Source organism: Monodon monoceros, unplaced genomic scaffold (genome assembly GCF_005190385.1).
Source record: "Monodon monoceros isolate NGI ecotype Baffin Bay Population unplaced genomic scaffold, NGI_Narwhal_1 Super_Scaffold_15, whole genome shotgun sequence".
Classification (NCBI taxonomy): Eukaryota; Metazoa; Chordata; class Mammalia; order Artiodactyla; family Monodontidae; genus Monodon; species Monodon monoceros.
Genome location: NW_021703771.1, coordinates 18105290 through 18177378, shown reverse-complemented (window position 1 = coordinate 18177378; position 72089 = coordinate 18105290). Strand labels below are relative to the sequence as shown.

Below are 72089 nucleotides of genomic sequence, written 5' to 3'. Positions count from 1 at the left end.
GAGAAATGGAAAAGACTTGCACAGTTGAAGAATCGTGAGCTGGACAAGTTCCGCACGGAGTTAGACTCGATTTTGGATGTTCTCCGAGAGCTGCACCGGCAGGGGTTGGTCATGCCAGTTGCTTTGGCAGAAGAAGTGAAGGCACCAGAGTATTACTAGAAACTCGCATTTCATGTGACCTCACAGAAAGGCCTGAAGATGGACGGTGGATGGGGTCTCTTGTCAGAAGGAGGCTTTTGAAAAAAGTGTTAACAGTATGTTGCCAGAACACAAAAGCAACATTTCAAAATAAATTACCCTTTACCAATTAGGAGGGGAAAAAAAGAGCAGCATTAATGGTGTATTTTACTGAAAATCATTAACCAGTCACATTTTAAATAATTTATGGACAAGTCCCTTTTTGTCAGGTGACTAGAACTAGTGAGATTTATTGCAAAAGGTCTCACTTTCACGCTAGATATGCAAAGAAAACAAAGTTGCAAATACTTTGCCGTCATTGACTAAGTGTGTATTCTTAATTCCTGGCCAGAAGGACAGCTCCTCTTTCCCACAGAGACACAGAGAGGAATGTGAGCACAGAGGCTCAGACAGGCACTAGAGTAGTGGCGCTTCCGTGATCATTCTGATGAGAGTTGTAACTTCTGTACAAGTAGATAGGGAGTGAACTCTCGTGCTCTCCCAGATTTCCACTCCTACCTCTAGGTGCCTCATTTTGCACCTGATATAAAAGTGCAAAATATATTTCACAAGTAATAGGGGAATTTGATTTATTCACTGTTTTAATCTTTCATGCTACATGTCTTAAATGTCAGTCCCTTTTTTGTAACTTTAAGGTTGTAAACAGAATATAACATTTTTACTTCATTTAAAAAGTAAATATATGTTCACTAGAAAAAATTAAAAGCATGCATAAAGGTAGCCAGATTATTCTTCTGTTTTACAATTTCATTTCCAAAAGCAGATAGTGGGCATACAAGATAACTGGTAAGTTAAAGCTGTAGCTACTTTGTTTTCAAATGTTCTGGCCCAGTGCTGTCCAGTGGAAGGATCGTGTGAGCCACATGTAATTTTAAATTTTCTTGTAGCCACATTTAAAAAGATAAAAAGAAACAAATGAAGTTAATTTTGGTAATTTATGTAATATATCTAAAATAACAATATAAAAATTGGGTTCTTACATTCTTTTTTTCATACTAAGTCCCCCAAATCTGGCAAGTTTTCCATTTATAGCACATCACAGTTTGGACTAGCACATTCCAAGTGCTCAGTAACTACATGCCAGCAAGTGCAGTTCTAGAATAATCATTACAAAGTGAAATGCTTTATAAAGGACAGTTGAAATAAATCTTAGTGAAATTATAGGTAGCAAATGTGAAATGTGGAAATTAAAGGAATGCAATTAATGTCCAGAATTTTTAATGCCCTTTTCCTAAGAGGGTAGAAAGCATTAATTATAGTTTGTTGTTTTTTATGTGAAAGAATTTTAAGTTATAAACTATTTTGGTTATTATTTGAGTGTGCTTTTGTCGATTTTTTTATTTGCAAACCTGCTAATTTATAACTACACCCCGCTCCCGTTTGTTTTTTTTGACTATCCATGGGCCATTCATTCTAAGCACAAACACAGCTGATTCTGAAACATAAGAAGTACAGACATTAGATTATCACTTACAGAGAAAGTACATTCTATATTGATGAGGACTCCGTATTCCAATTTGGAATAAGCTGTGCACATGGCACAGCTTCAATTTTACTTACAGAGTAAAGGTCCATACATACTATCAGAACTACTAGTTACAACTAGAAACCTTGGGGACCATACCCCATCCCTTAGTTACTGCACTGAGGGTCTAGGATGAGAACACATTTAGGCCATCTTGAAAAGGAAAGCTTTTATGAAGATTCAGACTCCAGAAATTATCAGTCCTCTTCTACCACTTCCATCTCCCTCACAATGTCGTAGGACACCTGCATCCACAGGCCTTCCCTTCAGGAACCTGGTCAAGATACATGGTTGCTGCTCTCACTGCTGCTTTTGTGCAGAGATTTCTGATTGGATCTATTGTGAGCCCACAGCGTTCCATAACTAGTATCTACCCATCAACCCTTAGAAATCCAGGCTTTAGTATTAGGGTCCCATTCTATATTAGAAAAATCCTAAATTTGTGACTAAATGCCAAGAAGATGGAAACATCTATTCCTCTTTCCCACTCATACTTCCTAAGGGCTCTAACTGGGTAGGTCTTATATCTGCAGGCATGTTATATAACAGGTAAACTTACTTGGAATTGGACACTTTGTAGTTACATAACTATTCAATGGCCTCCTACTTTGAAGAGCCCCTTAGCAATGGTTGGAAGAGTGAAGTTTGAAAGTTTTCTAATCCAAGTTATGGATAATTCTACTTTAGTATTTGAACCTGTTAATTATAGCCTTTTTCAGTTTCTATCGAAGAGTCTTTAATGAAAAGCACATGTATTCCTTCTCAGCACCTGTCCAGCTTGGTAAGGGATTAGTTCCTAGCATAAATTAACCTATTTCCTTCCCTCTAAACCAAAGTAAGTCCAGTTTTCTCTCCAGGTTTGCCGAAAGCTTCCATCACCACTACTTAAATAGTGCAAACGGGGAAAAATTTTTTCCCACCAACACCTACTCTCTAGGATTGTTGTAAGAAATCAGTTTGAAGGGCAGTATTAATCTCAGAGGAAAGGGGGAGAGGCACCAAGTTCCACTAGTAGAATAAAATGGGTTGTTAGTAAATTCAGTAACAAGAGACGAGACTTTGTGGAAAAGGGGACAAAAAACGGGGGAAGGGGGGGGGGTGCGATAATTGTACCAGGTGTGCATCCTTGGAGCACAAAAGCGAAGAGGCAGGAACACGGCAGGAGTCTGGTCCAGTGGAGCTAGTCTCAGTAAGCTTGGCCTGCTCTTGAACTCCTGGTGGCCTGCCAATGGTCCCCACCTTAGGGTATTGATATTACAATGAGAAAGTCCTGATGCAGAGGACAGATCATAGAACTGTACGTGGTCTGTGTTAACTCCTTGGAGAAGGATCTAGAAGGTACTTGGGGGAAGGATTTGTGAGGCAGGCAAAAGTGAAGTCATTAGAGAAGGACTGTTGACAAAAGGGTTAAATTGAGCCTGCTCATTGGAGAAGCCTGAGTGGAATGAAGCATCTTGGTTTTTTCTCCCACCGGCTCCAGGCAGTGTCAGCGATCAAAGATATTTGCATGCCCATGTCTTACCTGTTTTGCTCATTATCAAGGCCACGTGCAAGGAACCCTAATGAGATCAGGCAGGTGCTCACTCCCCTGGCTTGGGGTCAGAGCCTTCATAGCAGCCTAGTCCCTCATACATAGCAGGGGCTTAATAAATTTATCACCTTCTCTTGTCCTTTCACCTCCACCTACATACAACCCTCTGCTCCCTCCAATCCCCAGAGATCACATCTACTCTCATACTCATGGTACAGCCACCACTACCAGCAGGGTAACATTGGGTCTGATCCCTACCTTTCATTTCTCCTGAGCGCCAGCCCCTGTTCCTAATTCCTGCCAGAATTACCCACTGTCCTCATAAAAGTCTGCATGTTTGAAACCAGCTGCCCACTCCCCTGAGTTGCAGCATTCTCCGATGAGTTCCAAACTCTAAGGCATTCTTGACCCTTTTCGTCAATCTGGGATGCTGTAACAAATTACCATAGATTGGGTGGCTTAGACAAGGAATTCTGGAGGCTGAGAAGTCTGAGATCAAGGTATCTGGGTGAGGGTTTTCTTCCTGGCTGTCTCATTGTATTCTCACATGGCAGAGAGGAGAGAGAAGCAAGATCTCTTGGGACTTTTATGAGGGCACTAATCCCATTCGGGAGGGCTCTACTCTCACAACCGCATTGAAACCTAATTTCCTCCCAGAGGCCCCGCCTCTTAATACCATCACATTGGGGAATAGGTTTCAACAGATGAATTTTGAGGGGACACAAACATTCAGTCCATACATTGAGTAACTGTTCCCAACATGGAGTCATCAAACCTGTAGCCAATTTCTTCAGAATAATGCTTATATCAATGTCCTTTTCCATTCCCATGTCCACCACCACTGAAGCCCTGTCACCATTTTACTCCTTATTTTTCTGGTAGAGGTTTAATTGATTCCTCTGCTCCAGTGTTCTCCTCACTCCAAATAGTCCGCCAAACGGCACTGCCAGCTCTGCTTGAGCATTTCCCCTTCCCACTTCACTCTGTTGTTTTTTAGGTGTAGATGTCAGAATCCTTACCCCAGCCTCCCTCTCCAGCAGACTTCTAATCTCTTACACAAATCCTCCCTATGTTACTACTATTTGTACTACTGTAATAAATTTCCACAAACTTAATGGCTTAAACCAGCACAGATTTATCACCTTACAGTTCTGGAGGTCAGAGGTCCAACACAGTTCTCACCGGGCTAAAAGCAGGGTGCGTTCCTTCTGGAGGCTCTAAGAGAGAACGTTTCCTTGCCGTTTCCAGTTTCCAGAGCCCACCCGTATCCCTCGGCTTTTGCTCTCCACTTCATCTTCACCGCCAGCAAGCTTGCATCTCTCTGAACGTTCTTCTGCAGTTACATCCCCTTCTGACTCTAAAAGCAGCTGGGAAGTGTTCTCTTTTAAGGACCCATGGGATTAGCTTGGGCCCACCTGGATAATCCAGGCTACTCTTCCCATGGCCTCCTCTCAGGATCCTCTTTTCCCATCACACTCAGGTATTATGTTGATGTGACGCTCACCTTGGGTAATGTTTCCTCTTGTGAGCAATGTAAGGGTTGAGACACTTAAGAATGGCTTTTTTGTTTTTCTCCCTTAGTCTTTCCACATTCGTTACACCTGGTGAGATTATATGACTTCTGTTTATTTGCAGCCGAACACTGATCTTTTTTTAAAGGATCACATGTTTAAAAGGCTAATAGACAATTTATTAGAAGGTATAAATCCTCTTAGATTTTTGTCCTAAAATATCTGTAGTCCCTTTTGCCATGTACAGGAACATTTTCACAGCTGGCCACCTTGTGGAGGAGGGAGGGGCATTATTTTGCCCACCATACTCCCCTCATTCACATCAATGTGCAGATCTTCTAACCGAGCCACCTATACTCCCACCTCTGCTCACTTCCTCCTCCTTTCCACTGGCCATCTCACTCCCACCACTTCCTTTGTTCACATCCATATCAGGATTTCATGATCAAATCTTCTCTAAATGGAACTTGTATCCTGCATCTAATGTCTGATCACTGTTCTCATTACATATGCACACAATCACACACATACATCCCCTACCCACCTCTTTATTTTCCTAGAATCTCCTAGAGGAATCAGTTCCTTAATGATGACGATATTGACAATGATTGCAGGGGCCTCTCAAGGACTCTGATAAAGAGGGAATCATTTTAAGGCTGCCACAGAAACAGGCTTAACTGCTATAGTGTTTAATGGAATCAACCAATAGTTCAGCATTTAAAAACATTTTTATATTACTGTATTTAAGATTTTAATGTGAATTTTCTTTAGCCACTAACCAAGATTTTACTTTAGGACAAAACTCTAAGAGGGTTTCTATCTTCCAACTAATTGTCTGCTAGCCTTTTAAACATGTGATCCTTTAAAAAATGATTAGTGCTGGGCGGCATATAAACAGGATCCATATGATCTCACCAGATGTAACGAATGTGGAAAGACTAAGGAAGAAAACAAAAAGCCATTCTTAAGTGTCTTGAACCTTACATTGCTCACTGGAGAAAACATTACCCAAGGTAAGTGACACATCAACATAAGGCCTGAGCGTGATGGGAAAGCTGATTTCCACGATCATACAGTTAGGCTGCTAATTTGTTAGGTGCTAAAACAATTTCCTCATTGTACTTGTTCCTAATAAGTATGGAACAGTTTAGTCTCTACAAAAAGCAGGCTAAACATTTTCCCCTGCTGCCGGATCTCTGGGTTGAATGTCCGCATAAGAAGGACATGATTATACTTCATACAGAAACTCTTCCTGAGAAATAATAAGCTTTTAGAGGGCATAACTGCTGTTCCCCCAGTGGAGGGCTAGAGTAGGGTTGGAGGGAACTATTAGAAATACAGTAGGTCTGAGTTGAGGTACTGCTGCCCTGACAGCCAAAGATATCATTGATATCTTTAAGGATAGACATTTTCCCAAAAGTTCAATGAGTGAGGGAGTATGTGAACAATAAGTAGATTGTTAAGACACAGCTGCATGTAGTTAGCACCACAAGTCAATTATACTATGTTTTGATATTTGGAAAATAATTATCCCATTTTTCTTTGAAAGTGCAGTAGTAGTAATAGAAATGATAAAGAAAGAGCCATCTTGGAGATAAACAATAGAATAAGCAATTCTAAATTTGTTGGATTCCTTGACAATATGCAGGAAATGAGCTAGATGTCTTCTGCAGACATCTGTTAAGGCAGGGCTTACACCTGCAACGTATAAAACTAGTTTTTTCAGCAGACAAAGGGAACAAAGTCAAGATTCCTGATCTTGAAAGGTTTACTATATGGCAGGAAAGATCAGAAAAGTACATCTAGCCAAATATGAATAAATGCAATAAAAGTATTATGAAGTGTGAATGGAGCACAGAAGAAAGAGAAATTCCTTTCACCTGGGATCTGGAGAGCCTTTTCTGGAAAAGAGATGGTCAAAGAAATGGGTGGAATTTTGGCAGAACAGGATGTAAGGAAGTGAATTTAAAAACTGATTCTAAAATTCATATAAAAATGCAAAGGATCCCAAGTACCCAGAACAACTTTGAATAAGAAAAATGAAGTTGGAGGACTTACACTATCTGATTTTAAGACTTTTTGAAGCTACAGTAATCTAGAAGTATGATATTAGTGTAAAACTGGCAAATAAAATAATGGAACAGAATAGAATGTCCAGAACTAAACCAACACATATACGGACAACTGATTTTCAATAACGGTGCAAAGGCAAATCAGTGGAGAAAGGATCTCTTCAACAAATAGTGCTGGAAGAATTAGATATTCATATGCAAAAAAAAATGAACTTTGCTCCATACCTCACAGCATACACAAAAATTAACTCTAAATGGATTATAGATCTAAATAGAAAATCTAAAACTGTAAAACTTCTAGAAAAAAAACGCATCAGATTAAACATTTATGACTTGGGTTTGGCAAATATTTCTTTGCTATAATATCAAAAGTATGATCCATTTAAAAGAGAAATTGATACACTGAACTTTATCAAAATGAAGACAGTCTTCAAAACTCTTCAAAAACATTGTTAAGCAAATGAAAAGACAAGCCATAGAAACTATTTGCAGATCGTATATCTGATAAAGAATTTATATCCAGAATAAAGGACTCCCAAAACTCAATAATAAAGCAAACTCCCCAATATGACAATGAGCCAGACTTGAAAACACACCTCACAAAGATATCCAGATGGATAATAAGCATATGAAAAGATGCTGAATGCCATTAATCATTAGTGAAATGCAACTGAAAACCACAATGAGATACTACTACACACATACTAGAATGAATAAAATTAAAAAGACTGACCTTACATAGCATTGGCAAGGAAGTAGAGCAATAAGAATTCATATACACTGTAAGGAATTTACAGTAATACACTTATTTTAGAAAACTGTTAAGCAGTTTCTTTAAAAATGTAAACACCTTACCGAAAAAAAAAAAAAAAGGTAAACACCTATCTACCATACGACCCAGACATTCCTCTTCTAGGTGCTTTAGAAAATAAAAGCATATGTCCATACGAAGAATTGTAACCAAATATTCATTGCAGTTTTATTTATAGTAGCCAAGATTGTAAATAACCCAAAGATCCATCAACAAGTAAATGGATAAACAAATTAGGGTTTAAACAAGTAGGGTCTAAACACTACTCACAATGAACTACTCAGCAATAACTCAGCACTAAACACTACTCAGCAAAAAAATAATAAACTATTAATACACACAACATGGATGAATCTCAAAATAATTATGCTGAATGAAAGAAGTCAGACAGAATAGATACTGCATGAATCCATTCATACAAGTATCTTGAAAATGCAAACCAATATACGGTGATAGAAAGCAGATCAGTGGTTCCAGGGGAAGAGATGGGGAGGGAGGGATTACAAAAGGGCAGGAGAAAACTTTTGTGGGTGATGGGTGTGTTCATTGTCTTGACTGTGGTGATGGTTTCTTGGAGAAACACTTAGGTCAAATGTATTAAATTGTATACTTTAAAAGTGTTAAAAATTATTTTGCCAAGTATACCCCAAAACTATTTTAAGAAAAAGCAATTCAGTCCTGACCCACCTCAATGCCTCACTGGAGTGAGATGATAGCCCCTCATTCTGTCTGCCTAACAGGAAGGGGCAGGGGAATTTCTCTCATGGAAGATAACATATGTAGCATCAATGGATTTTTCACTCACAATGTCTGCCAAGTAATAAAAAATTTCTAGACATGAAAAGTGTCAAGACTGCATGATTGATAATATGAGAATAAGAAACATTAGACAATAGATGCAAACCCACAGATGATGTAAAGAGTTAAAAATAAAGACTATACAATAATTACCTTTAATATATTAAAGAAAATAGAGGAAATTATGGGAAAATAGATGACAGTATAAAGATGTTCACCAGAGAAATACACTGGCACCTATTTTTAAGAAAAATCAAACTGATACTCTAGAACTGAAGCTTTCAGTTCTGGAAAACATGGTGAATTGAGCTGATTTGGATCTCTTTTAAGTAAAACTTTTAGTAATGCTGGATAAAATACAACAACAACAAAAATAATATAGGGCTAACTATGAAGGAGAGAGAAATTCCCAGGTAACATATAAAGAGGACACTTAAAGCCAGAATGGCAAGTTTGTAAGCTGATGCCACAACACTCTGGAGAGAAGGGGTTTTAATCTGCAGTGAATAGGGCTATAATGTCTATTTAGAAAAAAAAGGGTTCATACCAGATGTAGAGACTTCCTTTATAGAAACCTCCCTCATAAAAGTTATTGGATGAGCTGCCCCTTCATTGAAAGGGAGACTGAATGAACTACACACACACACACACACACACACACACACACACACACACACACACACACACAGAGGAAAGGGATGAAGAAACTGGTGCTTCCAGGGTCTCTAGGAAAAAAGTCTCCCATAAAAAATCTAAACTCCAAGCCCATGTTTCATGTGGATATGAAATCCAAATGTATACTCTATTTATGATTCAGGAATTCCCAAGCAAAAAACATAACAATTCCAGATTGATCAAATTACTTGGGGCCTTAGGATAAGCAATACAAAATTGTTCTCTAGGGAAACTTTTATAAAGCAGAATGTATGGGACAATCATAGGAAAAAATAATGCTTGCTGGAGAGCTCACACTACAGTACACATACATACATGCACACACACACACAAGACAAAAAATAGAAGTAAATAACTGGCCATGAGGAAGAAGTAGCTTACCCCAAAAACCAGGATGATTAGTATTCTGAGCCTAAAATTATGAAACAATCTAAAAGAGAGCATAAAATAAATATGAATGAATCATTAAAAAATAAAATAAATCATAGAAAACATGAAAAATCAGGACATCATGAAAAAAATCAATTTTTAAAAGAACTAAACAGAACTTATGTAAATAAAATATATATAACATCTGATATATAAAATGCAATGGTTATTGCAGAATATTGAGTAGAGTTCCCTGTACTACACAGTAGGTCCTTGTGGCTTATCTATTATATATCTAGTAGTGTGTATATGTTAATCCCAAACTCCTAATTTATCCCTCTCCCCACCTTTCCCCTTTGGTAACCATAAGTTTGTTTTCTATGTCTGTGAGTCTGTTTTGTAAATTTGTAAAGTTCTTTTTTATCTTTTTTTTAGATTCAACATAAAAGCGATACCATGATATTTGTCATTCTCTGTCTGACTTACTTCACTTAGTATGATAATCTCTAGGTCCATCTATGTTGCTACAAATGGCATTATTTCATTCTTTTTTTTTTTTAACATCTTTGTTGGGGTATAATTGCTTTACAATGGTGTGTTAGTTTCTGCTTTATAACAAAGTGAATCACTTATACATATACATATGTTCCCATATCTCTTCCCTCTTGCGTCTCCCTCCCTCCCACTCTCCCTATCCCACCCCTCCAGGCGGTCACAAAGCACCCAGCTGATCTCCCTGTGCCATGCGGCTGCTTCCCACTAGCTATCTACCTTATGTTTGTTAGTGTATATATATCCATGCCTCTCTCTCGCCCTGTCACAGCTCACCCTTCCCCCTCCCCATATCCTCAAGTCCGTTCTCCAGTAGGTCTGTGTCTTTATTCCTGTCTTACCCCTAGGTTCTTCATGACATTTTTTTTTCTTAAATTCCATATATATGTGTTAGCATACGGTATTTGTCTTTCTCTTTCTGACTTACTTCACTCTGTATGACAGACTCTAGGTCTATCCACCTCATTACAAATAGCTCAAGTTCGTTTCTTTTTATGGCTGAGTAATATTCCATTGTATATATGTGCCACATCTTCTTTATCCATTCATCCGATGATGGGCACTTAGGTTGTTTCCATCTCCGGGCTATTGTAAATAGAGCTGCAATGAACACTGTGGTACCTGACTCTTTTTGAATTTTGGCTTTCTCAGGGTATATGCCCAGTAGTGGGATTGCTGGGTCATATGGTAGTTCTATTTGTAGTTTTTTAAGGAGCCTCCATACTGTTCTCCATAGTGGCTGAAACAATTCACATTCTCACCAGCAGTGCAAGAGGGTTCCCTTTTCTCCACACCCTCTTATTTCATTCTTTTTTATGGCAGAGTAGTATTCCACTGTATACATGTACCACATCTTCTTTACCCATTCCTCTGTTGATGGATATTTAGGTTGCTTCCATGTCTTGGCTACTGTAAATAGTGCTGCAGTGAACATTGGGGTGCATGTATATTTTCAAATTATTTTTTTTTCTGGATATATGCCCAGGAGTTGGATTGCTGGATCATATGGTAATTCTATTTTTAGTTTTTTAAGGAACCTCCATACTGTTCTCCATAGTGGCTGCACCAATTTACATTCCCACCAACAGTGTAGGAGAGTTCCTTTTTCACCACACCCTCTGCAGCATTTATCGTTTGTAGACTTTTTAATGATGGCCATTCTGACTGGTGTGAGGTGATACCTCATTGTAGCTTTGATTTGCATTTCTCTAATAATTAGTGTTGTTGAGCATCTTTTCATGTGCGTTTTGGCCATCTGTATGTCTTCTTTGGAGAAATGTCTATTTAGGTCTTCTGCCAATTTTTGATTGGGTCATTTGTTTTTTTGATATTGAGCTGCATGAGCTGTTTGTATATTCTGTAATAACCTATATGGGGAAAGAATCTGAAAAAGAATGGACATATGTATGTGCATAACGGAATCACTTTGATGTATTCCTGAAACTAACACAACACTGTAAATCAACTATACTCCAATATAAATTAAAAATAAATAAAATACACTAATAATAAAACAATTCACAGGGTGGGTTAAACAACATTTTAACTTGCAATATCTAGTAAGTTCATTAAAATTCAAGGGTAATCTCTAAAATAATTGTTTAAAAAGAGAATAAAAATAACGGAGCCAAAATAAAGCCTTCAGAGTAGGCCAGTCACTATTCTAAAAGTTCTTTATATATTTCATCACTTAAGGCTCACAAGCTTTGAGGTGGATAGTATCCCTTTTTATATATGAAGGAAGTGAATCTCAAAGAGATTAGGTATCCTGGTGAAGACTGCACAGTTAGCAAGTGATGGAACCAAGCCCAGACAGGCTATCTCTAGACCCCATGCTCTTAACCACAACTGCAAGGTATAAAGCAGGAAAGGAGAAGAGCAAAGTAAATAGAAATCACAAAATAAAATGCTAGAAATAAAACATCATTGGTAATCACAGTATATTTAGATGAAATAAACTCACAAATTAAAATTTATAAATTTCATTTGTTAATCTGAAACAAAGCAAAATTAAAACTTAAAACAGATTGAAAGTCTAAAAGAATAACAGAGAGAGGTCAAAAGTTAGAGATAGAACAAAAGATATTAACCAACAGAAAGGGAATCATTCAAGCCTTCCCCACATTCACTATTTACTTGACACCCAGCTTGATTGGCCATTTACTGGTTCTGTGCCCGAGCAAAATACTGAATTTCCCAGAGCCTTAGTTCTCTGACCTGTAAATATAAGAAACAGTCTCTCCCTCCATCCAGCCAATTTTTATTGACCACTGACTGTGTTCCAGGCACTGGTCAAGCCACTTGGGACCTATCAGTGAACAAAATAAAGATCCCTGTCCTTGCAGAATTTATATTCTAGTAGAAGGAGCAGAAAATAAACAACAGACATAATAGTCACGTGAACTGTAGAGTATGATAGGTGATAAGCGCTGTAGAGAAAGAGCAATAGAATATGGTCTGGGAAATGGGGGTGCCGGGGCAGAGATAAGGGAAATGCAGTCCCCAATTTAATGAGATGGCCAGAGTTGGCCTCATTAAGAACATCGAGAAGGGGGTATTTGTTGCTAGGGCTTCTGTAACAAAGAACCACAAACTGGGTGCCTTAAACAACAGAAATTTATTGTCTCACAGTTCTGGAGGCTGCAAGTCTGCAATCAAGGTGTCAGCAGTGTTGGTTCCTTCTGAGGACTGGAATCGACACTGGGAGGGAGAATCTGTTCCAGGTCTCTCTCCTTGGCTTGTAGATGGCCATCTTCTCTCTACATCTTCCTATCCATCATCTCCCTTCTATGCATGTCTATGTGTCCACATTTCCCCTTTTTATAAGGATACAAGTCATATTGGATTAGGGCCCACCCTAATGAACTCATCTTAACCAGTTACATCTGCAACAATCCTATTTCCCAATAAGATCACATTCTGAAGTATTGGGGGTTGGGACTTCAGCATATGAATTTGGCGGGGGGGAGACACGATCTGACCCACAACAAAAGGCATTTGTGGAAAGACTTGAAATAAGTGAGGGAGGAGCCATGTGAATATCTAGGGCAAGAGTGTTCCAGGCAGAGAGACCGGCCAGGGCAACAGCCCTATGGGTACATGTCTGCTGTCTTCATGGGACAGCAGGGAGGCCATTGTGTCTGGAGCAGAGTGAACCGGGGTTGGGGGACAGGAGATGAGATCAGCTGAGGGGGTGGGGGGAGGAAAGCTTTGAGGTTATTGCAAGGACTCCAGCTTCTTCACTGAGTGAAATGAGAAGCCATTGCAGGATTTTGAGCAGAGAAGTATCCTGACTTAACTCCTATTTAAAAGGATTCTTTAAGCCTCTGTGTTGAGAGTTCTCACCGTAAGTTTACAAAAAATTAACTTAACACAGAGGCCACTTAGTGCCCAATAAATGTCACCTGTTATTGTTTATAAGGGTGCTGGTGGTGTCCTACCCAGATTTTACTATCCAGTGTGTTATTCCCAGCTGCTGGGGATGCTGGCCTACTAGTGCCTCCTTCTCTAGACAATTGCCCTTTGGTCAAAGTAGAAGTTGCCTTACCCTGACTGACTTGGTTTACCAAAGGTCATGCCCCTGCCTCAAGAAAGAATGACTCTGTGATGCAATTTACGCCTCTTGTCTGATAGAATGAGCACATGTGACATATTGAGGAGACTCACAATGTTCTTGAGAATGTTATACCAGCAGAAACACTGCCAACTTGGGGACAGAGACAGAACAAGAGGAAAGAAGGCTGGCAGACTCCCCCAAATTTTACATTCAGGGAACAGGTTGATAAACTACTCAGTTACAAATACATTCTACCCTTCAAGAAAAAGGAAGGACAATTTCAAGGGTAGAGCTGCAGGCCCAGAGGGCAGCCATGTGCCACAGAAGATTATTTACGGGCCTTGCAACCTAATAGAATTAGCACAGTTGAATTCTGAAATTGCTTGGAACTGGTGACTCCTTTCTCCTTTCCAGTTTCTCCCTTTTTGGACAGGAATGTCTAGAACTGGTATCCTATGCTTGTCCCACCATTGCATTTTATGAACAGATAACTTGTTTCTAGTTTTACTGGTCCACAGATGGAGAATTTTTCCCCAGGATGGATCATACAAAGGGTCTCACTCATACCTGACTTAGATGAATAAGATGATGTCATTTAGGACTTTTGAGCTGATACTATTTTGACTATATATTGGACTTTGATTTCATGGTGTAATATTTGAGACTTTGAAGGATGTTGGGATAAGAAGGATGTATTTTGCATGTGGGATGGACATGAATCTTTGGGGCCAAAGAGAAGAATGTGGTAGGATAATTCACGCCCCCCCCCAAAAAAAACATGTCCTTTCCTAATCCCTAAAACCTGTGCATATGTTACCTTGCATGGCAAAAGGGACCTTGCAGGTGTGATTAAGTTAAGGATCTTGAGATGGGAGATTACTGTAGATAATCCAATGTTATCACAAATGTCCTTATAGGAGAGAAGCAGGATGGTCAGAGACAGAGATGTAAATGGAAGCAGAGGTGACAGTGATACAGGGCCTTGAGCCAAGGAGTGTGAGCAGCCTCTGGAAGCTGAAAAAGGCAAGAAAATGGATCTTTCCCTAGAGCCTCTGTATGGAACACAGCCCTGATGACACCTTGATTTTAGCCCACTGACACTGATCTTAGACTTCTGCACTCTAGAACTGTAAGAGAATAAGTGTAGGTTGCTTTAAGCCACTGAGTTTGTGGTCCTTTGTTACAACAGCAACAGGAAATGATTCAGGAACCAATGAACATGTTGCATGTGTTGCCTGCTGTGTGGTCATAAAGTTCTTTGTATCTGACCCAGGAGTCTTGTGTCTTCTGCCAGCTTCCACAGAACTGTGTCATGCTAACTTGCTAGCTTTCGAAAGGGGTCAAATCTTAGACCTTTCACAGTTCTTGACATTTAATTAACAAAAATGATGGTATCATCATGGGTATTTTTCTATCTTTTGAATATCCTTCAGTCTTCTAATAAATCTATTTCTAAATAAGATACCACTTAAATAGTTTTGAATCTTAATAATAAATAACCCATGGTTTAAATTTTGTTAAGTTATTAATAATATTTGCATTAGTAAAAGTTATTAAAATCAACATTTTAATGAATGAAAATAGCAAGTTTAATGAAAATAGCAAGTTTCTTTTTGCAAGACTGTGTATTAACTACAAGAAATGTTCCATGCTTTGTCTACTGTTTAGTGTTAGATTCTTAAAGAATAATATTTTCCTCAAAAGATATTATGGGAAAGGGGTTTCTTTTGGTGGAATAATTCCTAAATGAAATCTGGTGCATGACTCAGACCAGTGGGATCCTAGAGATGATAGAAATTGAGACACTATAAACATGGAATCATTTTTAAATGAAATTGGATGTGAAAGCAAAGAAGCTGAGAAAATTCTGGTGCAGTATATGGATTTATTTTTCAGCTTAAGCAAGACAGGTGGTAAACAAATCCATAATGAAAATGCCACCCAGAGATTAGCAGCTGGCCATGCCTGCAACGTGACTGTGCAAAACCAAGTCGTTTCCAAAACAGTGTGCAGGTTTGATTCCTTCATGAAATTAACTCTGGGTTGCCCCAGGCCACCCTGAATATCTGCTGATGGGGTATTTATAACCCATTCACCATTCCAGCTCAAAGACCACACACTAGCCACATGACCATCACTGCCACATCTGCCAGGTAAACAGCCTAGCAAATAGCACTCTTCTTGTTCACTAGCCAATGGTACAGTAGTGTGACCAGACACAGTTACACCAACACAGAGACACAGGAGGCACCGCCCCTCACCCAGCTGATAACCTTCCATACATTTCTGGGGACAGGATTGTCCTACAATGTACCATGAATTGGTACTCATCCCAGGAGAGGAGGGGCAGGGCTGTCTCCAGGTTTGAGCATGGGTGGCTGTAGGGTCTCAGAACTGCTGTTTCAGCACAAGCAATAGAAATGCTAGCCACAGTGACCATGAGAAACGAGACTCCTGACGTCCCGGTAGATGCTCAGGCCCCTGACAAAAGCTGGGCTCAGTTAAGGGTTGAGTGGGAGTTACAGACCTGGGGGATGCTACAACAAAAGCTAAGAGGCAGCGCCCTGGTTTATACTGCTTTGGGTATATCCAGCCTCATCCGAATACAAAACAATAAATTCACAAAATATTAGAACTAGAATGGATCATCTACTGCAGACCTTACAGTTAAAAAGGTGGCAGCCCAGAGAGGCAAAGCAACTTGCTGAAGGTAGAGCGTGGCAGTGGCAGGTAGGAATGCAATATGCCAAACCCCATTCAAGAACACTGACACTGAATACATGGCCAAGTTTTTCAATGACAAGGAGGATGAGACAGTGTAAATACTCGGTTCCTCAAAAAGCCCCAAATGTGTTTAAAGGTATAAACACTCAGCTTAATCAACATTCTTCTGAGGGGGCTCTCTTCTCTCTCTGTCTTTCTGTCTCTCTGTCTCTCTCTCTCTATCTCATACACAAAGACACATAATCTTGGTGAATGAAGATTTCTTGCTATACAAAGACAGACCCAACATCTTCAGGAAGACACTTTACAAGACATGCCTCTCAATCCAAGTCTTTGTGTGAGGTCTGGGCAACTGGCTTATTTTCTAGAACAATAGGTGGTTCTGAAATAAGGAGATCATCTTCCCCAAAGGAGGAGTTCTGGTCCGTGTGGACGAAGTTGGGGATGTCAAATTTCATGAGCCTGTTCAGCTCCTCCTCTGGCTGCCCACTGTGTCTGATGGCTTCCTGGAGTTGAACTTCACTGTCGAGAGCTGTGGTCTGGAGACCACCTTTGGCCTTGTCCAAGTGGTCCATTTCATTGATGTAGCAGTGAAAGAGGGACCTGGATTCCTCATTGCCCTGTCGAGAAAAGACCTTATCTGGTTCCATTGGCCTTCCAAAGTCTGACACAAAGCTGTTCATTCTGAATCTCTTCTCCGAAGACTCTGTATTGCTGTAAAGAAAAGCAAAATAAAAGACTGCTTACACTCCAGCTTAGTTACCTGCAGAATCATGGTTTTCGGCATCTATGGAATGCAAGTCTCTGTACACAGCATGCAGACAAACATCAGAACTGAGAGACGTCACTTCTGAACATGCACAAATAAACCCAAGGCAAAAGTCACAAGGTGAGGGCCCTTGGACCATCCTGAAAAGAGACCTTTTGCTGAGGGATCCTTGATATTCTTTATCACACACCAGTGTTTCTCAGTGGGACCCATGGATCATCTGCATCAGAATTACTTGAAGTGCTTCTTAAAATGCAGAATTCTGGGTTACAGTCCCTCAGGATCTCCGGAGGTAGGGACGGGTAGTCTGTAGTTTCATAGAATCCCCAAGGATCACTACTCGTGGTCAGGTTTAGAACCACTGGCCGACATCAGGCCAGCCTGAACAACAATACTGTCTCACAGGGGTGAGTTTCATGTTTGTCAAAGCACTGTCATATCCATTTATCTCACCCCATTCTCAAAACTGACCCATGCTGGGCTTCCCTGGTGGCACAGTGGTTGAGAGTCCGCCTGCCAATGCAGGGGACACGGGTTTGTGCCCCGGTCCAGGAAGATCCCACATGCCGCGGAGTGGCTGCACCCGTGAGCCATGGCCGCTGAGCCTGCGCGTCCGGAGCCTGTTGCTCCGCAGTGGGAGAGGCCACAACAGTGAGAGGCCCACGTACTGCAAAAAAAAAAAATAACACAAAAACCAAAAAAACCTGACCCATGCTGTCACTTAGGCCAAGAATTATTATACCCATTTCACAAAGGCATAAGCTAAGGTAAGGAGGGGTCAGATTTCCTGCTTGATTGACACAATCAATTATAAGAGTGCAAAAAAACTCCAGTTCCTGATTCCTTGTTTCATTTAGTGTGGAACAAATTAGCAATTCAATGGTAATAAATCAGTGAATGGATGAATAAAATAACTCTCAATGAGTCCCATGAGTGCCTGACAGAAAGAGCAGGGGCAAACTGAATAACCTGATAGCCCACCTACTTTAATCACCGTTCTTTCCAGGTTTATAGAAAGGTGACTCCCACACAAGTAGTGACTCCATAAGGTCAAGAATCATGTCTGAACACTTGCAAGTCCAGAATAGAACCTGACAACAATTAGGCTCTGGAGTGTGTAATCTCAGTGATTTCAGTTCTTAAATCTCTTCTTTCCCATCCCATCACTCAAGATACAGCACTTATGACCAAGTTCTCATGGGGCAGGGGACATGGAATCAAGTTACAGGTATGAAAAATCTGATCTTAAAAACTAACCACCATACTGTCTTGATTACTGTAGCTTTGTACTATAGTCTGAAGTCAGGGAGCCTGATTCCTCCAGTTCCGTTTTTCGTTCTCAAGATTGCTTTGGCTATTCGGGGTCTTTTGCGTTTCCATACAAATTGTGAAATTTTTTGTTCTAGTTCTGTGAAAAACGTCAGTGGCAGTTTGATAGGGACGGCATTGAATCTGTAGATTGCTTTGGGTAGTAGAGTCATTTTCACAATGTTGATTCTTCCAATCCAAGAACATGGTATATCTCTTCATCTATTTGTATCATCTTTAATTTCTTTCATCAGTGTCTTACAATTTTCTGCATACAGGTCTTTTGTCTCCTTAGGTAGGTTTATTCCTAGATATTTTATTCTTTTTGTTGCAATGGGAGTGTTTTCTTAATTTCACTTTCAGATTTTTCATCATTAGTGTATAGGAATGCCAGAGATTTCTGTGCATTAATTTTGTATCCTGCTGCTTTACCAAATTCATTGATTAGCTCTAATAGTTTTCTGGTAGCATCTTTAGGATTCTCTATGTATAGTATCATGTCATCTGCAAACAGTGACAGCATATACCCTGAGAAAACCGTAATTCAAAAAGAGTCATGTGCCAAAATGTTCACTGCAGCTCTATTTACAATAGCCAGGACATGGAGGCAACTTAAGTGTCCATCAACAAATGAATGGATAAAGAAGATGTGGCACATATATACAATGGAATATTACTCAGCCATAAAAAGAAACGAAATTGAGTTATTTGTAGTGAGGTGGATGGAGCTGGAGTCTGTCATACAGAGTGAAGTAAGTCAGAAAGAGAAAAACAAATACTATATACTAACACATATATATGGAATCTAAGAAAGAAAAAAGTCATGAAGAACCTAGGGGCAAGACGGGAATAAAGACACAGACCTACTAGAGAATGGACTTGAGGATATGGGGCGGGGGAAGGGTAAGCTGTGACAAAGTGTGAGAATGGCATGGACATATATACACTACCAAATGTAAAATAGATAGCTAGTGGGAAGCAGCTGCATAGCACAGGGAGATCAGCTTGGTGCTTTGTGACCACCTAGAGGGGTGGGATAGGGAGGGTGGGAGGGAGGGAGATGCAAGAGGGAAGAGATATGGAAACATATGTATAACTGATTCACTTTGTTATAAAGCAGAAACTAACACACCAATGTAAAGCAATTATACTCCAATAAATATGTTAATAAATAAAAATAAATAAATTGAAGAAAAATTTAAGCAAACATCTGATTACTTAGTGTAGTTGAAGCCAAGAATTCACCTACTAAATTATGTATTATTTCAATAAAAAAAGAAAAAACTAACCTCCAGATTATCAAGAATCACCTGGATTTCAGGGTTCAGCAATCCTAGAAGCTTTGCAATCCAGGCAGCAGAGGGACTTTTATATCAGATTTATCTCCTGCTGTGATGACCTGGGTGACATCAGATGAGGAATTCCTCTCAGAAGCCTGAGTTTTTCCTTGTAGTGATAAGCCTGATTAACCAGTCTCGTTGCCCACTCCGCAAGGTGATGTGAAGATCAATGATTGACACAGAAGTACGACATTCACTAGGTCATGTATTCAGAATTCAGAGAAAAATCACTTGAGGGAGACTGATGGAATTCCACTTTAATGCAAATTTAATAGGAATAGGTTTTATCTTTCAGTAAATGATTTTCTTCCCCTCGTTGTCATTTCACCTAAGTTTAAAAGATGACCCAGCAATCCCACTACTGGGCATATACCCTGAGAAAACCATAATTCAAAAAGAGTCGTGTACGAAAATGTTCATTGCAGCTCTATTTACAATAGCCCGGAGATGGAAACAACCTAAGTGTCCATCATCGGATGAATGGATAAAGAAGATGTGGCACATATATACAATGGAATATTATGCAGCCATAAAAAGAAACGAAATTGAGCTATTTGTAATGAGGTGGATAGACCTAGAGTCTGTCATACAGAGTGAAGTAAGTCAGAAAGAGAGAGACAAATATCATATGCTAACACATATATATGGAATTTATGGGAATAAAATGTCATGAAGAACCTAGGGGTAAGACAGGAATAAAGACACAGACCTACTAGAGAATGGACTTGAGGATATGGGGAGGGGGAAGGGTAAGGTGTGACAAAGCGAGAGAGAGGCATGGACATATATACACTACCAAACGTAAGGTAGATAGCTAGTGGGAAGCAGTCGCATAGCACAGGGAGATCAGCTGGGTGCTTTGTGACCGCCTGGAGGGGTGGGATAGGGAGGGTGGGAGGGAGGGAGACACAAGAGGGGAAGAGATATGGAAACATATGTATATATATAACTGATTCATTTTGTTGTAAAGCAGAAATTAACACACCATTGTTATAAAGCAATTATACTCCAATAAAGATGTTTAAAAAAAAAAAAGACAAGAAAAGAATAAAAGATGTTTGAGAACAGCGATGAGTGTGCCAGCAACCTGTGACCTAAGAAGCTAAAATGTCACCTAGGAAAAGAGGGGATTAACAAGTTTGGAAAAAGCATGGTTAGGACTGCTGGGGTCACACCATCCCCCAATTCCAGGCTAAGAAGCTCTGAGTACTAGCTTTCCAGCTTGCCCGGAGCATCAGCTGAGTGTGAAGGCCAACCCAGAAACCCAGCTGTGTACAGCAGCTCTTCTATAACCCAGGCTACATGTTCTCAGGATTAAATTGAGTCCATTGACCACCATCCCCGCCGCTTGCTGAAGAACGAAGGTACAGAAGACCAAGAGTGTTTTTACCCTCCCCAGGGCAGAGCCCAGGCGATAGACACTACGATGCCTACCCTGTTTCACCCCTGCTCTTTTCTCTCCCCATGACCTCTGGGTGTGGTAACAGTGCAATCTGTCTGATTCTCCCTCCCTGAGAACAAGGGAAAAGCCCATTTTTGTTCTCTTAGAGTCTGGTAAACATTAAATACTCAACAGACCACCCTGTTCTTCCTCTTTTGTTTCCCTGACTGATAAACTAAAAAACCTGTATGTGAAAAATTGTGATCACGGACATAGCTTGCTTCTATTTAGTTACTATTCATCTCATCGTTGGGCAATATTTACGTACTGAAATCCATAGATCTTAAATGTAAAATTCAGTGTGTTTTTATTGATATATACACCCATGTAACCACCCTCCCAGTCAAGACATAGAATATTTCCTTTCTTCTGGAAAGTTTCCTCCTGTTCAATTTCCAGCCCCTTCAGGTAACACTGCTCTGATTTCTATTTCCATTGATTAGCTTTGCCTGTTCTTGAACTTCCAGTCAATTTCCACCTCCCAGAGGCAATCTGTTTTGATTTTTATCACCGCAGATTAGTTTAGCCTGTTCTTAAATTTCATACAAATGGAAGCATGCAATATATAGTCTTTTGTGCCTGTATTCTTTTGCCCAGCATTATGCTTTTGAGGTTCATCCATGATGTCGCATGCAGCAGTAGTTTGTCCTTTTTCTTGCTCAGTAATATTCTGTTGTACAAATACACTACAATTTGTTTATTCATTCTTCTGTTAAAGGGCATTTGGGTTGTTTCCAGTTTGGGGCTGTTATGAACATTCTTGAAAAGTCTCTTTGTAGATACACATTTTTATTGTTCTTGAGCAAATACTAAGAGTAGAATTACTGGGTCGTACAGTAGATGTTTCTTAACTTCATAAGAAACTGCAGAGTTTTCCAAAGTGGTTGTACCATCTTACACTCTCTCCACAACGCATGAGAATTACAGCTGTTCCACATCCTTTTCAGCACTGGGTACTCTCCATCTTTGTAATGTCAGTCATTCTTGTGGGAGTGACGTGACACTCAGTGTGATTTTAATGAGCATTTCTCTGATGTCTAATAATATTGAGCATCTTTTCATGCCCTTATTGGCTATTGGTTTATCTTCTTTTGTGAGGAGCCTGTGTGTGAGAATTTTGCCTGTTATAAAATTGAGGTTACCTTTTGTTATTGATCTGTAGAAGTTCTGTCATACATTCTGAATACAAGTCTTTTGGTAGATGTATGTGTTGCAAACATTCTCTTGACCTATGACTTGCATTTTCATTTTCTTAAAGATGTCTTTTGATAAGCAGAAGCTTTACATTTCAGTTAACTTCAAATTATTAACTTTTACCTTCTATGTTAGTGCTTTTTATATCCTCTCTAAGAAATAATTGTTGACCCCCAAATCACAAACCCTTTGCTTTCTTCTAGAACCAATACAATAGCCATGAACCACAGATGGCTATTTATTTAAATTAAGTAAAATTTAAATTTTGGTTTCTCAGTCATATTACCCACATTTCAAGTGCTCAATGGCCACATGTGGCCAGTGGCCACCTACTTACGCAGCACAGAGAACATTTCTGTCATCATAGAAAGTTCTATTGGACAGAGCTGTTCTAGGAGCTTCTACTTTGGGTTTATGATCTATGTTGAGATAGGGGTCAAGGTTCATTTTTTCCCATATGTTTACCCTGTTGTTCCAGGACTGTTAAAAAAAAAAAAAAAGAAGAAGAACTTTCTTTTCAATTGACCTTATACAAAAATCATTGTATTCTACACACAGGTAATGAAAGATAAGAAAATGAAAAAAAAATTCCATCCACAACAGCATCAAAAAAAAATAGAATACTTAGGAATAAATTTAACAAAGGATGTGTAAGACCCGTCCACTGAAAATTTCAATGTTGCAAAGGGAAATTAAGGAAGACCTTAATATATGAAGAGATATACCAGGTTTGTGGATTGGCAGACTTCAGGTTAAAAGCCATATTACCATAGACATAAACTATTGAAGTGTCCTTCCTTCAAGGGCCAAAATCCCTTCTCCCTTCTGTTTTTGTATGCTAACATTCACTCTTCAATACCTTCCAATAGTCATTCATTATATTTTGTCCAGATTTTATTTTATTTATTTTTTAATTTATTTTATTTTTGCTTGCATTGGGTCTTCGTTGCTGTGCATGGGCTTTCTCTAGTTGTGGTGAGCAGGGGCTACTCTTCATTGCGGTGTGCGGGCTTCTCATTGCAGTGTATGGGCTTCTCATCACGGTGGCTTCTCTTGTTGTGGAGCACAGGCTCTAGGCACACGGGCTCAGTAGTTGTGGCTTGTGGGCTCAGTACTTGTGGCTCACGGGCTCAGTAGTTGTGGCTTGCAGGCTCTAGAGAGCAGGCTCAGTAGTTGTGGTGCACAGGCTTAGTTGCTCCGTGGCATGTGGGATCTTCCCGGACCAGGGATCGAACCCATGTCCCCTGCATTGGCAGATGGATTCTTAACCACCGTGCCATCAGGGAAGTCCTTTGTCCAGGTTTTAAATTGTTATCTGCAGGGTTATACTGAAACATGCTACTCTGCCATTACTGAAACTGGAACCCACCTGCCTAATTCCTCTTGGCCCTTCATGAATCATCTTAGGTGCCACCTTCTTCCCTGACTCCTCCAGTCTGAGTTGGGATGTTCTCCCAGAGGACTGGGTGTTTCTCTCCATCTGCCTTCTCACTCGGTATTGAGCCCATTTCTTTACTTGTCTGGCACCTTCCTTAAGACGATCAGCTCTTGCGGCAGGTATTGTGTGTTTCTTGTCTATGTCCTCAGTACCCAGCACGGTACTAGGCATAGAGTAGGTGCTCATTAAGTTTTTGTTAAATGAGTGAATGCATCAATCATGAAGAGATCACAAAACTAAAGCAACTCTTGCCTTGGCAGGAGGCCTCTCCTACAGTTGCAGAAATCAATTCAAGGGCGTACCCAGGGTTGGCAATCAATTTGAGGGCATACCCAGGTAAGGCTGAAAATAAGGACTGGTGAGCCTTAATAGACAGATGGTCTGTTACTAGAGATCCTGAGTGTGACTCCAGCTCCAGAGATACAAGAGATTCAGCAAACTAGCCACACCTAGGACTGCCCTGCACCTGTTTCTGGCCAAGGGAAGCACTGTCTCTGGCTGTACCCTGGAGTGCTCCCCACGTCCCCAAGCTCTGTCCTAGAGTCTTCTATGGCACCTCCTGCCTTGCATTGTTGGAGCTCACAGACCACAGAGCTACTGCAAGGGCATCTTGCACCTTCTATAACTGGCCCACTTTGGAGGCTGCAGGAGACTCAGGTTCCACTGGGGAGACTTCCCACCATTTATTGGTAAGAACGGCTTCAATAAAGCCCAGTGAATCTCTCCCCACCCAGTGGTTACCCAGTCTTTAAAGCAGACTAGCCCTCATGAGTCACACCTGAAAATGTTCTTGTACACTTAATGTTGGAATAGCAAAGGATGCTCACTAATTAGGCAGGGGGGATTCTGCTGCTGGATGTTGCCTTAATTCAGTTTTCAGGAAACATGTGCCATATTGTTAAGGCTGTCTTTCCAACCTTATAAAACATGTCCTGGTAGATAACCTGGGTGCCATGACAGAGAGAAGAAGGCTAGTTGCGAGTTTCCCATTCTCTGAAACTCAGTTGGCATATGGAAAAGTAATGCTCACTGGCACCTATCAGAGCAGTTAAAACAGTTGAAAATCAACTTGTTCTTCCACAGCCTTGGTTACACCTGTGAAAATTTAAAATTACAAGGGCTAACTTCTTAAATACCACCTTGATTAAAATGATAATTAAAACCAGAAGCCATAAACTTCAATAACTGGAACACTGAAAGAACGAGAAACTGTGAGATGTTGACTGAGCTAGCAATTAATATCATGTTATAAGTATCATAAAGAAAAGAAAGGATACTGAAGAATATTTGTACTATAGACTGAATGTTTGTGTTCCTCCAAAATTCCCATGTTGAAACCTAATCCTCCAAGTGAGGCCCCAGTGAGATCCCTCTCTCCTTCCTCCATATGAGGACACAGTGAAAAGTCCATCATCTATGAACCAGGAAACAAGTCCTCACCAGACAGTGAACCCGCCAGCACCTCAACCTTGGACTTCTCAGCCTCCAGAACTGTGAGAAATAAATTTCTGTTACTTACAAGCCATCTAGTAAATATCTATGGTATTTATAGGAGCCTGAACATATGAAGACAATTAGAAAATTCAGAATCACCAAGAATTTTAGTGTCTTTCATTATTTTTGTCACATTCCTACCTATTCTATATTTTGTCATCATGAAACTGAGATCTAGCTAGCGTGTTTGCAAGAAGTTCTCCCGTGTCATCCTAACTTTTGAAAAATGACAACTGTTTATTTTGATAGAATCTTAAAATCACTTGTTTTACTTATTTAAGAATCTCTATTCCTCTTTTTCAGCTTGTTATAAGAAATGCAATTTGGACTTAACCTATTGATTGTGACATCCCCAAACTCCACCAGCCAGAGTAAAAAGACTGTTCAGACTGTTCTGATTCTTGGTCTTTTCTTCTTCTCACTCTGGGTTGTGTCATGTATTGTCTGAACCTGTGGGATTTTCTGTACCAGAATAGAGATCCTCCATCGTGAGCACCCATCCAGTTCTCTGGCATTTGCAGTGCATGTCATTTGCTTCCATGACACTCCCCTGCTCACAAAACTTTCATTGATTCTCCAAACTCTTCTGCCTGATCTTTCAGACCATCCTCTCCCACATCACATGGCCTTTCCAGTGTCAGCTCCCACCAGTCCCCTCACCAACCCTACCTTCCGGCCATATGGGACCTGACTGTCCCCCTCTGAGCCTTTGCTTGTGCTGTTCCTCCTACCCCTTCTCTGTCAAAATCAAATACGTCCTTTTCTGTCCAACTCAAATGTCCCTGCCTACATGGAGACTCTCTGATCTCCCAGCAGGGAGGAATCTGCCCCCCTCTGTGCTCCTTTCGATTTTACTGACCTTGCCTTACAGGATGCAGCCCTTCCTGTCTCATGTCAGAGCTATTTGGTATGCTCTTTTCTCTCCCATATACTGCTGTGCTGTACACTATTCATCTTTGCATCTCTCAAAGGGCCTTGCCATCATTCGACGCTCAATCAATGCACTGGACGGCTGTAACTGCAGGTGGTCCAGAGCCCTGATTCCTGTGAAAGGCACCTCCAGTGTTTAGGGATGTGCTCCTTCCTCTGGGACCCTACGAGAAGTTAGGTCAGGAGGGCAGACTTCTCCCACCTTCGCTGGCAGAGGGAAAACACCCGTAAGATTCTGGGTTATTCCCTTAGGAATTTTCCAGATTTATGATGAGTTTTTACAAATGGAGTGCCTGCTGCTGTACTGAGTCTTAGCATGCCTGACTATCCTCAGGTTCGCCCCGGTCATGAAAAGTGGTGGGCAGTCCAGCCTGTGGGAACCTAATGTTTCCAGCAGTCACTTTCAGTGGACTTTTAGAGATGCGTAAGCCAAAGACCTACTAAACTCTGTGATGAACCACCAGTGAGAAAATAATAATAACCATTTCACAGGAGCCATAGCCTGTGCTGAGAGCCTTATCTCATGTAACAAGCCCTAACAGTGGCACCAACCAAATCCTTGTGTGTGTGTGAAAGTGCCTTTTGGTTGCTTTCGTTGGTAGTTCCAACTTGCCAGGGAGATTTCAGTCTCTCTGAGGCAAGAAGGATTCTACTACCTTAGCATGACCCTCAGCACACCCATAGCTGTGCACTCAGGATACACCTTGTAACTGATGGGGAATTAAAAGTGACTCCTGAACAAAGGTGTATAACTTGAATCAGATACATAAAGCAGTTGGATTTTTTACCTGTTGATATATGGAGACCTTTCAGAATGGCGGCTCTTCGTCAGGAACCACTCTGCACTACATCTGCACTTAGCTGGTTCCTGTGACCTTGGTCATTATCAAAGACCTTGAGCACAGACATTCTCTTGCTATTAGCTTTTAGGTGCGCTGTACCCCTCCTTTAGTAAGTGTCATATTCAGGAAAATTGCAACTCAAGGTAAAATGTAAGTTCCATTTTTACAAGGTCATGAGCAATCCTGTCCTCACCCCTAAACGAAGACCATCCCTGCCTGGACAAAGTGCACTTAGCAAAGGCTACAAAATAGGGTATTTGAGGTGTATGATGTCTGGGGTTTGATCGTTTTTTTAAAAAAAAAATGTCCAAAATATTCAACATAAAAATGTGGTACAAGCCTTTCCCGTACTCTTTCTCTCTGGCAGATTTATGATAATGCGGTAATAATACTTTAACAAGATGGTAAAGAGAGTAAATAGCTCCTTAGCAGAAAAAGCACAGGAAAAATGGTTCTTTTATCTTCATTGTCTTTAAAGGATCCAGGTAAGAGGGTTTTTTTTCCCACACACAACAGCAGATATTCCATGAGAAAAATAATCCCCATTAAAGCTGCTTCTTGGACCTAGAAGCTTTTAAGAAAGGCGATGTCAGCTTTATAAGAGTCTTTCTCCCTCTTTGGTCTGCTTTACTAGTGCTCACTCATATCTGGTTCTTCTCTCCTCCTGGAAACACAGATTACCCTGCCCAGCCTGGCGGTCAGGTGGCTGTGGCTGGTTCTGGCCAATGATCTGTGAGAGGAAGGGGTGTGTGCCACTTCCTGGCTGAAGGACAGAAGGGCAGGTGTGAGATCTCTTCATGCCGCCTTCCCTGTCACAGGAACCCGGGAGGCTGAGCCTTGGAGATGCTGCAGCTACAGTGGAGAAGCTTCTGTCCACCCCTTGCCGACCCTCAGAAGATGTGTAGCTTGAACACAATGTAAACCCATGTTGTGTTTTACTGAGATTTGCGGAGCTGTTTGTTATTGTCTCATAGTCTGATTATGACACATCCTCTCCTGAACAGAAGCCAATGAGTAGGCAGTGACTCTAGAAATGAAGTTCTTATGCTAATATGATCCCAAGTTGGAAACTTCAGGGAAGAAGCCTATCTGTCATCCTTGTATCTTACTCCTTTCAAGGGAATGTTTGTGCTTTTCCCATGCATCAGCAATGATGAGCTCCTAGGGAGACGCTCAGCCTGCCCGGGATGCCTCCATGGAGGAGGAGATAGAACTGAGTGGTAGATTCAACACTAGTCCATTTTGAGCTTGCAGACCTGATTGGGGATCTTAACCAGAATGTCGGAGTCATATTCCAAAAAAGATACTTACTGCCTGATATCCTACTTGAGGAAGTTCTTTGTGACCAACTGCCCAGGGAGCCTGTTATATAAAGCAGTCAGAATTCAGACATCCTTCTGAGCCATCACCAAGATTCTCTGCTTAGTCTCCTTTCTAAAATCATCTTACTCTTTCACTGAGAGACACACCCAAGGTGAAGCTAGGGTAGAAGGAAGCCACACTTTGGCATGTGTAGCTCCAACGTGAATGCGTAGGGCCTGGCTGTCTCGTGGGAGGATGGGTGTCCTCTTCTCCCTCCTGCTCTTTACCTGCACCCCTCAGCTCTCCCCAGGATTCCATCAGCCACGCAGGGGTGGACTGATCTTCGCTGAGAGCTGCCCGCTGTGAGCCCAGCGTGTACCAGCAGCTCCACAGGCATCAGCTCACTTAACATTTACAGTACTCCTAGGAAGCAGATACTATTTTATTTTTACAAATGAGGAATCTCAAGCAGAGAGAGGTTAAGAATCTAGTAAACTGTTCCAGTACATCTGGAAATGTTTGACTCCAGAGCCCATGCTTGATCCAATACGTGATAAAAGAAAACAAATCTGATTGCTTGCTAGTATCTTTGTTGTAATATAAGAAGGAGATTTAAAATTACTGACATGAGATAATTTAATGTAGTGTTAATAATAGGAGCTTTAGAGTCAAAGAGACTTTAGTTTGAGGCCTGGCTCCAAAGGTTTTGTTTGTTTTGTTTTGGTTTTTTAACCTGTGAATCGTCATATGAGTGGTTCAGCCTCATTTTTCTCATCCGTAAAGTGGGAAACTTTATAAGTTGAACACTTATAGGATTTACTTCATCTTTTTGTGAAGCTTGGTGAGATTACACATATAAAATGATCAGCAGACCCTGGCATGTGGCAAATGTTAAAAAAAACCTGCTTTTATTATTAGTCTCAATGATTTATCATTCTTTCCTCCATGCCTAATTATCACAGGCACACTTAAAATTGATTGTTTTATATTAAAGTTGGCTGAATGGAGAAAATAATGTCTATTTTAGAAAAAATTCCTGCCAAATAAATGTCAAGTTTACTAAGATCTAAAATCCTTTTTAACTGCTCCATTTAGGGATTTTTCCACATGTCTGTTTCTTTCAGTTTGCTTATGATATACTACAGCCAAATGCCATGTCTCACACTGCCTCAGACTCAAGAAAGCATTTAAAATGTGGTCCTGAGGGCTGATCCATTATTGTACTAAAAATTAAAAAAGGTTAGACTTTCTCCTTAGCCTCATTAAAAGCATGTAGAGTTACAATGACCCCTGTTTGAGATGACTCAGAATCACCATCAAGAGAGAAACCATCTACTAGAAGGATGAACTGCCTATTGGAAGACTGGAAATTCAAGTCTCAGCTACCCAGGGTCGATGTGAAATGTTAAGGAAATGTATAAGTCAGTGTTCTTCAGAGAAACAGAACCGACAGGGTGTGTGTGTGTGTGTGTGTGTGTGTGTGTGTGTGTGTGTATTTCTATATCTATCTATCCATCCATCCATTCATCCATCCATCTGGGGTAGGGCAGGGGGACAGACTTATTTTAAGGAATTGGATCATGTGATGGTGGAGGCTGGCAAGTCCAAAATCTGTAGGGTAGGCTGGCAGGCTGGAGACCCAGGGAAGAGTTTGAAGGCAGGCCTCTGCCAGAATTCCTTTTTGCTCAAGGGAGGTCCATCTGTTTCTAGGAGCGCCTTCCCGTGATTGGATGAGGCCCACCCACATTATGGAGGATGATCAGTTTTATTCAGAAATGGTATCTTATCTAAAAAAAAAACCTTCACAGAAACATCTAGAATAACATTTGATTAAATATCTGGGTGCCATGGCCTAGACAAATTGACAAATAAAATTAATCATTACAGGAAGTCATGTTCCCTTTTGGGCTAGGGTGTTCCCATCTGTAAAATCACCTGCATCCTACATCAAACAAATAGATCTCAATAACCCTGCAAAAATCCATCTGTCCCTCCGAGGAGAAGGAAGATAAAGGGAGTTATTATTCCCTGGCCACTCTACAAGATGTACCCTAATCTGAGTTTGTCCTTGGCTTCTCTTACTACTGCTGTAATCCACACCATATTTTTAAAGTGAGGTAAAGGCATGTTCAGATGTTTATGAGAACAGGAGACAGAAAAGGGAAAGTTCATATTATTTTAGTGGCTTTTTAGTGACTATTATAGAGATTCTCAACCATGCATCTCCATGTGCTTCAATAAAATGATCTTTTCTTTTCATTTAACATGTGTTTAAATTTTTTTCCAGACCTCAGTGTCTGAAAATAGGTGCGTGATGGGCTGAACTCTTCTCTCTACCTACAACTAGTTGTTACAGTTCAAGTGCAGGTTGAAGACTGAACAGCAGATGCCGCAGACTGTGTGATGAGACACAACAATGAGAATGCCGCTGCCAGGCTGTGAGGATGAAGGGAGATACCAATGGAAATGTGAGGATTTGTGCTCAGTTTCTTCCACTTACTCTCTCAGGTCGCTCTCTACCCATCCCCATCTTGCTCTGTGCCCCAGGAAACTGACCTTTGATGGAGGCTCTGGCCACTGGTTGTGGTGTGGGCTTCACCAGTGGGGAGCAAAGGTAAGAAAGGGGTAGGAGAGGGGAAGAAAGGTCTGGATATTTATTGGAGGCTCCCTCCCTGAGAGGTCACACTGGACTAACTGTGACTCTTGACCATTGTTCCTCTCAGCCAGCCTCTCTGCAGGACTCCTGGTTGCCAATCATGACCCCCTTCAGATCTAGTGCATCTACTCCTCAGTGTTCTGAGCCCTGGCATCCTGCACTATCCTGGGGGCCACCCTCTTCCTGGGCCACAACTTGTGACTAGTCCCTTTATTAAAAGCTCTTCTATATATCCAGGCAAAACTCTAATTCAAAAAGATACATGCACCCCTATGTTCATAGCAGCACCATTCACAATAGCCAAGACATGGAAACAACCTAAATGTCCATCGACAGATGAATGGATAAAGAAGATGTGGTACATGTATACAATGGAATACTACTCAGCCATAAAAAAGAATGAAATAATGCCATTTGCAACAACATGGATGGACCTAAAGATTATCATACTAAGTGAAGTAAGTCAGAAAGAGAAAGACAAATACCATATGGTATCACTTATATGTGGAATCTAAAATATAGCACAAATAAACTTATCTACAGAACAGAAACTGACTCACAGACAGAGATCTGACATGTGGTTGCCAAGAGTCAGGGAGGGATGGGATGAGAGTTTGGGGTTAGTAGATGCAAACTATTACATATAGATTGGATAAACAACAAGGTCCTATTGTATAGCACAGGGAACTATATTCAATATCCTGGGATAAACCATTACGGAAAAGAATATTAAAAAATGGATATATGTGTATAGCTGAGTCACTTTGCTGTACAGCAGAAATTAACACAACATTGTAAATCAACTATACTTCAATAAAAAATAAATTTAAAAAAAAAGCTCTTCTAATCACCTAATTTGAGTGTGCTATCTGTTGCCTGCTGGGACTGACTGATAAGGTATCCAACATAAGTTATTATTTTTCCCTTTCTTGGAAGAGTTTGGATAAAAGAAAATCCTCTAAAACAGTTCTGAGTGTTTTGCAAACCATAACTGACCAAATACATTGTGACATTACTCAGCGTTCTTTAAGCATCCATGTAATCATTTCCTCCATAAATTCAAAGCCCAACATGGATGTTCTTTACCACGCCATGAAAATTATATAATCCTTAATGTTTCCGTTTTATTTCGTTTCAAGGTAACTTAATGGTGAATTCAGTGACTATTGTTAATAATTAATTCAGTTGTGTATCTAGTAACAACTATTTCTCTGCTCCTCAAAACGTTTTCTAAGCTAGTTTTCATCCTATTTTTGCTATTGTCTTTTTTCACTGTTTTCAGTCTGATGAGTCATCTAAATTCTTTTGGGAATAAGGAGAAAATACATCCCAATTAATAATACCTTCAAAATAAAAATTGAGGCTGGATCAGCAGTTAGACTACTGGAAAGGACCAAGAAATCCAGGTGCACAAGGGTTCACTTGAAAATGAGCCCCAGAGGCAAGAGGCAAAGTACCAGGAGGAAGGCAGGTCCCACACAACAGGCACTGGGTCCAGACAGCACATCCATAACCAGGGCCATCTTTCCACCCACTGGAAGCAACCCCAGCCCCGGATCCCATTTCTGTTTTTTCTGGTCCCTGTGGAGCTTAACGGACATTTAGGAACAGCCCAAACTTACTCTTGGTGTGGGGCTCCTGTCTTGGTCAGCAGAGTCAGCACGAAAAACATGAAAATCACAAAGACCGCGAGACCAATCCAAAATCCAATCACAATGGAATCTACAAGACAGTTAATACTGGGATTAGTATTTCATAGCAGCATAAAACTTAAATAATTGAGGAACCTGCGCTTTTTGATACATGAAATGAGAAAAGATGTCAACAATCTTCTGAGACAATCTTGACCCATCAGTCAAAGATGCAGGGATGAGGAAAGAATCTGTGCCTCCGGATTTCTGTCTCAGGTACTACTAAGAGATGTCAGTCCTCCAGACTCTTGGTTTCCACATCCCAGTGGAGGAATCTAAGACAGAAAATGGGCTGTCTAGGTCCTCAAGATTCCACTGAAGTGTTTTGAGTTAGAAAATCCAGTTTTTAGCAGAAACTGCAATATGATGTTTAAAATGACTTCTGATTCAAACCAACCCAATTTTGTATTTTCACACATGCTCCTGTTGGCATAACTCAGCTCTTCATTACATCTTGCAGAGAACATACAAATGACCTCCTGAGTGCTCTTCCTAACTTTGGCCTTTCCCTGTGCCTCATCTCTGTACAAATCTGCTTTATCATAGCTCTGATAATATTGCTCTTTTATGAAAAATGCTTCAATGAAAATAGACCTGACCTTTTTCAGATTAGAAGACATTCCATATACAAAGAACTTGTACAACGTCTGGCATCTGAGAAAAAGGTAACACACATTTGCAGGCTATTATTGTTAAAATGATCATTTTCTCCCAGTTTACCCCTACTTTAAAACTCATGTTTCCAAGTGGACTAGGGGACACTGTATCCCTGTACTTATCTGAACTCTTAGGCACAACTTCCTAATACCCACACCTTTTCAGGGGCCTGTACCTTCACCAGCTGGAACAACTGTCCCCAGGCTAGAGCTAATGGAAGTCTATCTATCCTTCAAAGCCCATTCCTTACACCATCTCCTTCACAAAGCCTAATCTCCCCAACAGATGTGCTTGCTCCCTCCTGTGAACCCCATGACATTTTTGTCTGTGCTTCTCTACATGGGTCTCTCCTTGATCCTATCATGGGTAATAGTCACTAGCGTATGTCTCTCGGATGGGGATGAGACCAGGCTGTCTACCAGAACCTGGTACCTTCCTAATAGGGTCTTAAGTCTGGGAGAGGCAACAGAGTTGAAGTATTTTACATTTTCTGATCTATTCTAAGAAGTTTACCTATGTGACAATACAATGAGGATACTTAGCAATTAAAAAAAAAGAGGTAAACAGAACTTATGCACTAAATGTGTTTAAAATACAAAGCATTATTCTAACTAAATTATAAGTATATAGCACTCTAACATGAAGAAATCAGATTAGTAATTTACTTCACATAATTCATACTTTCATTCTACATATACTATGGCCTAGAGGTTAACAACTTTTATTCAACAACATTTATTCAGCACTCTGGATGCAAAACTAATTTATCTTTCCTGGGGTTAAGAGTGCCAAAGAAACAGGAATTGTAGATTTTGCCTTAAGATCTAATGGAAATGAGGCCTAAACAAGACATAAGGACAAGTACCAAAACAACACATGTGCACAAGTGCAACATGTAACAATAGCATCTCAGTTAAGGGGGCACAGACTGCGAAGCATCATTGTGCAGATAAACAACAGCTCAATACCCTACACTTCATCAACTGCCTGCATAGCAAAAGGAAATTCTACAGTGACCCACCAGAATTATAAAATCCTCAGTTGAGAATTTAATCTAGTCGTGTTGATTCATTTTCAAATCTCTTTACTAGGAAGGGGTTCTCATGAGGACAGCTTTCACACCGCCAATGGTGGCTGGATCCCTATGAGTCCTCCAGTCCCCTATCCCAGAGTGGGCAGGGATGGAGGAGGGTGCCTTTGACCCAGACTAGTCCCTTGCCCCCGTCCTTCTAGTGACCCAGGGAGCGGATCACAAAGCAACAATAACGTGGGACCTGGGAGGGTCTCAGCCCTCAGCAAAGTCATGAGGGAACAGAGTGGGAATGAAGAGAGCTTTGGTTAGAATTTGAAAATCCCCGAGATCCAATGGCATTTTCAGATGTTTTCTTGATAATGTGGTATCCAGGTTTCTCATCACAATATGCTTCTTCTCCAAAGGAAATTCTGCTTCCTCAGATTCACATTCTTCTCCAAAGGAAATTCTGCTTCCTCAGATTATTTCCATTAATTCTCCTCTACCTCATCCTCTGTCACATGGCCCAATCCCAGGGCACTTTCTCACCCTGAGCCCCTTTCAGAGAATATCAGAGATCTCCATCTCATCTCAGGAATAACCAAACTCTCTTGAAGTTTTATTTATATGCCAAGTTTCACAGACGTGAGCATTGCAGTAAAAGGAGGAATGCAGAGCCTCTGGTCTTCCCCAATAGCACCCTTTCTTGGAAGGAAGTCAGAACAGAGGTTTACATAGAGTGAGTGAGGCTCCAAGGAGCCTGGTTCATTAAGGAAGCCAAGAAAGCCTTCCACAGGGGGTTCTAATAGAGCCGAACAGCTACTTCTGTCTTGCCTAGAGACTGAGCTACTTGGAGACCATTATAGTAAGAGGGTAGAGCAAATTGCCCAGAGGAATTCCAAATAGGATGTGTCATAATAAAATGACTTTCCCTTAGCCTGACATCTAATAAATGGAATGAAACAGAGCTGAAAGCTGACAGCTTGCACGGTTTTCACTGGTATGATATGTTTCTCCATGTTTTCCACTATAGGGGAGGACAAGAGCAACCATCCCATCCTATTTCCCCTCCCCTCCACCCCTCACACCAGGCAGAATGGCCATCATCAAAAAGTCTACAAACAAGACATACTGGAGAGGATGTGGAGAAAAGGGGACTCTCCTACACTGTTGGTGGGAATGTAAATTAGTGCAGCCACTATGGAGAACAGTATGGAGGTTCCTTAAAAAACCAAAAATAGAATCACCATATGATCCACTAATCCCACTCCTGGGCATATATCCAGAGAAAACCATGGTTCAAAAGGATACATGCACCCCAATGTTCATTGCATCGCTTTTTACGATAGCCAAGACGTGGAAGCAACCTAAATGTCCTTTGACAGAGGAATGGATAAAGAAGATGTGGTATATATATATATATAATGGAATACTACTCAGCCATAAAAAAAGAATGAAATAATGCCATTTGCAGCACCATGGATGGACCTAGAGATGATCATATTAAGTGAAGTAAGTCAGAGAAAAACAAATATGATATCACTTACATGCGTAATCTAAAATAATGATACAAATGAACTTATTTACAAAACAGAAACAGACTCACAGACTTAGAAAACAAACTTATGGTTACCAAAGGGGAAGGGTGGGGGGGGAGGGATAAATTGGGAGTTTGGGATTGACATATACGCACGACTATATTTAAAATAGACAACCAACAAGGACCTACTGTATAGCACAGGGAACTCTGCTCAATATCTTGTAATAACCTAAATGGGAAAAGATTTTGAAGAACAGATATATGTATATGTATAACTGAATCAGTTTGCTGTACACCTGAAACTAACACAACATTGTAAATCAACTATAGTCCAATATAAAATAAATTTTTTATTTTATTTATTTATTTAATTTTTCTAAATTTTTGGCTGCACTATGCAGCATGTGGGATGTTAGCTCCCCAACCAGGGATTGAACCACGCCCCCTGCATTGGAAGGTGGAGCCTTAACCACTGGACTGTCAGGGAAGTCCCTAAAATAAAAGTTAAAAAAGAAAAAAGAATAAATTGTGACCTTTCCATCTCGTGGTTGTATGAAAAATGAGGGTTAATGCTTAAAGAGAGGGTTCAGGACACCAGAGCCAGCACTGTCTTCATACCACTTCTGGTTCCTACGATGTTAAGGTCAGTTCTGTGGTATGAATTCCTGGCAAGGAGCCAACAGTGGGGTTCTAGTATTTGTCTCTACTGTGCTCCCCATCACATGTCTTACTCCAAGCCTTCACTAGCTCTAGCTCTGTTTCCTATCTTGATGAGTCAGCTTCCTGCTGACTCATCCACGCATGTATCTGGCATTATCTGCAAGTTGGCACATGACAAAAGTACAGACTGTGGCCACCACTGATGGCTCAGAATCAGAGGATGCTCCTTTAGTCTCACCTCAACACAGCTGCCAGATTGGTCCTGCTAAAATGTAAACTCATTGACTCATAGGCTTTTGCTTCTGCTTATCTAAATGTCTCACCTAGCCAAGCCCTTCATAAATGCCCCATTTCTCTTCCTCCCTAAATTTATAACACAATTCTTGAGAGATCTGCCTGTACATACTGTCTCCAGTTCCTCTCCTCTCATTTTTTATTGAACCAATTCTAGCAGTGTTTACTCCTAACACTCTACTGAAACTGCTTTTAAGCTCATTGCCATTAATTTCTACACTGTAAATCCAAGAGTCAAGTCTCAGCCCTCGACTTACTTGACCATAATAGTAGCATGTGACACATTCCATGGTCTCATCTTTGAAACCCTTTCTTCACTTGGCTTCCAGGAAACCACAATCACACAATTTTCTTCTTACCTTTCTATAAATTCAATTCAAACTCCTTTGCTGCTTTCTTCTGAACATCCCCCAATTTCTAAATGCTAGGGTGTCCCAGGGCTCAATTCTGGGACCTCTTTAGTTTTCTAATCAATACTCATTCAACCAGCCTCTTGGGTTTGAATATGCTGATGACTCTCAAATTTATACCTTCACTGTACACCTACCTCTCCCCTCATGTCCTCTTGGAGGTCTGATGGGTCTCAGTTGAACAAGTCCAAAAATGAGCTCCTGGTGGTGCTGTTTCTCCCAGTCTTCCCCATCTCAGTCAATGGCAATTCATACTGCCAGTTACTCAGATCACAAGTTTCAAATCATCCTTGGCCCTTCTCCTTCTCTTGCACCCTACTGCCAACCCACTGACAAATCCTGTCAGATCTATCTTCAAAAAGATCCAGAGTATATGTACTTCTTACCACTCCACTGCCCCCACCATGGTCCAAGTCACCTCAGCAGCTGCCTGGATTTTGGCAATAGCCCCCTGTCTGGTCTCTGCTTCCAATCTCATCCCCTGCCTTCCCCAGCTGCAGAGTGATCTTACTGAAACCCAAACTAGGTACCACGCTTCTGCTCCAAACCCTCAAATGACTTCTCAGAGAAAATGTCATAAGTCCTAAGTCCTTAGCTTGACCTCTAAGGCCCCAGTGCCCTCTTCCCCATCACCTGACTTTGTCTCCTGATGTTCTGCCTCTTATTCACCCCTCTGGCACCAGGCTGACCTCTTCATTGTTCCTTGTGTGTTCCATTTTGCTCTTGCCATGGAGCACTTTCTGGAATGTTCTTCCCAAAGTATCTTATAGCTCAATCTCTCACTTCCTTTAGGTCTTTTATCATTTTTCTCCTTCTCAGGAAGGCCTTCCATGGCCATTCTAGCTATACTTTCACCTCGACTCTCCACATCTCCTTTCCCTACTCTATCTTTTATCACCATCTGGCATAGTTCATCTATTTAACTTACTTATTATCTCTCTCCCAGTAAAATGCAAGATCCATATGAGAAAGTGTTTTGTCTTTTCACTGTTGTATCTCCAGTGCTTAAAATAGTGCTGCACATAACAGGTACTCAACAAATACATGCAGAATGAATGAATGTCCATTCTGCTGGTACCCAGTGTATGTCAGATATATGTCCACTTCTGATAGATATAAGGTTTAATACCAGATCCAAAACTGAAGGCAAAATGAGAATTTACAATGACCATCAGAGGTTGTTTCTCACATGAAAGACCCTTTGGAGGTAGGAATCTTAATTTCAGCAGGCAGGAGAACTTAGTCTAACTAGAGATCTAACTATTGCTATGAAGATTCATTACAGGTCAAATAAATGAAGGTAATTGCTATGGTCATTCCTATCTTCATAAGTGCTTCCCATTGAAATGACTTGCTTTTATTCTTTTGAAACTGCACCTAACTGGCTTTGAATTTTGCTCAGCCAAACAAGGAGACACACTTGAAAGCCAGAATTACAGCATTTTAAAGTGGAAGAGACTATACCAAGGTACACAGTACAATAGTTGACTTACTTTCCTGTATGTCTTGGGGTTTGTTCCTGAAGCTAAGGGCCTCTACTTTAATCAGATCTCTTAATCAAAACAACAAGGACCCACCCAGGAATTTTGGGGTTTTCCTAATGGGAATGTTAAAAACAAAAGCACTCCTTATTAATGATATAGTGAGTAAAATAAGTATGTAGTGTATCATACTTCTCCCTACATTTTGGAGGAATTTTTTTCCAGCTATAATCATTTCTAAATGTAATATGCCCCAAAGAGATTTTCAACTGTTTCTGGAAATGCACCAACCAAAACTACAGCAGCAGGCTGTTTTCTCTGCCCCTTAAACTAAGAAAAAGAGACAGGCGCAAAATGACACAAAAATAAAATCTGTGTCACCAAGCTGTAAAAGCTTATATTACAGGGAAATATATGGCAATTTGCCCAGTCATTTTGATTTCCGCTAAAATTCTTAACAGCAAGTATCCTTACCTACAGATTTTCCCAGAAAATAACAGATTAAAGAATCAAAGTAAGTTAAAGGGGGTGATTTCACACCCTGACGGCAACAGCCCTCCATCAGAAAATTGATGACAGCACATCCTAATGGATTCCATGTACTTTTTTTTTTTTTTTTTTTTACTTCCACAAAGAACGACTGAGAAGACATCAATATAGGAATGAGCAAAAGCATTTAATTATTACTATTCACTTCAGGGGTAAATGATATGTGGTTTAGTTAACGATTTTTAAGGAACAAAAATAGAAAGCTCTTGATCCAGGAAATTAGTAACTCCAAAGCCCTTTACAGTCCCATCGCTGGAGACCAGAGGGCAGGAACCAGCCAGGGTATCACTGCCCCTGTCCCTCTAATTGCCCAGCCAGATGGTCTGCCACAGCCATCAGCAATCAGTAGCATCCAGGCCCCAGGACCTATACATGAATCCCTGGCTCTTGTGGTCCTTCCTGCAATGAGGGAGTGGGAACAAAGGCTAAGCACTTTATTAGCTGGAATTGGGAGCTGACCACGATGGAGACTCAGGAGGCTCCTGAGCTCCCCTCCTCCCACAGACACATGGAATATACAGCTACATATGGAGCAATTCCCTCTGAAAGAGATCCAGAAACTATCTGAGCAACTCCTACACATCTGACAAATGATTTCCTACTCACATTCAAATGAGTAGGAAAGGCTGAGACACACTCTTGCCATTAACCCCACCCCCAGCATAGCAACATAGCCATCTGAGGTAACCCCCAACTCCCACATTCTCCCTGAGGAAGGGTTTAGACCACACATCTAGAGCCCCACTGGAGGCAGTTCAAGATGGTGGTGTAGGAAGATCCTGAATTCACCTCCTCCCACGGACACAACAAATCTACAACTACATAGGGAATACTTCCTTCTAAAAAAGACCTGAAAACTGGACAAACAGAGCCTCCACAACAAAGGATAAAAAGACAGCATTGAGACAGTTAGGAGATGCAGAAACACAGTCTCACCAAAAAAAAAAAATCTCCACCCTGGTGCAGCGACCCACAATTGGGAGGGATCTCAAAAATACAGAACTTTTCTCTAAGGAGTGAGGTGGTCTGTGCTGTATAGCAAGCACCCCAAATCTTAGATCCTGCATAGGAGAGACAAGCCCCCAAAATGCCTGGCTTTGAAAACCAATGAGGATTACATCCAGGAAAAACACAGATCTGTAGGGAATGGAGAACCTGCTTTTTAAAGGGCTCACAGACTCCCTTGCCCCAGAATCCAGCACAAAAACACCCGTTTGAAAAGCACCTGGACTATTCATGAAGGAGACCCATTAACTAATCTTCAAGAATCTGCTGGAAAGGCAGGAACCTGCTGGGACTCTTTCTGGTGATGGATACACTGGCAGATGCCATTCTTGTGATTTCATTCTATCTTGCTAATGCCAGCACTGGTGGGTGCCATTTTGGAAGTCTCCCTCTAACCTGCTAGTGCCAGTAGGTGTGCCTCAATGAGAGCTCCACCCACCCCTGTGCTACAGCTGCATGCCACATCTGGGTTGGGCAAGACCCCTGCCCACCCCTGCACTGCAGCAGGCTGGCACATGCAGCCCATACAGGGGATGCCCCTTGAGTGCCCAGCTCTAGTGGCCAGGGCATCTGGGGCCCACAGGATTTCCTACACAAGGCCACTCCTTCAAGACTGGAGGAGGCAGCTTTTTGGCCCAATACACAGAAACAAACACAGAGAGTTACTCAAAATGAGGAGACAGAGGAATATGTCCCAAATGAAAGAACAAGACAAAACCTCAGAAAAAGACCTTAATGAAATGGAGATAAGCAATCTACCTGATAAAAAGTTCAAAGTAATGGTCATAAAGATGTTCACTGAACTTGGGAGAAGAATGGAACCACACAGTAAGAGCTTCAACAAAGAAAGAGAAAATATAAGAAAGTACTAAACAGAAGTTAAAGAGCTGAAGAATATAATAACTGAACTGAAAAACAAACTAGAGGGGTTCAACAGCAGACTGGATGAAGCAGAACACAACAGGAAGACAAAGCAATGGAACTCACTAAGACACAGGAGCAAAAACAAAAATAAGAATTTTAAAAAGTAAAGATATCTCAAGGGACTTTTGGAACAATGTCAAGCAGAATAACATTCACATTATAGGGGTCCAAAAGGAGGAGAAAGGGCCAGAAAGCTTATCTGAAGAAATATTAGCTGAAAACTTTCCTAGTCTGAAGAAGGAAATAGACATCCAGGTCCAGTAAGTCTAGAGAGTTCCAAATAAGATGAACCCAAAGAGATCCACACCAAGACACACCATAATTAAAATGATAAAAGGCAAAGATAAAGAGAGAATCTTAAAAGTAGCTAAAACAAAACAAAAAAAACTTTACATATACAAGAGAAACCCCATAAGGCTATCAGTAAATTTTTCAGCAGAAACTTAGCAGGTGAAGGGAGTGGCATGACATATTCAAAGTGCTGGAAGGAAAAAATTCCAACCAAAAGTTCTCTACCTGACAAGGTTATCATTCAGAATTGAAGAGTTTAAGAGTTTCCCAGATAAGCAAAACCTAGAGGAGTTCATCACCGTTAAACTGGGCTTACAAAAAATGTTAAAGAGACTTCTTTAAGCTAAAAAGAAATGGCACTGATAAATAACATAAAAACATTGAGTAAAAATCTCACTAGAATAGGTAAGTCAGTAGTAAAGGTAATGGATCAATCACTTATAAAGCAAGAATGAAGATTAAAAGACAAAAAAATAGAAAAATTAAAACTAATTAGTTAAAATATGCATAAAATAAAAAATGTAAAAGATGTCATAAATATAGATGATATATAGATGTATATATACATCTATACAGATGTCATAAAGATGTCAAAAAATATAAAACATGAGGGAGGGAGTAAAAAAAAAAAGTAACCTTCTGGAATGTGTTCAAATTTAAGTTGTTATCAACCTAAACCAGACCATTATATGCATAGGGTGTCATATGTAAACCATGGTAGCCACAAACAAAAACTTATAGTAAATACACAAAAGAAAGAGGAATTAACCTAAACATAACACTAAAGACAGCCATGAAACCACAAGGGAAGAGACAAAGAGAAAAAGAAACAGAGAGGAACTACAAAAACAATCCAAAAATAATTAACAAAATGGCAATAAGTACATATCTATCAGTAATTACTTTAAATGTAAGTGGACTAAATTGTCCAATCAAAAGACACAGAGTGACTGAATGGATAAAAAAGCAAGACCCATCTGGATGCTGCCTACAAGAGATCCACTTCAGAAGTAAGGACACACACAAATTAAAAGTGAAAGGATGGGGAAAGATAGCCCATGCAAATGGAAACTAAAAGAAAGCTGGTGTAGCTATATTCATATAATACAAAATAGACTTTAAAACAAAGAATGTAATAAAAGACAAAGAGGATATATATAATGATAAAGAGGTCAATGAAGCAAGAAGATGTAACACTTAAAAAATACATATGCACCCAATATAGGAGCTCCACAATACATAAAGCAAATATTAACAGGCCTAAGGAGTGAAATTAACATCAACAAACTAACAGTAGGGGACTTTAACACCCCACTTACATCAGTGGATACATCATTCAAACAGAAAATCAATAAAGAAACATTAGGCTTAAACGACACATTAGAGCAGACACATTTAATAGATATATACAAAGCGTTTCATCCAAAAGCAGCAGAGTACCCATTCTCAGGTGCACATGGAACACTCTCCAGGCTAGATAACATGTTAAACAAGCCAAAAACCAAGTCTCAATAAATTCAAGATAATATTAAGCATCTTTCCCAACCACAATGGTATAAAACTAGAAATCAAATATGGGAAAAAAATTGTAAAAACCACAAAAATGTGGAGATTAAACAACATTTAATCTGAACAACCAATGAATCTTTGAAGAAATCAAAGGAGAAATTTAAAAATACCTAAAGACAAATGAAAACAAAAATATGACATACTAAAATCTCTAAGAGGCAGCAAAAGCGATTCTAAGAGGGAAGTTCATAGCAATACAGGCCTACCATGAGAAACAAGAAAAATCTCAAATAAACAATCTAACATTACACCTAAAGGATCTAGAAAATAAAGAACAAAGTTCAAAGTTGGCATTAGGAAGGAAATAATAAAGATCAGACCCAAAATAAATGAAAAAAATAGAAAGGATTAATGAAACTAAGAGCTGGTTCTTTGAAAAGATAAACAAAATCAACAAGCCAACACCTAGACTAACCAAGAAAAAAAACAGAGAAGAATCAAAGTCAGAAATGAAAGAGGAGAAATTACAACTGATACCACAGAAATAGAAAAGATTATAAGAGACTCCTAAGAACAACTATATACCAACAAATTCAACAACCTAGAAGAAATGGATGTTTCTAGAAACACACAATCTTCTAAGACTGAATTATGGAGAAATAGAAAATCTGAATAGACCAATTACTAATAAGGAGATTGAATCAGTGATTTTAAAAAACTTCCAAACAAACAAAAGTATAGGACCAGGCGACTTCACTGGTGAATTCTACAAAACATTCAAAGAAGATTTAATACCTATGCTTTTCAAACTGTTCCAAAAAAATTAAGAGGAAGAAATGTTTCCAACTCATTTTACAAGGCCATATTATCCTGATACCAAAACCAGACAAGAATACCAAGGGAAAAAAAATCACACGCCAATATCTTTGACGAAAATAGATGCAAAAATCTTCAACAAAACATTAGCAAACTGAATTTAACATACATTAAAAAGATCATACACCATGAACAAGAGGGATTTATTTCAGGGATGCAAAAATGGTTCAGTATCTGCAAATCAATCAACATGATACACCACATTAACAGGATGAAAGATAAAAATCACATGATCATATCAATTGTTGCATAAAAAGCATTTGACAAAAGTTGACATCCATTTACAAGAACTCTCAACAAAGTGACTATATTAATAGACATTTCTCCAAAAAGACATACAGATGACCAATAGGCACATGAAAAGATGCTCAACATCACTAATTATTAAAGAAATGCAAATCAAAACTACAATGAGGTACCACCTCACACCAGTCAAAATGACCATCATTAAAAAGCCTACAAATAACAAGTGTTGAAGACGGTGTGGAGAAAAGGGAACCCTCCTACACTGTTGGTGGGAATGTAAGTTGGTGCAGCTGCTATGGAAAACAGCACAGAGGTTCCTCAGAAAACTAAAAATAGACCTACCATATGATCCAGCAACCCCACTCCTACCCAGACAAAACTATAATTCAAAAAGATACATGCACCCCTATGTTCATAGCAGCACTATTCACAATAGCCAAGACATGGAAACAACCTAAATGTCCATTGACAGATGAATGGATAAAGAAGATGGGGTACATATATACAATGGAATATTACTCAGCCATAAAAAAGAATGAAATAATGTCATTTGCAGCAACATGGATGCAGATAGAGATGATCACACTAAGTGAAATAAGTCAGAAAGAGAAAGACAAATACTATATGATATCACATATGTATGGAATCTAAAATATGGCACGAATGAACTTATCTACAAAGTAGAAATAGACTCACAGCTATAGAGAACAGACTTGTGGTTGCCAAGGGGGAGGGGGGAGGGAGAGGGATCAAGTTAGAGTTTGAGGTTGGTAGATGCAAACTATTACATTTTGAATGGATAAACAACAAAGTCCTACTGTATAGCACAGGGAACTATATCCAATCTCCTGGGATAAACCATAATGGCAAAGAATGCGTGTATGTGTATAACTGAGTCATTTTGCTATACAGCAGAGATTGGCACAACATTGTAAATCAACTATACTTTAATTTTTTAAAAAAGTATCATCTAAGTACCAAATAGAAACACCATGTTTTTCAGGGCTGTTTATAGGAGAGCAAAGCTTTTTTGGTACAACTTAATATGGCTTATAAACTTATATAATGTTCTCTTGAATGAGTTCTTGGATGCAAGTTGCTGAGATTAAATGTAACAGAATAGCATGGGGAAAAAAAGTGGGTATGGAGGAAATATACCTCAACTTAATAAAAGCCATGTATCAATATAACAAACCCACAGCTAACATCATACTCAACAGGGAAAAACTGAAAGCTCTTCCTCTAAGACCAGGAACAAGACTAGGATGCCCACACTTGTCACTTTTATTCAACATAGTATTGGAAGTCTTAGCAATTAGACAAGAAAAAGAAATAAAAAGCATCCAAACTGAAAAGGAACAAGTAAAACTTTCACTATTTGCAGCTGACATGATACTATATGTAGAAAACCCTGAAGACTCCACCAAAAAACTGTTACAACTACAAAAATGAATTCAGTAAACTTGCAGGATACAAACTCAATATACAGAAACTCTGGTATTTCTATACACTGATAATGAACTATCATAAGTAGAAATTACGAAAACAATTCCATTTACAATTGTATCAAAAAGAATAATATACCTAAGAATAAATTTAACCAAGGAGGTGAAAATCTCTATGCTGAAAACTGTAAGACTCTGACAAAAAAAAACCTGAAGAAGACACAAATAAATGGAAAGATATTCTGCATTCAAGGATTGGAAAAATTAACATTGCTAAAATGTCCATACTATGCAAAGCAATCTACAGATTCAATGCCATCCCTAATGAAATACCAATGACATATTTCACAGAACTAGAACAAATAATTCTAAAATTTGTATGGAACCACAAAAGATCCTGAATAGTCAAAGCAATCTTGAGAAAGAACAAACCTGGAGGAATCATACTCCCTGATTTCAAAATATACTACAAAGCTATAGTATCAAAACAGTATGATATTGGCATAAAAACAGACACACAGATCAATGAAGAACAGAGAGAGCCCAGAAATAAACCCACACATATATGGACAATTAATCTATGACAGTGGAGCCAGGGACATAGTATGGGGAAAGGACAGTCTCTTCAATAAATGATGTTGGGAAAACTGGACAGCCACATGCAAAAGAATGAAACTAGATCACTACCTTATACCATACACAAAAATTAATTCAAAATGGATTAAAGGCTTAAATATAAGACCTGAAACCATAAAATTTCTAGAAGAAAACATAGGTGGTAACCTTATTGACATCATTCTTAGTGATGTTTTTAGAGATCTGACTCCAAAGGCAAGGGAAACAAAAGCAAAATAAATAAATGGGACTACATCAAACTAAAAAGCTTCTGCACAGTGAAGGAAACCATCATCAAAACAAAAAGGCAGCCTACTGAATGGGAGAAATCTGTAAATCATATATGCAAAAGGGGTTAATATAAAAAATATAGAGAACACAGACAATACAACAACAAAAAACACACACAACTCTACTAAAAAATGGGCAGAGGATCTGAATAGACATCTTTCCAAAGAAGACATACAGATGGCCAAAAGGCACATGAAAAGATGTTCAATATCACTAACTATTAGAGAAATTCAAATCAAAACCACTATGAGATATCACCTTACAACTGTTAGAGTGGCTCTCAAGACAAGAAATAGCAAGTGTTTGAGAGGATGAGAAGAAAAGGGAACATTTGAGCGCTATTGGTAGGAATGTAAATTGGTGCAGCCACTATACAAAACAGTATGGAGATTCCTCAAAAAATTAAGAATAGAACTACCATACGATCCAACTATTCTACTTCTAGGTATTTATCTGAAGAATATGAAAACACTAATTCGCAAAGATGTATAAACACCTATGTTCATTGCAGCATTATTTTTTTAATTTAATTTTTTTTATACAGCAGGTTCTTATTAGTTATCCATTTTATACATATTGGTGTATATATGTCAATCCCAGTCTCCCAGTTCATCCCACCTCTCCCCCCTGCCCCGCCACTTTCCCCCCTTGGCTCTTTCACATTTTTCATCATTAGTGTATAGGAATGCAAGAGATTTCTGTGCATTAATTTTGTATCCTGCAACTTTACCAAATTTATTGATTAGTTCTAGTAGTTTTTTAGTGGCATCTTTAGGATTCTCTATGTATAGTATCATGTCTTCTGCAAACAGTGACAGTTTTACTCTTCTTTTCCAATTTGTATTCCTTTTATTTCTTTTTCTTCTCTGACTGCCGTGGCTAGGACTTCCAAAATTTTGTTGAATAATAGTGATGAGAGTGGACATGCTTGTATTGTTCCTGATCTTAGAGGAAATGCTTTCAGGTTTTCACCATTGAGAATGATGTTTACTGTGGGTTTGTCATATATGGCTTTTAATATGTTGAGGTAGGTTCCCCCTATGCCCACCTTTTGGAGAGTTTTTATCATAAATGGGTGTTGAATTTTGTCAAAAGCTTTTTCTGCATCTATTGAGATGATCATATGGTTTTTCTCCTTCAGTTTGTTAATATGGTGTATCACATTGATTGTTAATATGGTGTATATTGAAGAATCCTTGCATCCCTGGGATAAATCCTACTTGATCATGGTGTATGATCCTTTAATGTGTTGTTGGATTCTGTTTGCTAGTATTTTGTTGAGGATTTTTGCATCTATATTCATGAGTGATATTGGTCTGTAATTTTCTTTTTTTGTAGTATCTTTGTCTGGTTTTGGTATCAAGGTGACGGTGGCCTCATAGAATGAGTTTGGGAGTGTTCCTTCCTCTGCAACTTTTTGCAAGAGTCTGAGAAGGATGGGTGTTAGCTCTTCTCTAAATGTTTGATAGAATTCACCTGTGAAGCCATCTGGTCCTGGACTTTTGTTTGTTGGAAGATTTTTAATCACAATTTCAATTTCAATACTTGTGATTGGTCTGTTCATATTTTCTATTTCTTCCTGGTTCAGTCTTGGAAGGTTATACTTTTCTAAGAATTTGTCCATTTCTTCCAGGGTGTCCATTTTATTGGCATAGAGTTGCCTGTGGTAGTCTCTTAGGATCCTTTGTATTTCTGTGGTGTCTGTTGTAACTTCTCTTTTTTCATTTCTAATTTTAATGATTTGAGTCCTCTCCCTCTTTTTCTTGATGAGTCTGGCTAATGGTTTATCAATTTTGTTTATCTTCTCAAAGAACCAGCTCTTAGTTTTATTGATCTTTGCTTTGTTTTCTTTGTTTATTTTTTTTATTTCGGCTCTGATCTTTATGATTTCTTTCCTTCTACTAACTTTGGGTTTTGTTTGTTCTTCTTTCTCTAGTTCTTTTAGGTGTAAGGTTAGATTGTTTATTTGAGATGTTTGTTGTTTCTTTTTTTTTTTTTTTTTTGTGGTACACGGGCTTCTCACTGTTGTGGCCTCTCCCGTTGCGGAGCACAGGCTCCGGACACGCAGGCTCAGTGGTCATGCTCATGGGCCTAGCCACTCCACGGCATGTGGGATATTCCTGAACGAAGGCACGAACCCATGTCCCCTGCATCGGCAGGCAGACTCTCAACCGCTGCGCCACCAGGGAAGCCCATTTGTTGTTTCTTGAGGTAGGATTGTATTGCTATAAACTTCCCTCTTAGAACTGGTTTTGCCACATCCCATAGGTTTTGGATCATCGTGTTTTCATCGTTATTTGTCTCTAGGTATTTGATTTCCTCTTTGATTTCTTCAGTGGTCTCTTGGTTATTTAGGAACGTATTGTTTAGCCTCCATGTGTTTGTGTTTTTTACGTTTTTTCCCCTGTAATTGATATCTAATCTCATAACGTTGTGGTCAGAAAAGATGCTTGATATGATTTCAATTTCCTTAAATTTACTGAGGCTTGATTTGTGACCCAAGATGTGATCTATCCTGGAGAATGTTCTGTGCGCACTTGAGAAGAAAGTGTAATCTGCTGTTTTTGGATGGAATGTCCTATAAATATCAATTAAATCTATCTGGTCTATTGTGTCATTTAAAGCTTGTGTTTCCTTATTAACTTTCTGTTTGGATGGTCTGTCCATTGGTGTAAGTGAGGTGTTAAAGTTCCCCACTATTATTGTGTTACTGTCAATTTCCTCTTTTATAGCTGTTAGCAGTTGCCTTATGTATTGAGGTGCTCCTATGTTGGATGCATATATATTTATAATTGTTATATCTTCTTCTTGGATTGATCCCTTGATCATTATGTAGTGTCCTTCCTTGTCTCTTGTAACATTCTTTATTTTAAAGTCTATTTTATCTGATATTGAGTATTGCTACTCCAGCTTTCTTTGGATTTCCATTTGCATGGAATATCTTTTTCTATCCCCTCACTTTCAGTCTGTATGTGTCCCTAGGTCTGAACTGGGTCTCTTGTAGACAGAATATATATGGGTCTTGTTTTTGTATCCATTCAGTGAGGCTGTGTCTTTTGGTTGGAGCATTTATTCCATTCACGTTTAAGGTAATTATCGATATGTATGTTCCTATGACCATTTTCTTAATTGTTTTGGCTTTGTTTTTGTAGGTCCTTTTCTTCTCTTGTGTTTCCCACTTAGAGAAGTTCCTTTGGCATTTGCTGTAGAGCTGGTTTGGTGGTGCTGAATTCTGTTAGCTTTTGCTTGTCTGTAGAGCTTTTGATTTCTCCATCGAATCTGAATGAGATCCTTGCCAGGGAGAGTAACCTTGGTTGTAGGTTCTTCCCTTTCATCACTTTAAATGTCATTCCCCTCCCTTCTGGCTTGTAGAGTGTCCACTGAGAAATCAGCTGTTAACCTTATGGGAGTTCCCTTCTATGTTATTTGTTGTTTTTCCCTTGCTGCTTTCAATACTTTGTCTTTAATTTTTGCCAATTTGATTACTATGTGTCTTGGCGTGTTTCTCCTTGGGTTTATCCTGTGTGGGACTCTATGTGCTTCCTGGACTTGGGTGGTTATCTCCTTTCCCAGTTTAGGGAATTTTTTGACTATAATCTCTTCAAATATTTTCTTGGGTCCTTTATCTCTTTCTTCTCCTTCTGGGACCCCTAAAATGCAAATGTTGTTGCATTTAATGTTGTCCCAGAGGTCTCTTAGGCTGTCTTCATTTCTTTTTATTCTTTCTTCTTTATTCTGTTCTGCAGCAGTGAATTGCACTATTCTGTCTTCCAGGTCACTTATCCATTCTTCTGCCTCAGTTATTCTGCTATTGATTCCTTCTAGTGTATTTTTCATTTCAGTTACTGTATTGTTCATCTCTGTTTGTTTGTTCTTTAATTCTTCTAGGTCTTTGTTAAACATTTCTTGCATCTTCTCGATCTTTGCCTCCATTCTTTTTCCGAGGTCCTGGATCATCTTCACTATCATTCATTATTCTGAATTCTTTTTCTGGAATGTTGCCTATCTCCACTTCATTTAGTTGTTTTTCTGGGGTTTCATCTTGTTCCTTCATCTGGTACATAGTCCTCTGTCTTTTCATCTTGTCTATCTTTCTGTGAATGTGGTTTTTGTTCCACAGGCTGCAGGATTGTAGTTCTTCTTGCTTCTGCTGTCTGCCTTCTAGTGGATGAGGCTATCTAAGAGGCTTGTGCAAGTTTCCTGATGGGAGGGACTGGTGGTGGGTAGAGCTGGCTGTTGCTCTGGTGTGCAGAGCTCAGTAAAACTTTAATCCACTTGTCTGCTGATGGGTGGGGCTGGGTTCCCTCCCTGTTGCTTGTTTGGCCTGAGGCAACCCAACACTGGAGCCTACCGGGGCTCTTTGGTGGGGCTAATGGCGGACTCTGGGAGCACTCACGCCAGGAGTACTTCCCAGAACTTCTGCTGCCAGTGTCCTTGTCCTCATGGTGAGACACAGCCACCCCCCGCCTCTGTAGGAGATGCTCCAACACTAGCAGGCATGTCTGGTTCAGTCTCTATGGGGCCACTGCTCCTTCCCCTGTGTCCCGATGCACACACTACTTTGTGTGTGCCCTCCAAGAGTGGAGTCTCTGTTTCCCCCAGTCCTGTCGAAGTCCTGCAATCAAATCCCGCCAGCCTTCAAAGTCTGATTCTCTAGTAATTCCTCCTCCCGTTGACGGACCCCCAGGTTGGGAAGCCTGATGTGGGGCTCAGAACCTTCACTCCAGTGGGTGGACTTCTGTGGTATAAGTGTTCTCCAGTTTGTGAGTCACCCACCCAGCAGTTATGGGATTTGATTTTACTGTGTTGCGCCCCTCCTACCGTCTCATTGTGGCTTCTCCTTTGTCTTTGGATGTGGGGTATCTTTTTTGGTGAGTTCCAGCATCTTCCTGTCAATGACTGTTCAGCAGTTAGTTGTGATTCCAGTGCTCTCACAAGAGGGAGTGAGAGCACGTCCTTCTACTCTGCCATCTTGAACAAATCCACAGCATTATTTATAATAGCAAAGATTTGGAAACAACCTAAGGGTCCATCAATGGATGAATGGATAATGAAGATGGTACAAACACACAGAGAAAATGGAATATTACTCAGGCATAAAAAAGAATGCAATGTTGCCATTTGAGACAACATAGATAGACCGTGAGGGTATTATGTTAAGTGAGATACACTAGAGAAAAGAAAATACACTAGAGAAAGACAAATACTGTATAATTTCACTCATATGTAGAATCTAAAACAAACAAACAAAACAAACAAAAAATTGATAGACACAGAAAACAGATCAGTGGTTATCAGAGGGGAAGGGAGTTAGGGGACAGGTGAAATGGGTAAAAGGGGTCAACTGTATGGTGATGGTGGATAACTAGACCTTTGGTGATGATCACTTTGTAGTGTACACAGATGTTAAATATAATTTTGTACACCTGACACTTACATAATGTTATGTACCAATTTTACCTCAATTAAAAATAAAAGACTCCCACTAGAGAGACAAGCCTCCTAAACATCTAGCTCTGAAAGCAGACAGGGCTTTTGTCCATGAGAATCCAAGGTTATAGCAAACAAAGGAGCAGTTCTTCATGAGCACACATGACTATCTCCCCAGGGCTCAGTGCAGGGGGAGCAGGCAAAAACACCCATTTCCCAGTCTTTCTCTGAAAGGGGTTTATCTGCTTACTTTAGAATATGATACCTGAGGGCCAGACTTCTAATTTATCAGGCATCTAGGGGCCAGCTGTGATCATTCCCAGGGACCAGTGAAGCCAACAGATACTTCCCTGCCTTCTTCCTCTAGCCCACTCCAATAATAAAAAACCAAGTTGTCAGTATCTCCCTGGAAGGAGCTTTTATACAAGTCTGGCGCCCCAGCCTTTGCAGCTGCTGCCCAAGGGACTGCCTGATATCCTAGCTCTGATAGCCATGAGTCCGACAGGACTGTAGTTCTTAAAAAGCCTGACAGACCCTTCCATGGCTCTCCACCAGGCTCAGCACAGAAGGAGCAGACAAAATGCCCATTTCCCAGTTTCTCCCTGGAAAGAATTTAACTATTTACTCTGCAGCTGCTGCCTGAGGTTCTGCTTCTAATCAAACTGCATCTAGGCACTGACCACAATCCTCTCCTTCCAGACACAGACAGGTCTTGACACACTCTCAATTACTAGGAGCTACTAATACAAAGAAGTTTGCTTGAACAATCATACAAGTTTGAGAGAAAACTAAGATCTCAGGCCTGGCTGAATGACAAGGTTCATTTCCTATATAAGACCACTCTGCTAGACTGGGAGTGGTGGTTCTTTTATCTAATGCACAGAAACCAAAACAGAGAGTCAAGGAGACTGAAGAAATAGAGGAATATATTCCAAACAAAAGAATAAGATAAATCTCCAGAAACAGATCTTAGTGAGAATTCAAAATAATGGTCATAAACATAGGGGTAAGCTCCTTGACATCACTCTTGGTAATGAGTTTTTGGATTTAACACCAAAAGCAAAGGGAACAAAGGCAAAAATAAACAAGTGGGAGTACATCAAACTAAAAAGCCTCTGCACAGCAAAGGAAATCATCGACAAAATGAAAAGGCAAATTATGGAATATGAGAAAACATTTGCAAATCACATATCTGGTAGGGGGTTAATATCCAAAATATACAAGGAACTCATACAACTCAATAGCAAAAAAACAATGCAATTTAAAAATGGGCAAAGGGCCTGAATAGACATTTTTCCAAAGAAGATATCCAAATGGTCCACAGGTACATGAAAATGTGGTCAACATTGCTCATCTTTAGAAAAATGCAATTCAAAACCTCAAGAAGATATCATCTCACCACTGTTAGAATGCCTGTTACCAAAAAGACAAGAGATAACAACTGTTGGTGAGGATGTGGAGAAAAGGGAGCCTTTGTGCACTGTGGGTAGGAATGTAACTGGTGCAGCCACTATGAAAAACAGCATGAAATTTCCTCAAGAAATTAAAAGTAGAGCTACCATATCATCCAGCTTTCCCATTTCTGGATATATATCCAACGGAAATGAAAGCGTTATCTTGAAGAGGTTATCTATACTCCCATGTTCATTGTAACATTATTCACAATAGCCAAGGTATGGAAACAACCTAACTGTCTATTCATGGATGAATGGATTAATTAAATGTTATAGATAGATAGATAGATAAATAGATATTTGAGTATTATTTGGCCTTTAAGAAGAAGGAAATACTGTCATTTATGACAAGATTTGTGAAACTGGAGGGCATTATATGAAGTGAAATAAGCAAGACAGAGAAAGACAAATAGTGCATGATATCACTTATATGTAGACTCTAGAAAAAAGAAAAGAAGTCGAACTCATAGAAATAGAGTAGAAAAGTGGTTGCCAGGGGCTGGGGGATTGGGGAAATCAGGAGAGGTTGGTAAAAGAGTATAAACTTTCAGCTACAAGATGAATAAGATCTAAGGATCTAATGTATAACATGGAAAGTATAGTTGATAACACTGTTTCGTACAATTGAAATTTGCAAGGGAATAGAACTTAAATGTTCTCACAATGAATAAACAATCAAACAAATACATACCTGAGGTGATGGATGTGTTAATTAACTCGACGGGGGGAATCTTTTCACAATATATATCAAATTATCACTTTGTATACTTTAAATATATTACAATTTTATTTGTCAAGTATACCTCAATGAAGCTGAAAAAAATAGAAAGCCCACTTTGCAAGTAGGAGTGAGGAACCATGAATGCCAAGACAGCTTAGAGTGGCAGCGGCCAGGAAACACAAAAGAAGTGAAAGCATTTCCTTTGCCACATTTGCATCTTCAATTCTAGTCTCTCTTGTATTTCCTAGCATGTTTCATTAAGCTGAGCCAGATAAGAACCTACGATTTTTATGGTGCTGTGGACCTTCATTCTGAAACAAGCAAACATCTCTGGAACATTTATGGGGTAACCACGACAGGACCTGGTAATGGGCAGCACTTTCTGCTTATCATGTCAACTCTGCTTAAGGAAACTGAGCTACTTCATGCTGGCCAGTCAGCAGGCAGTTATGACTGGAGGTGGAAGGTAACCTTTCATAGAGTTATATTTCCTTGCTCTGTGCTGGATCATTAATCACTCCAATAACACAAAGCACAATGCATGCCTATAACACAGAGCTGGGAATGACTGCAGGCTATTCTGGTCCAACACTACGAACACACACAGACAGACTGCTTTCCACAGCCCCAGAAACCCAGTGGGGCTGAAAGGATGTTGCAGACTGTTACAAGAGAAGGTTCTTCAAATTAGAGTTCCAGATTCTATTTGTGTACACATTTTTGACGGTCCAAATGTTCACATGGTTTTGGAGAGCTGGCATCATTAATTTTTTAAAAATCTCATTTGAAAGTGACATTGATTCATGTTCCGCCACTAAGGGAATCTTTCAAGTTCTTCGTCACTCATATTATACATCCTTGAGCAATAAGCCTATATTTGGAGGGGGTGTTTTCCAGGGATTTGGGGGTAGAGGACACATTTCTATAAAAAGAATGTTCAGGAAAAGTAAACACTGGGGATTTCACAGGTTAAAGCGAACACACATCATGGTTACAATGGGGAATTGCACAAGACTTACATTTGTGAGCCTTCAGTCCTTCAAAGGAAACTGGTCCAATCTCATAATACTCATATTCCCAGGTGTAATCAGAATTAGATGCAGATTGCTGGGACGTCCCATTAGAAACTAACCTCTGGGCAGACATCTCCACCTGCAGAAATGGAGAAAGGCAAGTGTAGAGTCTGTTAACGCATCCACATTGTCCTTGACTACGTTCAGGAGGTCAGCAGGCAACGGCCTCAGGGAGGTCCTATCCACCAGGTCAGGGACAGCCCTCCCTGGCTGCCTGCATTCCCAGTGGCCATTACTTCCTTTTATCTCTCCACGAGACTGGTATGCATTATTTGCAACCAGAGTCCATGTCTTCTTTCATGGTTGTTCCCCCAGAACTTAACCCAGTGCCTGGCACATAACCAACTTCCAATAACCGATGAAAGAAGGAAGTAAGGAGGGGGAGAGTGTATCAAAATCTCTGAGCTCACGACTTCAGCCACATCACCTATCACTACCTATGCAGAGCCTACAGCGAATAAATAAAATCAGTATCAGAAGAGAAGAAGCCCAGTAGACGTCTACTGGGCACCTACCATGCAAAAATAAAGACATGGGACCTATGTCTTATGAAATAGGGGTGGAGAAAAAAGAAGGGGACAACAAAAGTCACATCATTGGAGAAGATCCTCAGTGGAATCCCTAATCTTGGTCACTGCTAACTCCTGAAATCTGTCCTATTTTCAGGATGTCCCAATGCCTTGTTTGTTATCATTTGAGATTTTAAAATGCTGACTTCTTTGTGAGACGAGCTTGTACTGTGCAGCATGGATACCAAAGGCAACAAGTGCACAGAGCCAATATTCAGTACTGAGCATCTGCTGTATGTGAGGCACCATACATTGTGGGCTAGGAGGAGATGCTAGACCAGGACTCCAGAGACCTCCCCTAATAATGGGGAAAGAACACTAAGTGACAACAGTAATATAAGGGGAAATCTGAATAAAGTACCAGCCAAAACCAAGATCCACTGAGCAGTATAACCACTAGATCCCACTCCACAAGAGCTTTCTGAAGCTCCCCTTCTCCCACCCACCATGGGGCAGTACCACCCACCACTGCCATTAGGGCACAACCCCCAGAGAAACTGAGGCAAAATCACCACCACCCCTCTGGCCCAAGGCACGAGTCTCACCTTTCCCTCTTCCGTTCTTCCCCAGGCCAGTCCTGGACCCCATAGAAACAGACTCCAACCCCTCACATTCTATTGTTCAAAAGATGGTGTGCTATGACCCAGAGACGCATGCCAGTATCAGAATTAGAGGGTGACTCTGAGTGCCCACCCAGGCGAATCACTCCTCCAAAGGTAGAAGAGAATGTACCAATTGTCCTTTGGGAAAGAAAGCTACACAAATTTTAAGAAAAGCTGACCTTTGAGTAAGGATTCAGTTACCTTCCTAATACCGGCACAAAAATAACAAAATCATTACCACCATATCTTCTTTGGCATTTCTAGTATTTGAACAAGAGTTGATTTCCCTCAACGATGAAATAGACGAGGGTCTTCATCATTGCTCTCCCTCCATTGGCTATGTTGCCAGGGAAGACACTTCAGCTCTCCCAGCCACATTTTCCTCATCTGCAAAACCGACCATCCTGACTTCCTGTTGTTGGCAGGAAGTGGTCTGGCTACAGCCACTAATTGACACCATCACCATCCACCTGGCCCACTTCTTGAGACCCCTGCTTTTTCTGCTTCTACTCTTACGGATCCGTTGCAATCCATTCTCCACACATCAGCCAAAGATCTTTTAAAAAGACAAATTACCCTGTCACTCTTTTGCTTAGTACTTTTAAATGGCTTCCCATTGCTCCAAGGACAAAGTCCAAAATCCTTAAAATGTCTTACAAGGTCATGGCTTGAGCCCTGCTGTCTCCTCTCATCTTGCCTCCTTCCCTATACCAAGCCGCACTTGGATTTCTTGCAGTTCCTCAAATACATCATGCTCCCTGGAATGGGCACACATACTGTTCCCTCCGGCAGGAGTATTCCTCCTACCACTTCATCCTAACCCACCCCTCCTTCTCTGCATACTCTTGTCATCTACACTGGAATCATCAAATCCAGCCCACTACCTGTTTTTGTATAGCCTGCAAGTGAAAAATATTTTAATATATTTAACGGTTGGGGAAAAAAATCAAAACAATGATATTATTTCATGACCTGAGAGAAGTATGTGAAATTCAAATATCAGAGTCCATAAATAAGGCTTTATTGGAACACAGCTACCCTCGTTTGTTTTTGTATCTTTTGTCTTCTCTAGCACTATAACAGCTGAGTATTAGTGACAGAGATAGTAGAGCCGCAAAAACCTAAAATATTTACTTTCTGATATTTTATAGAAAAAGTTTACCAACCCCTCCCCGCCTTGAGAGCCATGGGAAAAAAATGATCTGAGCTTCTGTTTTCCCATCAGGAGAATGAAGGTGATAACAGTACCTACATCATGGAGTTGCTGTAAAGATTAAATGTGATGTTGCATGAAATGTGCATAGCCAGGACCCAGGTTGAGGTCAATCAAGAGTAACCAGCACTATTATTATAAGCTAAGAAGTGCTAGTCTGGGATAGAAAAGCCTAGGTTTATTCTTTAGACAACACCAACTCCCCTGTCAGCCAGTTCCTATCAACTTCACCATGTGGTTAATTGATCTGTGTGGTCTAGACAAATGAATAAAATTACTATAATAAAAAATAAGTCAAAAGGCATTCGTTTCAATGGTTTAAAAATCATAATGAGAAACGTACATCATGGGATTCATGATGTTTCATCAAGTCAAAAATAAGGTAATAATTTCTCTTTTTTTAAGGAAAATAAGATGAAGTCTGGTTTGAGCATATCATTTTTATTGGAAATCAGCATTACAGCCAATGTAATAAGCAGAGGGAGGCACTGGGCTTCATTTGGTGTCAAAAATAGAAAATAGAAAAATGTACATGAAACAATGGAGAAAATAAAGATGAGAGAGTGTTTTCCATGCTCTGAGCATCACTCCCCATGGCTATGCTCTTCTCCACATCAGTGCACAGTGGTTCCCCATCCGTGGCCGCCCAGGCCCATGGGACCAGAGGGTCTTCCTATCGGCTCAGGAAGAAGCATTAGCACCACCTGCACAGGGCCAGCCAGGAACTAGCAAGCAAAATATCTGTAAAAGAGTCAGATACCAAGAAGCATCAACCACTTACCTACCACAGAGAGAGTGTCTTTCCATTCCTTCTTTTTCTCTCCCTTACATCATTCCTGTTCTTCTAAGTGAACTATTTAAGGATGGAGGGAGACCATAGGTGAAAAGGTCCTGAGAGTGGAAAGGCTGCCCTTTAAGAGAGGACACCTGACAGATGCCTGGAGACAAGAGGTTCTCTAGGGAAGCAGAATAGAATGCCGGCCACCCCCCTCCCACCCAAGCAGCCACCGTTGTGCAGGACTTCAGATAAAAGGAGCGGCTTGTGTTTTCACTGGCTATTTCCTCTCAGTTCTTGAATTCCAAAGATGGATCTGGAGGACAGAACCTCTGGCTTCTGCTTTCACCTCGCACCCTTGAAAAAGTCCGTGAGGTAATGTTTTCATGCAAGTCTCAGATCAACCAGCTTGGGCCATCACATGCACAAGGACAAACAACAAATAGAAGGCAGGATTTTGTATAATGTCCATTGTCGTAGTCCAGGGTTGCCTTTCTGAGCTTCGCAGACACAGAAGCTAGCACTGTTTCACCATTTGGAAACTGCCAGCATGTCTGGGTATCAGCCTCCAGAGGGTGATATTCTCATCACAGTGAGGAATGTCTGGGCCTTAACACACACTGAGGGAGAGGCAGGGGGGTGCGCAATGAGGCTTACTCATGGGGTGCTGGAATCAGACAGCTGCTCTCTTCAGAGCACGGCAAACAGGAAACGCAGAGCTCGGTGTGCGGCTGCCCTCTGCACCCACTCTGCTCCTGCACACCCACTCCTGAGATTCTCTTAATGTCAGGTTCTTCATAATATTAGCCTCACTAAAAATAACTTCTTCCAGAGGAAACATATCCCAAACAAGCCTCCAGGAGCTGCATGGAGAGACTAATTGATCTTTTGAGCGTCTTGCCAACAACAATAATGAAAAATTATGACTGCACCTCACAGCCCCACCTGAAAAGGAAGTTTACCTTTTCCAGGTGTGCACAGGGTAGCTTAGGCCAGCTTATGGGGGTGGGAGAGGGACGTAAGACCTCAAACACAAACAGAGAGGGCTATTAGCAGGTCCCAGACACCTCTCATGGCAGTCTAAACAGCCCTCTTCTCCCACCCACATTCCCAACACTTTCATCTCTCCTTTCAATTATCCAGTCTTTCCTCCTCCAACCCAGATTCCCACACCACTCCTGGGCACCCTCTTGCCTTCTTAAAGACAGGTCAAGCAATCCTCTCCACCTCCCTGAATTTGGGAAGATGTATATGGACATGGAACCTCCCATGGAGTGACTAAAAACTCTTCATCAATAGCCTTGCTGGGTCATGTTGGGTACATGGGCCAGGGGAGCTGTTTCCTTGGAACTGGACCTTTATTTCCATGTTAAGGGGTAGACATCAGCACGTGAGTTTTCCAAGTTGCCACCAACTCAGGCACGGGATTAGCACATTAAAGAGAGAACCAAAAGATGCCTATAAACCCTAAAAAATGAGCACATGTGCACGCACGCACACAAAACTGACAACACAGCCAGGAAGATACTCCAAGCAGCTGTTGGCCAGGCCACAGACCCAAAGACCCAAGGTGATCAGCTTGTATGGAGGCAGACCTAATGACCCATTTGGATTTGAGATCAAAATTCCCAATTGCAGTCATTCTATCTTCTTTCTGTTCAATTCCCAAATTCCAAAAGTGGGCATGCCACCCAGGATGCCAACCTCCATTCTGACCTGGGCCATGAAGGTCTCATTAATTACTTATTCTTATCTCTTTCTTCCTTCTATTCCTAGGAACAACTATCCCCATCAAAACAGAGAAGTCACACTCTTGACCCATCACTCTTTCTCTCTCCCAGCCAAGACATCCAAAAGACCAAAGGTCAAGTGTGGCCAGGCTACATTCTGGTCACTGAGGAGCCCAAGGTCAGAACTTCAGAAGCACAGCTTTAGAAGCTTAATTCCCTCATTGCGCAGAGGTCTGACCAGGCACCCAATCAGAACTGACGGTGCACTCAGCTTACCTGCATCTATGTGGGGAGGACCAAACAGAGAAAATGAGAGTCTGCAAGGTTATGAGTCGGGCTCATGGTTAGACCAGAGCCAGCTGGATATTCCTAAAGCATTTCTAAAAGGCACTACATCCCAGCAAGGAATCACATTTGACCCCTAAAATCAGAACCTCCAAGGTCCCCTCCCAGGGCAGTGCTTAACAAACGCTGACACAGTCTTCTTCCCAGCACACTGCTCTTTTCTATAGATTCCGTGCAAACCACATTCTACCTGCACTCGTCACTTTAATTCTCAAGTTTGCAGATTCCTTTTCTGTGAATCCATTTTAAGTCAGCAACTTCTTTTGAGGGTGTGGATTTTTACTTTCTTCAATTAAAGAGGCAATGCTTCCAGGACTTTAGACTTTAGTCCTCCTCCTAACTATTATCTTTTGACTTGAGCCTGCATCTTACCTTTGAAGTCTGAGATTCTGGCCACTCACTTCAGGCTAGAGATGTTACACACACACACACACACACACACACACACACACACACACACGGTTCCTCCTCCCTTCTCAAAAGGACATACCTCCCAAATTTCTCTACATTATCAAGGTTTATGCCTTCCTGGGTATTTCCTAGAAAGTACTCAGTTACTCAGCAGACTTCAAAAACGTGGTGGCTGACAGCTGGCAGAGAAATTTTGGATGCATCTTCCCCCTGCCTCTCCCTACTTCTCCACTGCACAGCAGCAGCTTATTTCTAGGAACAAAACATGGAACAAAAAGTGTTTGCAAGCCTTAAGATTTCCTGCCTGAATATCAGAATCAATGCCAATAGAAGAACAACTTTTAAAACTAGAGACAAAACTTAATATTTTGTACAGCTAGATATTCAGCCAATGCCTGAAATGCAGAGATGCTGAATTAACGAGCAGGCGTCCTTCCTCCACCAGCTGTTGCCTCAAAGAGGATAAGAAGATAAGGGGTGGGTCCTACACCCACCTCCTCCAGTTATATTCTGGGCACCTACATAGTTGTAAATAGGCTGAAAAGTACTTTTTAAAGTTGGTGCTTCCCAGCTCTGTGGTACTCCCTGGGTCAGCCCAGCAAACGGTTATTGCATGACCTACTGGAGGGGTGGGGGACACAATGGCTGTCCTTGAGCCCTTTGGAGGGGTCTCTGGAGATGGTAACAGACCTCTGCAGTATACCACAGTACAGGCTATGCTAGGAGCGTACGAAACAATCCTCCGGTGGCATTCTCTTCCCTCTGGTCTCTTTTCCATCAGGGCAGGGGCCTCCCCTGCTTGCTCACCGCTGTATTTCCAGCAACCCATCCAAAATCTGGCTCATATCAGACATGCAATAAATACTTATCGAGTCGGTTTCTCATGATGTGGAAAAGCCACAAAATTATCTTCTTTCACCCTTTCTCAACCCTAAACCCGAGAGCAGAGTTCTCCCATTCTAAAAGAGACTTCAGCTGGACAGAGAGAAGAGCATCAGGCCCACACAGGGAAAAAACACCCAAGAAAGAGGCTGTAAAGGCTCCATCTGGGAAGGATTTCCCGAGAAGTGACAAGGCATGGCTCTGAGATGCGTGTGGAGGTGGCAGGCACACTGCCCTCAGCTCTGCAGATTTAGGGGGCTGGGTTTCCACAGTCCTCCAGGGCTGAGGCGGTCACGCTGACCAAGCGAAGAATGATTTATAACCAGAGCATCCATTTGTGGAATTACAATAACGAACAAAATGGCCAAGCAGATCAGAGCACAAGTTTTACACAGTCCGGGAAACAAAATTGAAGATTAGATTCACCACATTAGCTGGTGAATGTGGAATTAGGGCAAAGGACTCATGTTACATAATATACCCCATTGCACACAAGACAGGATGCTCTGCTGTTTGTCTTGTATCCCAACATGGATGCCCTGTTGCAGCCACAAAGTGAGGACACTCTCACTGGTGGTGGGGTTGGTGTCCCCACCATGGAAATGTTATCTGGTTAGTGAACTCCTGTCTCTTTCTGGACCTTGCTTTTCTTGGTCTGGACTTCAAAATAGTCTAGGCCTGTTGAGGACATCAGTAGAATCCCAAGTTGACCACTCTCTTATAATTAGGTTTTTTTGGGTTCCTATTACTATTTATTTTTGCTTTATTCCTAAGCCTTCCATAAAAGTACAGCAGAAGATCTAAATAGATGTTTCTCCAAAGAAGACATACAGATGGCCAAAAAGCATGTGAAAAGATGCTCAACATCACTAAATATCAGAGAAATGCAAATCAAAACTACAATGCTGGAGAGGGTGTGGAGAAAAGGGAACCCTCCTGCACTGTTGGTGGGAATGTAAATTGGTGCAGCCACTATGGAGAACAGTATGGAGGTTCCTTAGAAAACTGAAAATAGAGCCACCATATGGTCCTGCAATCCCACTCCTGGGCATGTATCCGGAGACAACCATAATTGGAAAAGAGTCATGTACCACAATGTTCATTGCAGCACTACAACGAAAAAGAATGAATATATGTATATGTATAACTGAATCACTTTGCTGTGCACCTGAAACAAAACATTGTAAATCAACTATACTCCAATGAAATTAATTTAAAAATAAATTAATTTTTTTAAATTACTTGAGTCAAGTCAAAGAACCAGCTATCAAAAAGCAGTGCTTCAGGGCTTCCCTCGTGGCGCAGTGATTGGGAGTCCGCCTGCCAATGCAGAGGACATGGGTTCGAGCCCTGGTCTGGGAAGATCCCACATGCCGTGGAGCAACTAAGCCCATGCGCCACAACTACTGAGCCTGTGCTCTAGAGCCCGTGCACCACAACTACTTTGCCCGCGTGCCTAGAGCCCGTGCTCCACAACAAGAGAAGCCATTGCAATGAGAATCCTGTGCACCGCAACGAAGAGTAGCCCCCACTCGCTGCAACTAGAGAAAGCCCACATGCAGCAACGAAGACCCAATGCAGCCAAAAATAAATAAATTTATTTTTTTAAAAAAATTGGTGCTTCATCATGAAATAACACTTCACACCCATTTGAATATGGCTATCATCAAACAAACAAAAAACCCAAAACCAGAAAACAGTTAAGTGTTAGCAAGGATGCAGAGAAATTGGAACGCTTGTGTGTTGTTGTTAGGAAGATAAAATGGTGTGGCTGCTATGAAAGATAGCATAGTGGTTCCTCAAAAATGTAAATATGGAATACCTTATGACCCAGCATTTCCACCTCAGGGTATATACCCCAAAGAACAGAAAGCAGGAGTTCCAAGAGATATTTGTACCTCGCCATTGCAGCATTATTCACAACAGCCAAAAGGAGGAAGCAATCCAAATGTACACTGCTGGATGAACAGATAAACAAAATGTAGTATGTACGTGCAACGGAATATTATTCAGCCTTAGAAAAGAAGGAAATTCAGACATATGCTACAACATGGATAAACCTTCAAAATATTATGCTAAGTGAAGTAAACCAGACACACAAGAACAAATATTGCACGATTCTACTTACATGGGGTATCTAGAACACTCAGATTCATAGAGACAGAAAGTAGAATGGTGGTTGCCAAAGGCTGGGAGAAGGGGGGAATGGAGAGTTTTTGTTTAATGGATACAGAGTTTCAGTTTCGGAAGATGAAAAACTTCTAGAGATGAATGGTGGTGATGGTTGCACAACACTGTGAACGTACCTAATGCCACTGAGTTGTGTGCTTAAATATGGTACATTTTATGTTATGTAACGTCGCTCAAAAAATGTTCTAAAATTTTTTAAATAAGAAAAGAATAATAATAAAAATCAACATTTCCTGACCAATGTACTAGGGCTGGGGGAGGGTAACTGAGAGCTCCCCAAAGTAAAAGACCACCCCAGGGGACAAAAGATGGTGCTGGGACATCCAGGCACCCTCCCCATGTGGGTCCTTCCTCTACGGCCAACCTTCAAGGATCCAGCTTTGCTCTGTTCAAGAGCCCTTGTGGCACCTTCTTGCCAAGTAAAAGGAATACTCTGTCCAGGCTGTGAGGAATCACGCTTCCCTATGCTAGGGGAAGCTGGCAGAATATTTATGTTGTGCCAGCCGTGGTCCTCCCACGGCTAGTCCTGGAAATAGACTAGTCCTGGAAATAGACTGCTTCTCAGTCTCTCCTTTCTATAAGTTTCCCCTCCTATGGTCCCTGTCATTAACCCACTGCATTTCAGCATAAGTCCACCACCAGTTATTCTTCCGAAGCTTCCAGGGCCTTCTCTTGGATTACATTTAAAGTCTGTTGCTTCCCCAGGACAAAAAGGAAGTGCCTCAATCTCATAAAACTGGCTCCAGTCTCTGGGAAATGCTTCCTGGAGACCAGCTGGATTTCATGGACCCGGAAAATTGGAATGCTGACATATATATTTTGCCAAGTAAGGAAATGTGTAAAAAACAACTATCATTAACAATTATTACTTCATAGACAAAAAGTTATTTTAAGCACCCTCCATGTATGAGAGATATAATCTCACAATAAAAATAGCCCTCTGCAAGAAAGGAAAGTCGGCTATCTGGCATCAGTATTTTCACAGCAAGCAGACAGTTCCATGCAGGTGTGCACTACATTGCCTCTGGCCACTGCACTCATGTAACAGCTACTGGAATGGCTTAAATATTCACTCTCTCTGACAGCAAAGAGAAAGAACTAAAAGAGCTGTAGTGAAATTCCCTTCCAGACCTATGACTCTAGGGCTTCATAAAAGATTAAGTTGCTTTCCACTTGCATCACAAACTCAATGATGTGTGTGTGTTTGTGAAAACTGTGTGTGTATGTATGTATGTGTGTGTGTGTGTGTGTGTGTGTGTGTAGTACAATATGGATAAGGTCCTACTATGGGCTGAGTTGTGTCCCCCAGAATTTATAGGTTGAAATCCTAGCTCCCAATACCTTTGGATGTGACTATATCTGGAAACAGTCTTTAAAGAGGTACTTAAGTTAAAATGAGGCCGTTGGGATGAGCCCTAATGCCATCTGACTGGTGTCCTTATAAGAAGAGCCGATTAGGACACACAGAGAGACACCAGGAGCATTCATGTACAGGGACAAGCTTGTGAAGAGGCAGCAGAAAGATGGTCATCTATAAGCTAAACAGAGAGGACCAGAACAGATCCTTCCCTTATGGTCCTCAGAGGAAACCAACCCTGCTGACACCTTGACCTTGGACTTCCAGTCTCCAGAGCTGTGAGACAATGAATTTCTGTTGTTGAAGCCACTCAGATTCAGGTATTTTGTTACATACTAGCATACTAATACAGCTGCTGAAAGTAATATTTTAAAACCAATGTTCTCTTTGATGAGTTAATTAGACAAACTCTCCTAGAAAAGCCATTAAAAATAACTTACTTTATACCAATCACTCTCACCAAATAACAACTACATTTTTGGAAAGAAAACCAAACGCCATTAATCTATCCCACTATATGCCATCTTTAGCCACTACATTTATCACAGCCTCATCACCATGTCCTTCAAGGAGAAAGAACATGAACACGTTAAAATTAGTATATGAGTCAATTCAGCCCAACAAGGATATTCTCAACACTGTGAGCTTGACTTTGAGTGATTTAGTGGCAGCTGAAAAGTCAAGGCCTGTACCCTCAAAGAATTCAGAGAATTCAGGCTTGGATTTAGAACCATGCTTTCCCCTGCTGAATTTCACCCTCTTAAACACACACAAACACACACAGGTTGGGAAGCATCAAGAAAGCCTGATGACACAAACAGATAGCAGGTGCAAACAGTCATTAAGAAAGGAAGGGCTCATTATGGCAGAGGAGCCTGGGGTGGGGGGACCCTCAGAGATGGCCCTCTGAGTCTCTGCGCACTCTGTCCCACATCCCAGCCTGCACTGCCATCTCCCACTCTCCAGACTCCTGCCTACCTTTGAGGGTAGGGCTCAGTCACCGTTTCCCCCATGGAATTCTGTCCAACTATCTCAGCCTCCGAGGACTCTCTCCCTTTTCTCAAATCCCATCACATGGATTACTTAAATCTGTCATTTTAATAACGAGACGGTATAAATCAGACTCCCTTAGTGCCTCTTACTGAACCCTCATACTGATTTATATAGATGCTAGTATAAAGCATGACAGCCAGATGAATTAACATTTTAATGGCACTAGGGAAACAACTGCCCTTCCCATTTAAATTAGTGGAATTTTTGAAACAGCTGGCAGGAATAAGACTAAGGAGAGCGAGATTGGCCATCTCTTAAATCACTGTGAGGACGATTTGGCAAACAAGGCTACTTTGTATTTATTGCTGATGGACTCTATCTCCAAGCAGCACACACTGCTCCTTACAGCCCTGAGCTGAATCATTCCTCTGACAAACAAGCAAGAAAGGAGGAGGACCAGGTATTTCAACCTCTGTTCTACAGAAAAGGAAATTTAAACTAAAGCAGTGGTTTAATATCTGGAGACAGAGCAGCAGGAAAGCTACACCTTCTAATGATCATTTTCTAATGATCTAATCCCTCCTAGGTCTCCCCTCTGCTTGCCTAGGACTGAGGGTGTCAAATAGCCCCCAAATCTTGGGTCATACCTGGTTCAACCTCCTGGAGCATCAATTTTAAGAGAAAACTTGGAAGACATTTTTATATTAAAAAAGTGCAGACACATTACAAAGTAAACTGCAAATATCAAATTGAAGCTCATGGATAAACATCTACCTGCTTCTGGCAGCCTTGTCCTCCGCTTTGGACTCCCAGAAAAATGGGATCACTCTCCTCGCCTATTGAGGTAATTTAGTGGAAATTTTAAAGAAGCTCTGGTAGGAATATATGTAGGTTTACGTGATATAGTTTCCTTCATCATAAATTTCTGATTTTTTCCTTTTTTTTTTAACAGAAGATAAAATTATATTTTCTGGGAAAATCTACACAAAGGTTAGGAGAAAGACGGGTAATGTTTACAACCAATACCCTCACTCATCTCCTAATTATTTTTTTTTCTTATTCAACCAGGCAAATTCAGAGCCAATCCTTAAGGAAGCAGCTCCCTCAGCTGCCCCACCTTTGCCTTTAATTGCTGTTTTTGCTGTTCCCAAGTACACGCATGAGGAAAACAAGCGCACCTTTAGGGAGAATAATTACTGGAGACTTATAAATTATTTTCACTTGAAGGGTTATGAAATGTACCAATGTTCTCTAGGCAGGGGAAAATTACATAGATCTGGGTAACACAGACACTAGCAATAATTACACCGAGACTTTTAAAAAACATCCATCATTTTAGCATCTCATAGATCCTCTATGTAATCTTGGACCAAATACTTAATCCCTCTGTGCCTTCGTTTCGTCATCTGTTAAATGGGAATGGTGATAATTATATTCCCTACTTCATGGGGGTGCTACAGGATTGAGAAAAAATTACAAAACACTTATAACTCTGCCTGGCATGTAATAAGCTCCATGAGAATATCTATTTTTTAAAAAGGCCTGTCCTTATCACTGCTATCACAACCCACGTTTGCTATTGAGCAGCTACTTCACACGATGGTTCATTTGGGCCTGGTGGGCCATTAAGACCCTCAGGTTTCTTCTCTCACATGAACTGCTGCTTAACGGGGCCACCCCATCCTTTACTTTTTTCATTGATTCTTTGAACCCAAATGCAGAACAGGACCTTCAACCCTACTGTGAGCCAAAACATTCTAGTGTTATTATCTCTTGTCCAGAGATAAAATGGGTCTCGGAGAGTATCCTCCCAGATCTGTAATTGCCACAGCTCTGATAAATGTCCCCTCTATGTCTCTCTCCTGATGAGTGACACCAGGAGATGCAGACTCAGGGACGACGCCTTGTGGTGTGTCCACTCTTCCCACGCCTTATCCTTAGGGATAGTATGATATTTCGTAAAACGCCTCTGCAAAGGCAGGTCACACTTTAGATCATCCATGATGGGGAGGGGGGAGGGGACTGAGAATTCCGATTGGCAAAGTATCTCAACACCTGGGGGCCTAGAGAAATGGGAAGGAGGAAGGTTACATTTTCCAGAAGGTGTTGATGTTATTATTTGCAAGGTAAAAGACAGCCCCCCACTGTGAGCAGATGAAGTTAGCCTGGAAGAAACAATGGGGCAGCCGGGGTTAGGTATGCACGCCCATGCAGAGGCAGTACGATAAAGGACACACACTGCACACGCACACACACACACACACGATTCATAAAATACCTGCCCTTGCACATACAATGCACTCTGATGCTTTCTCTTCCCTTCTATTGAATTTCATGTTTTAAAAAATGCTGGTGCAACTCACTGCACTGATAGCATTTCACTAAAGAGTCACAGCCCACAGTGGATATGGCATGCACCAATCTACAGCCCCAGTAGGTTGCTAGAAAAGAGAAAGAAGACCGTTTGGCATAAATTGAATTTGTAAATTCTCCTTTCCTAGGTGGTCTTGAGCTAGCTTCTCTAAGAATTTGTTCTGGAGGGTTGCCAGGATCCAGTGTTTCCTTCTTTTGAAGTCTGCTGGCTCTGCTCTCATTTCTCAAGCCTGCTCTGAGGGACTGTGAACGCTTTCCCTGCTCTAGGATGCCTGCTATTTGGGCCTTGAACAATCCAGCCTGGTTTCAGGGTTTCCAGATCCTCTTTAAAGGGATTTGGGCTGCTCTTCTCACAATGAAAAGAAGGAAATCTATTGGTAGCAACTCAGCCTTCCCCTGTCACCTGTTAATATCACCTCATCTTCCATAAACACTGGATGATATTCCCGATTCGAACAAAACTCTTTATTGCTGGGCACTCCAGCTCCTGGCAGCCTCTCCTGCAGTCTGGACCCAATCCTTACAGCCGGGGGCCTTTCCTGCCTGCGTTCTCAGTGATGCGCCCCCAAGTGATGTACCTAAGGGCCACTGGCTCACAGTCCTAGTTTCCAGTCCTCCCCACTATTAACTGGGGGATTCAACTGGGAAAACTTAATATCTCAACCTAATTTTCTTCACATGTAAACTGGAAATACGACCACTTACCTCTAGGGTTTTCATGAGAATTAATTTACACGTGGGAGTTCCCTTCTCCTCCCTGGAGTAGCAGGGACATGTCCCCCCAAGCTCCCTTTGCTTTCTGAACACCATGGAAGGTTTCGTTTTCGTCAGATGAAATCCACAGTATTATCTGGGATTCCCCGTGTCATCTAAACCGCGGCGGAAACTACAAAGCCTCCAACAAGTTTCTAATGAGGCGACTCTTTGTCTTCCTCAACTGATTACTCAGAAAGGATGGAAACAGGGAGAAAAACGAAACCGATATTTCCCTCTAATCAGTAAAATGACCTGCAGGCAGGCGCCCCAGCGCAAACGAAATGAATTAACCAACCGTCAAGCCGGCATCATTCCCAGAGCCCGGCCCAAGGCAGGGGGCCCGCACCCGAGGACTGCGGGCAGCGCGCTCCTCCTGGACCAGCAGGTCCCCCGCGCCCGGGTCGGGGGGCTCTCTCGCTTGCCGGGCACATCGGGGCTGGCCGTTCTCCCCCCGGGTGGGAGAAGGTGTGACTGGTCAGTAAGCGGGAGCGAGCGGAGGAAGCCCACCCTAGCCCCAAGCGCCGCGCTTTCAGCCTTTTCCGATGCCCTAGCGCAGGACTCGCACATCATTCCGCTGCGAAGAAGGCTTTGAACTTGGGTGCTCTCCACGGGCCCGCACTCTTGCCCTGGACACCCTCGAGCCCCAGATCTCCCCTCCCCGCTCCCATTCTCCAACTCCGCCAAACTAAAAACCACCCCCAAACCCCAGCGAGCCCGACCGTGGGAGCTGGAGGCGCACGTCCGCGGCGCCCCGTCCCGCCGGCGGTTACCGGCTCCTGCAAGGTGCGTGAGCGCCGCCGCCGCCGCCGCCTCCAGCCGCCTGGTCGGTGGGTGGCTCCCGGCGCCGCGGTGCGGCGGGGACGCGCGCTCCCGACCTACGGCGGAGGCTTCGCGGGGCGCGGGGCGCGGGGCCGCCCCCGGCCCCACCCCACGAGCCCGAGGGCGCTGGGCCGGAAGGAGCGAGCTCTGCGGAACCCTCTGCGCCCGGGGGCGCTCTCGCATCGTCTGGATGAGAGCCTGCCGCGAGGAAGGGAAAGGGACCGGAGAGAATTGTTCGCCCTCCTGGCTGGGCAGTGCGTCCCCTTGGCCAACTTTGAGTGACAGGAGCCCAAGAGCTGAGCGAGAAGGAGTGATGCAGGATGGATGAGGGTTAGGAAAAATCCTCAGCAGTAGAGTTCAAGTTCAGTTATGCTGGGACCCTCCATCATGTGCTACTTTAATTACTACCTCAAATTTATCTCCTCCTGCCTCCTGGTACTGGCGCCCACCCAGTCAAATATCCCCCAAACGGGGCCCCCAAAGGATGGGACTGGGCCGGGCGTAGTTTCAAATTAGCTACGTGGCTCACTCCTCCCTTACAGTAAATATTTATCGAGTCCGTATTCCATGCCGGACACTGATCTGGGCGCTGAGAAAATAGCCTCCTGGAGCCTATATTCTAGTGTAGAGACAGGCAGTCAACAGAACCAATAAGTACATGTCCCATATGGATAGCGACACGTGCTGTAGAGAAGAACTAACTCAGGAAGGGCACAGAAAATGTTGATGGTGAGTGTGTGGGTGTAGTTTTAAACCAGGTGATCGGAGATGGCCTCACCGTGGAGATGGCTTTTGAGTAAAGATCTAAAGATGAAGGATCAAATCCTGCTGGGATCTGGGGCGAAAGCACTTGCTGTGGAACTCTTACTGGGTGCTGTGTAAGATCACTTCCAGCCCTGAGGTGCGGTGACTCTAGAAGTTATATAAAATGAGTTTTTCCTTTTATACAATAGAATAGAATCAATTACCATAATTTGGAATAGTTTAAAGCAAAAAGCCAAGTTCTTTTATTATGGTGTGCATTCATTCAATAAATATGCATCGTGCATCTATCATGATTTGGGCATTGTTTTAGATGCTAGGGATGCAAGAGTGAGCAAAACAGGAAGAAAAAAAAATGCCTTCGTGGAGGTTACAGATACCTGACACAGTCTTCAAAATGTTTTTGTGTGTTTTTTTCATATATGACCTCACGATGATGGCACGAGGTGAGCGGATCAGGGATTCTCCCTGCTACACACAAGAAAGCAAAGGCTTAGAGTGTCCAGTGAGTGGCCCAGGAGCATACCCTGAGTCATGGGGAAGGAGGAAAATCCAGCCTCACGAGCCCCTGACCCAGGGCTCCGTGCAAGCCACGTCCTGACCTGTGGGCCTGGATTTCTGCTGTCCCAACTCAGACTTCCCGAGTGGGCAACCCATCCTGAATTCCCTGAAAATTACTGCATTTTTAACATAGCAAAGAGGTTAAACCTCAGAAGCAGTGCTCATTACAAGCGTCATATATTTTCTTTTCTAAGCTGTGAAGTTCTCAAAGGCTGATTGTATTTTATCCATATTTTTAAACTCCATGCCCAGCACATAGCACATGCTTTATCCGCGTTTGTTCATAGAGAAGCGTAACTCATAAATATCAAATGCTGTTCTTACATTGTGTTTCTAAAGTATGCTATTTTCATGAAATTACAGTACCTCAGAAATGGAAACTTATGCCATTTCATATGACTTCAAAGAAACTAGAAGCATAAGATAAGGATCTGAGTATGGATAACAAAAACGCTTGGTACAACAGAAATGCTGGTCCATGTGTAGGAGTGATGTCTGGATGAAACAGGGGTCTGACCTCATCTCCACCTTCAAGCATTGG

The 72089-nt window shown here is 41.2% G+C and overlaps 2 protein-coding genes across 4 annotated transcripts in view; one reads left to right on the top strand and one right to left on the bottom strand.

The window, feature by feature from the left end:
* The window catches only part of CEP162 (centrosomal protein 162), a 91624-nt gene extending 90150 nt beyond the window's left edge, over nt 1–1474 (top strand). For all 3 annotated transcript variants that reach the window (XM_029223908.1, XM_029223907.1, XM_029223906.1), the window contains one exon: nt 1–1474. This exon is cut by the window's left edge and continues 51 nt beyond it. In XM_029223908.1, coding sequence (XP_029079741.1) covers nt 1–159 — 159 coding nt within the window. In that variant the 3' untranslated portion in view covers nt 160–1474.
* A 15056-nt stretch (nt 1475–16530) lies between these two features.
* Nucleotides 16531–70133, bottom strand: MRAP2 (melanocortin 2 receptor accessory protein 2). The gene is made up of 4 exons (XM_029224331.1): nt 70126–70133; nt 55157–55289; nt 32659–32758; nt 16531–17036 (listed from the first exon to the last, which is right to left on the bottom strand). The coding sequence occupies exons 2-4, from the start codon at nt 55281–55283 to the stop codon at nt 16643–16645; spliced, it is 621 nt and encodes a 206-aa protein (XP_029080164.1). The 5' UTR covers nt 55284–55289; nt 70126–70133; the 3' UTR covers nt 16531–16642.
* Between the last annotated feature and the right edge of the window lie 1956 nt (nt 70134–72089).

Coding starts and splice junctions, on each gene's coding strand:
- MRAP2 (XM_029224331.1), bottom strand. CDS start 55,283: ATGTCTGCCCAGAGGTTAGTTTCTAATGGGACGTCCCAGCAATCTGCA. Junction 32,759..55,156: donor AGGACTGAAGGCTCACAAAT/GTAAGTCTTGTG, acceptor ACTGTCTTGTAG/ATTCCATTGTGATTGGATTT. Junction 17,037..32,658: donor ACAGGAGCCCCACACCAAGA/GTAAGTTTGGGC, acceptor TTTTCTTTACAG/CAATACAGAGTCTTCGGAGA.